This window comes from Cottoperca gobio, chromosome 12 (genome assembly GCF_900634415.1).
Source record: "Cottoperca gobio chromosome 12, fCotGob3.1, whole genome shotgun sequence".
NCBI lineage: Eukaryota > Metazoa > Chordata > Actinopteri > Perciformes > Bovichtidae > Cottoperca > Cottoperca gobio.
In genome coordinates, this window is record NC_041366.1 from 15,818,883 (window position 1) to 15,890,064 (window position 71,182).

The following is a 71,182-nucleotide window of genomic DNA, read 5'->3' on the forward strand; positions in this document are numbered from 1 at the left end:
CTACAATCTTTCAATATTTCGAGAGTCATCACACAACACATGATACCTTGCATCAGTTTGAGAACGAAGGCAAGCAGGGAGCCCCCGGTAGGTGGTGGAGGGACGTACATCTGAGTATTTCCCACAGAAACTGTCAACGCATCCACCACCCGCATCTGGAAGGACTTCAGATCCTCCATGTTTAAAGTCCCACCTAAGAGAAACATGAAGGATATACAAACAGCTTATTTTAATTTTAATCTTCCTCATTTCTTTTTTACAGTACATGCCAGTTCCTCCCCCCGCACCAACCTGCAGCTTCTATGTCTTGGATTAAGTCACGTCCTATCTTGCCAGTGTAGAAAGCATCTGCCCCTTGCTCTGCAATTGTTTCCATGGTTTCTGCAAGTTTAGGAAACTTCAGGATGTCTCCTGTGCTCAAAACGGTTCTATTTTTGTCGCAGAAAACTTCACTGGAAATAAACATTGGTGTAAAAGCACATATTAGAACATATTAGAACACAGGAAGTATAAACAGACTACACTTAGAGGTGCTCATGCTGCAAATCTTCATTCAGGTAATGTGTGACTTCTCTGGGCTACTTTGTTAACAAAGAGTGACATTCATCTCATGCAATTCATAATATATCACATGCTTCTTTGTGCACACTCAACAATGAATATTATTAAATGTTCTGCAGGAATTTGTTTCTGCGTCCGTGCGCACACTTTTGCAGAGGCAGACAAGAAGCAAACACTCTCTTTCAGGCTTTTCACACCACACTTAACTCCCAGCTAACCCCTTTTTAAATATTGCATTTGGGAAAAGCAACATTTCTGAAAGAAGGTGAGCACTGCTTTTATCTCTGGGTCAGTAAACCCGGCTCCAGAAATCTAGAAAGACTCAGTGAATTGTTAACCCAGGGGTATAAAACTAGCATGACATGAGTTAAACAAGGGATTTCTAGAAGAGCCCTTTGCTCAGTGACCTCCAGATGAGACAAGGCTTCAGTGCTATTTCGTCAGTTATCATTTTGCTAAAAGTTATCATTTTTGGAGACCTTTACAAGCTCTCAGTCACTATAAGCAGTTAGTGAGATGTCGTACCACACAGATGATTTTTCCACGTGATCTTTTACAAAGTTGATCTTCAGAAGCTTTCCCAGAGTCGCCGACACAGGCATGCCCTCCCTGGCCAGTGTAATTGTTGGCTCAAACAGCTTGGCCCAAGGCAGCTTCCCATACTTTTTGTGAACTGCCTCGTATCCCCGCAGCTCTCCGGGAACACCGATCCACTGGCTGCCTACAATGTACAGGTGGGAAACAGTGCAGCTGCATGAAACAAATGATGGAAACCAACGATGAAAACGTCAGGCGGACTGACTTTATGTGGAAAAGAAAGAAGAGCAATAGAACAAGAACGTGTGTTCCTGGTGATATTATTTGTTCAGGTCAACAAATACAAATACATATGTAAAATGTTTAATGCTAAAATCAACAACATCTAACCTCAGCAATAAGCGTTGCACTGAGACTTTTCTTTAAGGTGGTGACTTCAATTTTAAGCGACCGAAACACTTAAAATGTGCAATGACTACAGGAGGAAGCATGGGGAGGATATTATAAGGTACTTTACACTGATGGACAATTCTGCCTACCTCGGCTGAATCCGAATGTGGTGCGACATTCTTTTAACAGGTTTTTTCGGAAAGACTTTGGGACGGTTTCTCTGAAGTTGTAGACTTTAACTTCGCCTGAGGAGAGATCAGCGATTAGAAAAAAATCGGCCCAATCAATCTTTATCATTTGAGGTCACACAAATGAATGAGAAGACCCACCTTTTTTATTTCTTATGGTAAATATAGATCCTCCTCCAATCCCCATACTCTGAGGATTGACCACAGACGTGCACAGAAGAGCTGCAATGGCGCCATCTACTGCCGACCCCCCTTGCTTGAGCATGTTCCTGTAAAACATTTTCCCAGTGTGATTCACCCACATACACATACACATGTGCACACGTTTTTAATAATTGATTCACTGGAGACCTGGGGTGTTAAGTTTTCAGAGCACCAAATATCAGATTGCAGCCAAGAGGCAAGTTTAAACCATGTAATGCTGCTGTATGCTTGATGAGGCAACATACCACGAAACTTCTGGTTATGTTGCTGCTTTCTTGAACATCTCCAAAAGCTGTGAATAGGTCTTTTATGTGTTCACTGAGCAATGGGAAAAAACTGTTTTGTCTCTGTTTGGGTCAGGACGACTCAGGGCATCGTAGTTTGAAGGGTTCAACAGAGAGAAAGATAGACTAATAATCTAATTAAAGGAGTCTCAAGTGAACAGTGGAGACAGAACAACAAATGGATGATACTTGTTTATGTTTTTATACAGTAGATCATCATAAACATAAATACAGACAAACAAAACCAAATGTAGGTTGTATATTTGTGTATAAAGGCGTGCTAATTTAGTGATAGTTTGTATGTATTGTGTGTTTGTTTTGTATTTTTTTCAAACCTGAGATGTTAAATGAATCCGGTGAGTTTGGAAAAAGATTAAAGAGACTCTTTACTGTAACTGACAACTATCTTGAAGAACGTGTTATGCAAATGATATAGTTCAAGAGGAAATAAAAGGATGTCCTTGAATCTCCCTTATGAGATAAACATTCATTGTCTCGGTTGTGAATTGGGAAATGAACACATAGACAGAAAAAAAAACTACCTGGCACTGAATACAAAAGCAGGAAGAGCTTCATGCACATTGCAGTGATTAAAAATGAACCTCACCTTTATTCCATATTTTGATTTTCTATGATGACAGATTGAAGGAGTTCACATTGTGGCTCACCACTGAACAAATCAAAGAGTGCATCCCCTCCATATTAGAAAGATTACTATCAGTTTGTAGGTTAGGAAACCTGATGTTCTCTTACAATTACATCCAAAAGGATAGTTTGGAAATAAAGAGGTGAGGAGAATCAGATGCCTGTATGCACACAGTTCTGCAGGCATTATCTCTATTCTTCAAACAGAGCCTGTTAAATCTCTTAAACTGATTATCCCATTGCTCAGTTCAGCTTTTTATCTCAGCCACAGGGGCAGGGAGCATGCATGAGTTCTGAATAACTAAAGACATATCTGTGAATAAAGATACATGTGATGGGAATATATCTAAGAACACTCAATTTAATTAACTTTCAAACACATTAAAAATGTTTCACGGTTTTAGATACAGTTATACATCGTGTTAAGACAAGTTCTGCCATGATTTCTTCCGATTGAACAAAACGTGATTTACCTGCCAATCTCGGAACAACGTCGCGAGTCCGCAGACACAGCCGCGCGCGTGAAGCAGCCGCTTTGACGGTCTCTGTCCACCAGTGAGACGAAGAACAGACAGACGAGAGCAACGGCGCAAAGTAAACCAGCCAAGATGAAGCAGCAAACCAGCCAGGGCTTAAGCCTGTATTTAGCCATTACACTTTCTGTGGAGCAAACGTTGTGTTGAAGGGAAACTGTTGCTGCTGCTGCTCAGTGCGCACACACTCAATGAACACTGCCTATAATCCTAAACTGGGTTTACCCCTCCCCTCCATCAACTGGCTACTGTGGTGTAGTGAAAGTAAAAAGCATGAGGGACGGAATTACTCACAGTATGACTAAGATCCTAACATCGTGTACATCTGGACATGACGTCACGGGTATTCCCAGTTATTAGAGTGAGTTCCCAGAATCAGAATAATCTTTATTGCCATGAACTGTAGGTTTTCACCTACAAGGTATTTGCTGTGGTTTGGTAGGTGCATAAGAACATCATTTGGTACTAAAATAGAGATTAAAGTACTAATCGTCAAAAAAATAACAATATATACAAAATATAGACAGTAGAGACAATGTACAATATCTTAGTGAGACACACTGTATGTCTTGAGAATTTACTTTTTTCTTTGGAATAGTTTTTTGTCAATAGTTTATGCCAGTATAAAGTTTTAAGTATGTGCATTTCATTTGAGCACATTCTGAATATATATAAAGTTTCCATTTCAGGTCCAGTCAGTTTCATTGTAGAAGTTTGATTAAGGCACTTTCTTAAATATTTAATTTGCAATCACAGGATCATTAACAATTTGGTTCTCAAATATTTCCTGAATTATTTCAGGAAGCAGTTTTTTCCCAAGTTCCCCCTCTACTTTCTCACATTATCACAAACATCAGCTAATTAGGAATACACTATCAATCTAGATCTAAAGACGTGAAGCCACAATGAACCAATCAACATAAAATAATACATGATAGAGATTCTTAAATAGAGAAATCAGAGTCCCAAAGTAAAACAAAAACGAAACAAGAAATCAGCATTTTGGGTAGAAGTGGGAAGCTGATATGAGTTAGAGAAGGGTTAGGAGTCGTGTATGAGGTGTGTGACGTGTGCAAAAAGTGCCAGTGGTTGTAAAACAAAATGAACCTGTGCCTTTTGTGCCTCTCCATTCAGAGGCTTAAATGTAATCGTCCCATCTGGAAGTGGTTGTTTCTCTAAACATTATGTCCATGGTCTCTGGGGGAACTTAGACTTAACATGCATTTTGGCTCCCCACTCTTCTCACACATCTGTTAAAGAGTTGAATTCAAATGTGGTGCACTGTGGAAGCACACTCATTTGAGAGCCTGGACTAGTGTGTTTGAATTCAAAATAGAATAAAATAATTACTTTTACCATCAGTTGTTGACTAGCTCTGAGTGCTCTGTACCAATGTTTGTGTCATAGGCAGTTCAGCAAATAAAATAATAAAGTTGGTGATGTACGAAGGAATTGACTCATGAGATGTGATATACCCAAATCCCTATATTCTCCAGATGGCCTGTCTACCCTTAAGCTGTATAAAGTGGCACAAGCCCAGCCGGGGAACATGGCTCTTTTGAGCACAGCACAGCTGCTAACACCTCAGACAATTTATCTCCAACTTGAATCTTTTTAACTTCACCGAGAAGTTGATTCAGTAAAGTTAACACTGAAACCATAAAGCTCCACCCAAGCACTTTAATTGTCACCCCTGCAGATGACTCCAGCAGCAACAGGACTGAGCATGTGGGCTGGTAGATTACCAGATCTGCCAGCCAGGTCGTAGCTGCAGCCAATCTGATAATCCATCAGCTAATTTCACATGATCACACATGTTTAGCCTGTGGCGAGGAATAGTAAATACAATGGGATCTATGTGAATGAGCTGGTAGATGTGGCTATATCTGGAACAAAACAATATTCCTAAATGTGTCAGTGTCAGATAAAAATCATGAATAACGTTGTTTAGCACTAACACAAACCCATTGTTTGCTCTGTCTACTTCTTTTTGTAGGCCTGCCTCGTGACTCGTGATGGGCTGCAGCTACGAGCCGGCTCTTAGGCTGTGACTAAAGAGGGGAAATGTACACAGTTGTACTGAGAGATTGTCAATGTATTTAACTAAATGCATGAAATGGTAAATCCGGCAATCAGCAGTGTTGCTGGATGTGTGAATGTGTTGTTTTACGGTGTGGAGCAAGGGGGAGGGCCAGCGATGGAGTGAGAGAGGGAAGGAATTGGAAGTCTGATCCTAAAAGCAAACAGTCCTTTTAGTGCCATCAACATCTGCTCTACTGTCCCCGGCGGTCCAGTGTGGCGGCCGCTGACCGAGGTCCTGAATGTGCTTTGGCAAAGGTGGCATCGACTGTCGCTGTCCATGGTGCTGCTGACCTCAGCTGGGACAAACCCTGAGGTACGGTATGAGTCCCACGCCAAGAGAGTCAGCTGTTTATATACGGTGTATGTATATATATATATATACATATATATATATATATATATATATATATATATATATATATATATATATATATATATAATAGGTGGTTTTAATTAACTAATATTAACAGCAACATTACATCATGCCTTGATCTTAATTTAGATTTTTTTAAAGTTGTTTTTCCCCCTTTTCTTTATCTTAATTCATATCTATAGTGCAGATTAATGGCAGATTGTATAGCGAAGGTCAGAAACGTAACTGTATCCAGCATGCTTTTACATCTACTGTGTTTGGTGCAATTTAAGGACAGAACGTTATTTAAATGCCTGCTGCCTTGTGCTGCCTATGGCCAGTTAGAACTTCAACACAAGGGGGAGATGGTGTCTATATTTTCAGTAGGAAACCTCTTGGCTGCTGTGATCACCAATAGACATCATTAATCATCTGTAGGTTTGTTGTCTTCTTTGGTAGCTTTCATTTCTACCTCATTCAGGCAGAAGCAGTTTTGTGAAAGAGGATTTTGGAGAGCCCTATAATTAGTTTAATGAAAGAGTGCAATGTACAAAAGAACGGCTGGAGATGATGCTGTCAGAGTCTAGGGCAGGGGTCGGGAACCTATGTATGCCATATATGGCTCTTTCGATAACGCAATATGGCTCGCAGACAATTTTGAGCTGACATTTAACATGATTAACAGGTAATAAATAATTATATTGTGTCATTTTAAAGTAAAACATTTAGCAGCGGATTTGTTTTTAGTTCTCCCCTCTCCTTTCCTCCGCTCCGTCTCTGACTGTAGGTGAAGGTGCTTTTATGGCTCTCCCAGCCATAAAGGTTCCCGACCCCTGGTCTAGGGATATCCAAGTACAGTGGAGGGAGTGGAACCCAAAGGAAGACAGTTTTACAGGCTCAGGGGATATTGTAGGGCAGGTACAGCATTGGCATTGGCATTCAGAGGCAAGAAGAACAAAGCAGGGCCAGTGGATGAGTTGGGAAAGAGTAAAAAAATATACAAAGGGTGTAAAACAAGTCTGTCTCAAAGGCGATACACCTCGAGACATGCGGAAATGCCTTGCAGCAACCATTAAGAATAAGCACTTGGAAGTTAACTCACTAGATGCAAAAAGGAAACAGGATTGGATTTTGTTTGTTCGTGAGAGTAAGGTAGTAAGTCATTTTGAACAGGCATGATGTAGGTAGGGCAGCATGATGTAGGTAGGGCAGAATGATGTAGGTAGGGCAGCATGATGTAGGTAGGGCAGCCAGGGACTGGAAAATTAAGTAAGATAATAGCTCATAGTCCCCCTGGTGTCAGCTACCACTTATCTAAGACCTGATCTGGTGTCATGGTCAGAAACACTGAGTGTTGTGTATTTTGTGGCAGTACCATGGGAGGAGGCAACATAAATGGACTGAAGGAAAAAAGCTTTGCTCCAGTCTAAAGCAGGAGGAGTGTGGTCTGTAACCCACGGTCAGCCTGTCGGGGTTTTGTTGGCAGATAAATATTTTCACTGAGTTAACTGAACTGGATCAGAGAGGGCGGAGCCAAAAGCAGACTGTGAACAAAACGCCGACACTGCAGGCAACGGTAATGATAATTTAAAAAATAAAGCCTAAACAAAACTAGTCGTTTATCTTTCTCTGTGGGTAAAGTGCACATCATTGCATCTGTGTAGGATTTGTACACAGCATATTAGGATATTAAAGAGTAACTTTTGACCTTTCGTAAGACTTGTAAATACAAAACCTAGCCAGAAAACACATGCATGTTAATGTTAATTATTGTTGCATTAGCTTAGAGCCACAGCCACATGAACTATTATTTTCATAATAATAGGTTGTGAATGCCTACAGCACTGCATTATAATCACAAGGAGTTGAAAAGCACACAAAGATGGTGTAGGAGCATATTTTGCAAAGATACCACACTGTAGGTCGACGTGATCCTACAAATAGTGGATTGTTATTGTTCTCCCATCGTGATCCCCCCCCAAACACACACACACACACACACACACACACACACACACACACACACACACACACACACACACACACACACACACACACGACCCATCCCCTCACTACCCATCCTCCTATGTGTGTACTGCACCTTTAGTGCTTGGTCAATGGGATATTTCAGTCACAGACATGTTTCTTTCTTTGTGCAGTCTGTAACCTTTTTATTGTTCAGGAGAAATATTCATGATCCCTAATAGACACTTGACTTGGTTAATGTGTAGTTTGGATTATGCAATTGCTAACATGCATTACAATTCACTCGGAGGCAGATGGACAGAAGAGGGATCAAGGTTTTTTGTTTCTTTTTAATAGTTCCCAAACTAATGTTTTCTGCCGTCAGTGCAGTACATCTATGGAACTATGTTTTCTTACAGTACAGTTGCAACTAATGCTTAAAACACAGACCATTAGACACTAATATAAAGATAATATTATGCATTACATTTTCATGCAAATGATATTTCACACTCCTCTTTACCAAAGAAGTAAGGTAACTTTGTCGGTATATTTGCACACAGTTCTGTTATGTGAATATATTAGGTCAACATTAATGTGCTCATAATGTCCATGAAACCATCACAAATGTAACTATTGGCCTTTGAATTAGAGCTGCATTTAGTGTATTTGTTCTTTACAAAACTTCAAATTCACTGGTAAGTTACAGTAGTCTTTATTTCACTCGTTCTATTCATCACATTCAAAGTGAAACACACCTACTGTGTCTGGTAACAGTTCACACTGATTGAACCTGCACCAGTCCTCCATTTACAGAGATGAAACCATTATTGGAGTGGGTGGAAATTAAGCAGTTTAAGCTCAAAGGCATTAACGCCTCTCTCATACAGCTGTGGCTGATTGGAAATAAGTACATGAACACATCATCATCTCCTTATACCCACTCACTCAAAGAGCTATTTCAAGAACATGGGTTCTTTGTTTCTGACAGTTTGTTACTTCAATGTGCCCAATGAGCTATTAACGGTCGATCAAGACACTGTGTACATTTTTAATTCAAACGTCAAACCAATTTGGCAAAAAACAAATGTTACATTTAAACTCTGCAAAGTTAATCTTCCAAAGTAAAATGTTTGTTTATGTTTAAAATGCTGCCGTGCCACAGGTATACTGCTGAAAGACTTATTGAGATCAGAGATGAACGTTGACTGTCAGCATTCATCGCCTTCTTTAAGAGTTTAATTGTGCAGACTCTGTAAGAAGTTTAATGTAAACTGAGCTGAACACATTTTTCATAATCATAAATATTTCCGTTATAGAAAATGTGATGGTCCATTACTTTGGATAGTTTAAGCATCTATCACATGATGATCTAGTAGGAACCAGATTGCCATCCTGCGAGGCATTCTTGATCGTAACATTTTTAACTAAGAATTAAGATCAAGAGGAACTGACTGTCGCTTGAATAAATATTTGATTGTTAAATGAGTTGTGCTGTGGTTCATTTGGAGCATTCAGTTAATTACCATGTCAGTCTGTTGATGACAGCAAAGCTTATCTGTACATTGTCAAAGTATAATTTTCTGGGTTCGTGCTGGTTCCATGTGATCCTGATTGTATTATTTTAGTGTTGATATTACATCCTACAGAAAGTGCTCATCAGATGAGTGGGCAACATGTTTGATGATGCAGATGACGGAGCTCTTTCTTCACCTTGTAGGCCCCAAGCTGCTCTGTGGTAAATTATTCACCCCGCTGATTAATCTTTTAGTAATATTAAACTTCGCCAGGGAATAAGGATAATGCAAGGTGTGATCAGAGACACAGTGAAAGAGCCAGCGAATAAAACAGCACACGATGTATCAGGCAGATTTTTAAGCAATGAGTTCCCATTTGTCATATGTTTTATTTCTGTTGTGATTTCTATGTTGTTGTTCTTTAAAAAAGAAAAAGAAATAGGTGTTAATTTGTTTTTCCCCTCTTCTTTTTGTACTCTCTGTGGATATTAAATTGGCCATATTGCACCCTGAGGCTTGTACTGTACGTCCCCTGCTGCAGCCCAATGTCTACAGACGGGGAGCATGAGAGAGGGAGGGAGGGGCAAATATAGAGAGTGAAAGAGATTTAAATGTTTTTTTTATAAACAAGATTCACACATGTTATAGGAATGACATGTTCCATAAAAAAACAGTCCCAAAGTTGAGATCAAAACATCAGAATTTGTATTGATAATCATTAAAAAAAAAAAAGGATATGGTTAGAGTGTGACGGAGAGGGTTACACCTGATGGTGACAGAGGCTGCAGCACTTGATGAGATGCACAGAGGATAAAAAAGAGGAGGTAAACCAGGCCGATGTTGAAGAGGGGGGGAGGATGGGAGCGATGGAGTGAAGATACTTTGCCTCTCCCTGGAGCAGAGGAGACAGAGACACAGATGTCAGAGAACAAAAACTCCCCAGAGAGAGGAGGGCAAAAATCTGTTCATCTCTCAGCTTGGCTCTGTGAAACACAGTTCGTGAGAGCTTGAGTGTCTAATTGGCTCCATGTATTAACATCATTACAGCCTTATGCCCTGCATCCCCGGACATCTGCTGTGAGAGTTATGACCGTAGGTGTGCAGATGGGTTGTGACTGAAAGATTGTCATGCTTTTATTTTCACTCTTTGTTTTCTTTTGAACTTACTATTTTGAGTAACCCACAGTCCACCGTGGCATTATTTTTATATCCAGATTATGCAACCGTGTTGTTTGTCATATAGGCTAACGTTGGAAAGCTAATTGATTGTGACATTTGTTTATTTATACATACACATATTATTCTAAGTTAAAATCAAATAAATTCAATGAAAATAACAATGAAAACATAACTAAAGGAACAAGTGTCTAGGATTTATGAAGTATATGATATTAAATACAACTGAGTCCTTTTTTTATTCACTCAGTAAGACTTAAAGGAAGATGTACTTTTAACCAAATGGGACAAAAGGTTCCATACATTTGGAGCCTTGACAATTAAAAATGTACCTAAAATTAAGATTAATCTATGAATTTGTTTGTATAATTTTGTATAAAATAGCTGACAGCCACATAACAGTCCTCAGCAGAGAGTGAATAAATACATACATTCATCACGTTGTTTTGTTTTCATCTGGGGGATGTTCTTCTCTTATATGCAGTAGTGTTTTGTATTACCTTGCTTCTTTCCCCCGTGCTGAATGAATAAATGGTGCCTAAAAGTGTATTATATGTATAGCTGAAAAGAACTACAAACTGCAGTCCGTGATTGCTCTTTTATCTTAAAATGTAGGTCTATCTTGTATTGGTCCACAGTTTTTAAATGGTATATAGTTTAAGGAAATGTAAAGCTACACTTAAAATATGTACCACACAAGCTTATGTTCTCACATTTTTGCGACAGTTTAGAATATGTCTGTTTGTCCATCGATGCTTGTGAAATATTTAAGGATGTGTTTTTGTTCACATGTTAAGTAACAGAAACGCTCAAACGGGGCTTCTGCAGTTATACGATACAGTATAAATTGAATACGAATCAAGCAGCTCATTATGAGGGTAATGATCTGTAGTGACGTGAGTCTTAATTAACTTTGCGCGTGGACTGCGTGTGAGACGCGGCAGCGCAACACAGTGTCATACAAAGTTAGCGGAGCCCCTGCGAAGAAGCGTCAGACTGGCCGACAGATCAGGCTGCACCTCTCATTCACTGCAAACGCTCTGCTGCTTCATCTTCATACCGCGGAGTGTGCAGCGATGGTTGGGTGTGTTGATTAGAGAGTGGGGTCCAACTGGCGGAGGCTGAACACCTGCACGTGGCAGAGGACTGCCTTCTTTTCCATTACTCGACCTCCAGCCTGCAGCAGCTTCACTCCGCCTGTCAAGCGAGAGAAAGCGAACGATGAGCTCTTCTCTTCCCAAAAGCGAGTCCACTACTTCTCTGCTGAGATCATCTGGGCTCAACCGCAGGTCTGCACACCCGAGTAGCGGTCCACACGATCACCGGAGCCACCACCGTGCTCACCATCATCATCATACCGGAGCTGGAGGCAGCGTGGATGCAGGCTGGGCGGAGGACTGTGAGACGAGTGCGCAGAGACCTCTCTGCCAACCAAGACACGCCGACTCTCGAAATGTAGGTGATCACCGGATGCAGACGAGCCACTCTCACCGGCAAGCGAGCCTCCAGGACGATGGTTACGCTCAGGAGGATGCGAGACACAGGACGAATCGGATTCCGAAAGAGCACAGCAAGTCCTCTAGGTCCAGACACCCTCATCATCCCCACGACTCCTCTCGAGGTGAGCTGCCTCATGCAGGACAGCACCAGCGCGGCTCCCCGCAGGACAGGAGGACCTCTCCAGTTCCATCTTACCCAAAAGAACCGGACGATGCTGCTTGCTTCTTCGAGCCCAGGGAGAGAGTGATCACCGGCTCATCCTCCAGCCTCAGCTCTGACCCACCTGCGACCAGAGCACCTGTGAAGCCCGCGTCCAGCCGCACATCCAAGAGACAGAGCGCAACGTCTGAGTATGACTCTAACCTTCATCCCATAGTGAAGTCAGTCTTTGGGCAGGTAAGAGGCCATGGAAGGAAACTTTTAAAACAGTTGTGAAGAGAATATAAGTTTGTAAGTCAATGTAAACAGCATCCTGTTTCTCAAAGCCTTGTAACACAATGCAAAGAGCCACATATCAATTAGTAAAATCATCAGTATGATGAATCAAGAATCAAGTTATTAAGTATAGTAAAGCTTAATTTAAGTTTAATGTAGATACTTTTGTCTTAACGTTTGTTTGAATACAAATGCATTTTATTTTTAGTCTTGCTAGATTTTTCTAGGGTTTTCTGGTCGCATTAATTCCTCTCAACGAGAAGACAAGATTTTAAGAGAGTTTTTCCATAACGGGGCATTTCAAATAGAGACACACAGTTTGGGGTGCAATTGGATCCTTAGGTACGTGGAAAAAGCAACTAAAAATAAAACCGCTAATTTACAATAAGAGTATAACTCCGATATCAATTTGATTGGATAAAAACAATCCAGTCCAACATCTTTCTCTAGCGACATGTGGATATTGAATTCTATCATTGCCACATTTACTGTAGCTGTTGATGCTTATTAAAGTGTAACTGGTGGAGGTTTATAGGTGAGGTGCAGGTGAAGCTGGAAGCCTTGTGTGACTGGACCTCCAGTCACCCCAGTTGAGCAGATTAAACATTGATGCCAAATATGGCTCCTGTATATATCTGGTATACATCAGTTTCATGACGGGGGTGGGGGGGATCTGTCATGCATCCCAATATGAATACAACCAGTGTCATTGTGCCTGTCACCTGAGCAACAGCAGGGGGATCAACTTTCCCGCTGTGTGGAAAACTTTTCTACAATGAGAGCTTGTCAACACACACACACACACACACACACACACACACACACACACACACACACACACACACACACACACACACACACATTAATGGACAGGGGTAAGTAAACCATGTATATGCTGATACACACAGGTCTATACATCATTCACTTCCAAACTGGTGAGTGAGGGTCAACAGCAAATAAAAGGTGCATCTCTTCTTCCCTGCATCACCTGTCCACTAATACATCACTTCTCCTTGGATACATCGTGCAGTTGAACAGTACAGCAGGCTGTATATTCCCTTCCTTCTTTTTTCTTGTTTCATTGAAATCCTTCTTTCTACGTTGATGAGGAAAAAGCTCAAGAGGAGACAATTACCTCCCCAAACGCTAATGTGTTCCAGAAATAACTCCTCTCAATCCAGGCCAGAGCTTCAATCAGTCTTAGGGGTTCCAGTGAGGCGAAATCCATGCAGCGCTGTGCTATATAAAGTCTCTGGAGCTGCTGACGTGTGTGGAAATAGATGTTTTGTTGTTTCCATCAAATCTATAAATGACCTCTCGCATATTCCAGCAGTGTTTGAGGAACAGTGTGCGTTTTTTATTGTATATTTGAATAGTTATGTTGGCAAATGCAACTGCAGCTCTGAATGTTTTTTAGAGAACGGGATGTGAACTACAGATAGAACAAATAACAGGATTACTCAGTTATCAAACATCACATCAAGCACTTTAGCTAGTCAGAGATGATGAATGCATATCATGGAACTGGATCGTTACGTTTTTCGAAGACGACGCGTTCGGGAAGTTAAGTCATATCATCTGTCAAAACAGATTTGTGAGTTGAAGCCACTCAGTTGTGCACATCAGCGCTTGTGCAAAAGAGAGAGCAAGAAAGGGTGAAAGATGATTGTGAGAGAATGGAAATGATAGAAGAGACAGTCATTTTCTTGCACCTGCTCAGCATCTTAGCCAAGCTGTTTCATTTTAGTGACCATACAGTCATAATAACATGCCCTTAGTGCTCCTTGAATAGATATTGCAGCGCAACGCAGAATGCGCGGTGAGATATTACACACTACAAATGCTTTATTTCACATATTCTTACGTAACATTAAGATCTGCATACAACACCAAAAAAAACTAATTCGCTGCCAGTGGAAAATGCTAAAAATAGCCCATCAAGACCTGAATACGAGAGACTGGAGGAGGGCAGAGCGTTTTTTTTTTGTTTGTCTTTGTTAAAATATTGAAATCCTTCGGCAAACATGTTACCTGACTGAGCAAAATTGAGAAACATGCGAAAAAAAGAGCAGGTTTCCACCATCTGCTGATATGTTTCTCCAAACTACCAATTTATAATCCACACTTTCATATTCATAAAATGAATCATGAATACAAAAAAGGCTAGTGTGGGGGTTAGGATAAGGACAAATGTGAGTCGCAGTTTGCTACTTGAATGCGTTTTGTAGCTCCATTGTTACATATAGGTTGTGATGTAATGATTCGTTAGATAACGCACATTGTTTCATATAAAAATTCATATATTTAAAGCAGAAAACCCTATTATTGCTGTACATTCAGGAAGTATTCAGGTTACACCACACACCTTGATCGAGGACAGAGCATGAGTAGTTCTTTAGTCCCCGTAGAATAACTGTTTCTATTTTAAGAGATTCTCACAATCACCACGTCCCTCAGCTTTTGTGACCTTCAATGACCTTGTTCCAAAATACAAACCTCATAGGGAATCTGGAAATGCCTTTCAGACCTGTTATTGAAGAGGTCTATTATCAACTGCTGAGAGATTTATTATTGAGAAGATCATTGTATTTGTCAAATTAAATTGAGATAAAATAATGTATGTTTTAACCAGCAGAGGGAGCAAGTACCGTTTTCACTATTAGGTCTGAATTCAAAGTGTGTGAGTGAGAGGGATTAATGGTCCACTGTGTGTCACATCAGTGAGACAGGAGAAGTGAAAGGGCAGGGAATGAAAGAGAAGGATACAAGGCAATTGGATAAATCCGGAGGAGGACAATAAATAATGCAATAGACCTGAAGATTTTTATATAGGACAAACACTCGTCAAATCTGACTCCCCTGCTCCCACATGACAGCTTTGAAGACAATGTGAGGAAAGGTCTTCAGAAACGAATTATCCCTTCACTTCCTCGCCTGGTTTTCCTGTTACTGATCTCACATTTGCTCCCACTGATCTGTCCTGTCTGCAATTTCCTTTCCTCTTTTTCTTTTTGGTTCTTACAAAATCCCTCGTCTCCTCTTTCCTCAGCCGGGGTCACACTGACCTTGGTGACGTCTGAGGAGTGAAAGGAGAGAGGAGGCATGCATAACAACAAAAGACAAAATGAGTGGAATAAGGAGAAAGAGCCGGGTGGAAATGAGAGGAAAGAGATCATCGTATTCACCATAACATATGCCTCCAGTATGTCTGGAGTATAACAGGCTATTTTTAGACACAATTGGATATTTTTACATCTGTGCTGTTGAAGGAGGAGGGAGAAAATTCACTCTTTGCTTAAATCCCTTTTTTGAGATGAGGATTAGGTAGTGAAATGTAGAAACCTGCGCACACAACTGCACGTGCTGCAATGTTAAGGACGTGCGTGTGCGTGGTGATGCTAAATATTCATGGAGACCTGAGGATGAAAGGGAAAAGCAATAAGAGACAGGGAAAGGAGACAGAGGACAGAGGAGAAATGAGTCAGAGGAGAAACAGCAGGGGTTTAATTGACTGAAATGAGACAATGTCAATATTTGTCAAGCTGCTGACTTATTAGACGTTTAACCAGACTAACTTTACATGTAGACACATTTGAAATACCAGAATAATCTGCATGAAAGCTGACAAATTTAGCTTTTCCAATTTGAATGAATGAATGAAACCATAGGATAAGACTGTGACGTCTCAGCCCAAGCTCATGAGGATGACGCAAGTGGTGGGCTTTGTGTGTTTTTTCACCACTTAGACGGCTTCTGATGACGACCAAAATACACGCACCAAAAGATCTCACGGTCACCCTATTTATGCGCCGTGAAGTAGACCCAGTTGCTTTAGAGAAAAGACCACGTTTGACCGTGACATGGTTGCACGTCTTTCCATTTTGCAAATATAAAGAAAGATTGAAAGGTTTTACTTATAATAGCAAAAGAAGAAATGTCAGGTTGATGATGAACGCATGAGAGCTTGTTATTACCTCCATCCCTTCCTTCCCGCTCCTACTGTACATCTCTCCCCTCATTTAACATGTTGATGGCAGTGGATGAAACATGATTATATTTAACCTCAAAATGAGTGAGTGAGCTTCCTGTCTAGTGCATATATATATATATATATATATATATATATATATATATATATATATATATATATATATATATTTATTTATTTATTTGCATTATGTGTACAATGAATATTTATCAAAAAAAAAACTTTGATGGATACCTGGAAAATGGTCCCCAAATAATCCTTGTAGCGTGTAAGTAGTTATGTAAAGTAAATTCTGTGAGAGTGAGAAAGGGTAATGGGAAGGATACAGTGGGGAGAAATGGATCTCATGCCTCGTGCAAACTAGTGGTCTGACATTATGAGAGCTGACGGCTCCTGTGTCTGACGTCTGATGTGTTCTGAAGTTCACAATGAGCCTCCGGTGTGAGGCTGGGTGAATCATCCGCAGAGCAACACAGACGAGCCGCGGAGATATTGAATGGGAGCGAGATCTGAAGCGACTTCGGCGTGAATGTGTTTATTTGAATAGCAGAGAATAGACAAAGTCCAACAGGAGAGGGAAATAAGGACGTTTATTAGTGTTGCAATGGCCGCCACTAAAGTTACTTCAGGAGCTGCTGGTAAAAGCATAAAATGAGAGTTTTCTACTGCGTGCTGAGGCTTGTAGGTTTAGACTGTGGTGGAAGAAGCACTCAGATCCTCAAAGTCCCCCTCAGCTCAAAAATGTGTTTTGCTTATTGTTACTTCGCTTGTTTGACCTTCGCTGTGCAGAATGATGTATTTGCAGTTTGACACTAGAAGACTGTTTTCAAATTCATCTCCTGAAAGGATAAAGTTTCTTTCTGCTAAAGTCAAGACGAGCACAAGCAAGATTTTGTGACGTCACAGCTTGTTTGGAAGCCAATCACGTTCGAATAAGCAAGTTACACAAGTGGGATGTGTACACATAAAGCCTCCAGTGCACATACACTGAGAATTATTATTCAAATTAGAGGAGCTTTAGTCTGAAGGGAATATTTTAGCTTTTAAGTAAAAGTTATATACAATAATTCACAAGTATTATCAGCTAAATATACTTATCATGCAGAATAGCTTAGTCATTATTTACTTTATGTTTTTGTTACTAATGCATTAACATGGATACAGCTTTAATGTTGTAGCTGGTTGAACTGCTGACTATTCTAACCGTTTTTATACAGCATATTCCAAAAGAAAGTGAAAAGGTAGCAGATCTCGGATATCCAAGTAAAGGAGGACAAAATACTCGCATTTCATTTCTTTTGTGGCTCACATCACAATAGAAATATGCTTGCTTTCAGCACAGAGCCTTCATCACCTTTTTCAAAGATTCTTTGGAATATGCTCGTTGGATTTGGGGTTTAGCGCTTCACCGAGAATCCCGTTGTTGAAAGGCAACCTCCTTTTCCAATAGATTTGTATTATATATAGTTTTCGGTACATTAAGATATATCAATTTATTAAGCTGATCATATTTTGTGTCTGTAAAAACTAAATCTGCAAAGTGAACATAGCTGTAAAATGAATTGTAGAGTGGAGTAGAAGCATAAAGTAACTAAATGTTTTTCGAGATGTTTGATCTTAAGCGACACTCATTTTCTCAGTCAAAGTACTTTACAATAAATGTGTGTGTGTGTGTGTGTGTGTGTTTGGACGAGAGAGGCTGAGAGAGAGCCTTTATTTGCCTGATTGTGTGTGTGTATTTTTGCATTTTCACATATTAGTTCGCATTCCACGTGTCATTTCTTGCACATTTTGACTTTGATCTGAATCTGTGCCCTTCAAGCTTAACATGACATTGTGATGCTTCTACATGTGTGTGTGTGTCTGTGTGTGTGCGTGTGTGTGTGTGTGTGTGTGTGTGTGTGTGTGTGTGTGTGTGTGTGTGTGTGTGTGTGAGAGAGGGAGAAATGGATGCTGGGGGAAGGAGAGAAATGTGGGAGAGTAGGGGGTGAAGAGAGAGCGTGTGTTGTATTTTTAGCTCCACAGCCCCACATCCGTGTGTGTTTAATCGAGTGTGTGTGTGTGTGTGTGTGTGTGTGTGTGTGTGTGTGTGTGTGTGTGTGTGCGTGTGCGTGTTTGGATTAGTGTCTCCAGAGTCTCGCTCAGGGGAAGGTAATATGCTTGTCCGAACGAGCTTCTTCTGTCACATTGGCATAGATGGTTTAAAACTGTGGAGTGAGAGAGAGTAGGGGAGAGAGGGGAAAAAGGGCAAGAGACAGACAGATAGACAGATGGACAGACAGAGAGAGAGAGAGAGAGAGAGAGAGAGAGAGAGAGAGAGAGAGAGAGAGAGAAGAGGGAGAGGGGGAGGGAGGAAAGACACTGTAGGAGAGAGGATGGAATGAATAAGCAATCCTTCTTTTTCTACTCCTGGCGCTTGCATCTAGCTCTGAACACATGCATGCTTCCTCTCCCTCGCTTATCTTTGTGTTGTTCTGATCTGTCCTTTGTCCTTGTTTACATATTTCCTCCTTTGTCTCAGTGTACCTCCCCTCGTACCTCCCGGCGTCCTCGCCTCTAGGTCCTCCCCGTAAACTCCTTCGTCCTCTCCCTCCTATGATGTCTCTGCTCCTCTCCCTTCCTTTTCCCAAATGTCCTCTTATATTAGTCAATGACCCACTGAACCCTCTTTCCCTTTCTAATCACTCTTATTCCCATGCATGCCCAGAAACATATGCAAACACACATGCATACACTTACATACAGCCACAGTAACACAGATACAGTTAGAGAGAAAACATAAAACAAGGAGGATTCTTTTCTTTGCAATGGGCAACTCTGTAAAGTCGCTTAAAATCTTCACGAAGAAGGTAAGGTCTGCTCTGCTGTGCTCTCCTTGAATCCCCTGACTGTTGGTGCATGTTTGTCTCATGTTGTGTCCCCAACCTGACCGAAGGATATTTGACTGGACCTGTTCTGACCCTGTGTACTGTCTGACTGGGTGTTCATTAACAGCCTGTCTTGAACTGTTTCCCTGTGTCTTCTGTCGCCGGAGTCCAAGCATGTGGAAGACTAATGGAGTACTTTGTCAAGATAAAGCTTGTGTCTCATGATTTCAGTCGATGTTAGGAACTTTTACTCATAATTATTGATTGGGACTCTGTTGAAAACTCAGTTTGCATGTACTTTATGAATTGCACTGAGTTTAGGGCAGCTCTAATATGATTAGATCCCCCTTTGCTCATTAGTGCATGGTTACATTCTCCTTTTATACAGAAGAGTTAGTTGGTGCTGCTTGTGCTCGACTTGTTGGCTGAGGGGAAGGTTGATCATGTCGCCAAACATTAGAGTCAGTTAAATCACACTGTGATACCATCTTAACAGCCAGTGGTATATTTCTACCCTGTTGAACCTGCACCTGCAAGATGTGACAGTGGAAATGCTGCAAAAAAGGTGTGTTCTTCCAACTATATCCGTTTCTAAGTGCACAATTAAGGAACAACAAAGGAAGAACATTCAGAAACATTTCGGTAAAGGCTCAAGAAGATAACCTTCATTTGTACAATACATCTCTTACATCTGCTGTTCTCATCGTATCAGTGTATGCTTAACTAGACTCTCAGTGTAGCATGCACACGGCCCCACAAATAGATGTTCCTTCATATCAGCAGCTGCACATCCTTGAGGAAGCACAATATGACATGCAACTGTTGATGCCATCTGTGCAAAATTGGTTGGAGTGTTAGAGTAGTTCTTGCTTGACTTCAGCCTTTCTTTTTCTTTTTTGGTTATATAACTGCAAGCGCGTGGCTTCATAGTACTTTTCTGGCATGATAACCCACAGACAGCTCTGCTCCATGCATCACTTGGTCAGATTGCCCAGTGGGCATCCATTCCTGTGGTGGTGGTGGGGACTGGAGAAATGCATGAACTGACATTAGGAGTGTGAAGGTCATTTGTGGAGAATATAGTACAGCGTATATTTGCCTGTAGTCTATGCATGCATATTAATCTTTCCGTATGTGTGCATGCAGATGTCTTACGTTTACTGTAAAAGCATTTGAAGACGGCTACTATGTCTGTGAGGCTTTAAAGCTGGCAGCAAAGATGGTCCTTTGGTAATACGCTGTGACAGTCAGTCCACTCGCTTTTAGTTGGATGTTCCTCTACTGAGTTGAATGTTACACGACGGTAATTGAAGACTTGACTGACATTATCATCTTTTATATGCAAGAAGAGATGTTTCTGCAGTAGATGGTCACAGAGCATGAAAACACTAATAGTCTCTTCTGTTCTGCATTTAGCCGAAGATCAAGCGGCTACTAAATATTTGTCAGAGCAATGCTTGGACCTCATTTGGCTTTATTTAGAGAAAGCTTGTTTGTCCACTGGTGAGCAGAGATTGCCTCGTTTTAATTAACCTGTAGCTCTCGCTGTAATTAGGATGACTGCTGTGAGAACAACTTTTGCCCCCTGGTTAGTCGGCTAATGGGTGATTATAATTAAAACGGCTGGCTGAACTTTACCCGTCATCTTCTGGACAACAGTTATTCTGTAATGTGCTCACTAAAAAACTGAAATTTAAGTAACTAACCCGCATGAGTCTTGCCGATTATAAATGCAATGTCCTCAATCTTTTAAATTCCCTCATACCTCCAGACACTGCACTAGCACTATTACTACCAATACACGTAGACGAAGTCATTAGATAGAATCATAAAAGTGTCAGTTAAATGTTTTCTCATGTGGACTTTGATGTTTTTATCACCGACAAATTGGGTAGTGGAGGATTATTTCCGCTTTTTTACAACTCGGTTTTTATTTTTTAATATTATCATAACAGACTTATGATAATATTCTACTCACAAGAGTCAGTACTGAGAATTTGGAGTACAGCAACATTGCTACAACAAAGTCAGATAATCTAACAAATTGAACCAAATCTGGCCCTGTATAAATCTGGAGTGCATAATAAAGCATCAACATAGACTAATAGAGCTTGTTTATACAAAAATAAAAGTGAGCCCTAAACACAGAATTTCATCAAATCCTAGAAATGCCCCTGGATACAGATTTTAATGTTTATTCATTTTATCTGATATATTATTAATGTCTGTTTATTAACTGGCCCCTGGCCTCCTGTCATTTTGCAAAAGTAGTCCCAAAGCAGATTGAGTATCCCTAATCTAAACCACTTCATTTGGAGATGAAAAATGACCTGAAATGTTGATAACAAACGTTCATTGCACAGGAAAACTGTCCGCACAACTACAGTAATACGTTACATTTGAACCAGGAAGCTGGTCTTTAAACTGAAATGGATTATTAATAGTTATATTTTTAACCTTTGCCTTCATGTTGTCCTCCAAATGACAGGTTAACAATTGTCGGATGCATTTTGATCATTTTGCTAAGGGGAATGGTATACCCCCTCACCCGCCTTCCCCCTCAAATTGCCTATAATACGTGACACAGAGGCTTGGTAGTGTTGTTCTATTGTGCAGGATTGTGACCTGCAGGACAGATTCATGGATGGTATCAGTTGTTCTTGTCATGACAGATTACATCCTCTTTCCTCTGACTGACCTGACTCCACACTTCTCTCTGACTGGCAGACATATGTCCGTCACCCCCTCCATCCCACCTCCTTGTTGACTCCATGCTGCCATAATCTGAGTCACGGTCTCTACCCCTGTCTTTGCCCCTGCTCCCATGTCTGGCCCCCCCGTCCCGAATGCTGCTCCAGGACCAAAAGAAGAACTACAAAGCAGTGCAGTCCTGTGAGGAGGGGGGATCTGGGGGGGCCTATCTTGAGCCACTAGTGGCCCTGGCCCAGAACGGAGCCAACATGCACAACGTACTGGGGCCTGCGTGCATCTTTCTACGCAAGGGCTTTGCTGAGAGCCGGCAGGCTGTACGTAAGTCCAGACAATATCATGTGCATGCATGCCAAGAGCTTAGAACACAACACAATACTCACACAATAACAGAAACATGTGATGAATGTGTGTAGTATTCACCCCTCCCTGTAACGTCTGCACTTACAGCATGTAAATAAACGCAGTGGAAATGAGAAAATGGTATTTTTATAATGCATAATCTTTTTGTTTAGTCTTCAAGTCATAGATGGGAAGAATGATGAATTTGTGTGTGCGTGTGTGCGTGTGCGTGTGGTGTGCGTGTGCGTGTGCGTGTGCGTGTGCGTGTGCGTGTGCGTGTATGTTTATCCTATGAGGCTGTATTACTCATAAACATTGGTGGACATTTGTAACAGGATGGAGAATTGTTAAACCGGGTTGGCAGAGATGCTGCTTGCATACGATTATCTCTCTTAGTCTATTTCCAGCAGTGACAACACGAGTCAAGGTCTTGTTATTAAAGAAAACAGTGATGTTGAAATCCTCAGTGTAGACGACCGCTGTTTTACTGACTGTTCTGGAAACAAGCTCTGACATGGCTGTTGGTGATGGATGAAGGGGTTGACATTGAGTCATTTTAATTTAATGGATCGGAAAATAGGAAGGAAAGTACTGTTGCGTACTTTGCATCTTACAGAAATCCTGTATTAGTCCCACAACGGGGAAATGTACCTTGCTACAGCAAAAGAACAAGAAAGTAAAGTGGCGAGTACACAATAATTAAATAGAATAAAATAGAGTAAAAGTAATATAAGTACAGAGTCGTTAATAAAAAGTTGTAAATGTGAATATTGCACATGTGATAATTGTCTCTGCATCTGCATCTTTTCTTAATTCTGCTATTTTACTTTTTATCCCAAACCCTAATGTGTTATTTTTCAACAGGGTGTCACAGAGTGCCAAGTGATCTCACTGATAAAGTCTTCCTCTCTGGCTGGAAGGAAACATGCGGACTCTTGGCACTCTGCAACACAAACCTGCAGTTACTTCTTTTTTTATATATTTTCCTCATATTGTGTGTGGAATGCTGCATATTGGCATGATTAAACAAATATTCAGCAGTGTTTGGATGCAAACCTTTCACTTCAATCTTTCACAGGACCGAGAGTTGAGGCCCGAAGAAATGGATGGTATGTCACGTTTCAGTGAAAATAAAACTCTAACTTTCACAATATTCTCAAATAATTTTCACATCTGTCTCACGTTCTCTCTTTGTGTCCCTCGCTCTCAGAGTTGCGTGAGGCATTCAAGGAGTTCGACAAAGACAAAGATGGGTTTATCGGCTGTAAAGACTTGGGGAACTGCATGAGAACGATGGGCTACATGCCGACAGAGATGGAGCTGATAGAACTGAGCCAGCAGATCAACATGAATTGTGAGTAAAACTGTGTCTGCGTGTGAACGTGTGCATGTCTTTGACTTATTTCCCACACTTTAGTATCAGTTGTGCATGCCATCCGCTAATGATCAGATAGAGTACAAATAAAGCATTAAGTCTTGTCATGTTTTGTATCTAAGAATACCCTGAAGGATAACCCAGCTTCCTCTTTTCCTCCTGTCCAACAGTGGGAGGACATGTTGACTTTGAGGACTTTGTTGAACTCATGGGGCCCAAACTTCTGGCTGAAACCGCAGACATGATTGGGGTGAAGGAGCTGAGGGATGCGTTCAAGGAGGTGAGGAAAGACATGCGGAGAAGCTCACAAAAGGGGATTGTTACCAAAATGCTTAATGTCAGATAACAGTGACAATATTTTTATTGTCTTTATTGCATTGGGTTTTGCAAGATTATACAACATTTGTATCAAATACAATTGTAACGGGGGGAAAGAAACACTTTAATTAGGATGTTCAACAAAAGTGCCTCTAAAATAAATAGATAAATTGAAAAATAACAATCCTTCACAATTAATTTATTAGGTTGGAATATCTGAACCTTTGAGAAAGGGGCCTCAGACCTTGACAAATGCATTGGACCTACCTTAGAGAGACGGTCTTATTTTCTCCAATTTAAGAAAATATAGCACGTCCCGATCCAATGTGTATAAGACGGGGGTGCAAGAGATTTCAGGTGAAAATAATCTGAAAGACGTTCTACTAGTGTCATGGTAATGTAGTGATGCTGTACAGTGTGTAAGAAAAAGGGGAAAAGTGAGTTATATTTCTATTCTTATTAACTGTGTTTTCTTCATTTGTCTCTTTTTTCTCACTCTCAGTTTGACACTAATGGTGACGGCCAGATCAGCACTGCAGAACTTAGAGAAGCAATGAAAAAACTTTTAGGACAACAGGTACAGAGCTGCTGGGAGAGTCTGTCCTCTCTGTAGCTTCCATCAATCATGGTGTCTGTCTCAATCTTGTCTGTTTACTTGCGTATCTTGCCTGAGTTGTGCTGTGGACATTCACACCTTCCCAACAACCTGACTTTTTCAGGTCGGACACAGAGACCTGGAGGACATCCTGCGAGACATCGACCTCAACGGAGATGGGCACGTAGACTTTGAAGGTACAGAATCTTATGCAGTGTGTGACAACATGCTTTGCAATTCATATACAGTTTAACACATTATCACTGTGTGCAGAGCCTGGAAATCATACATGCTTACGCCATAACTTTGTTTGTGTCTTTCTACTAACATCATAACTAACACACACACACACACACACACACACACACACACACACACACACACACACACACACACACACACACACACACACACACACACTTCAAAGCAATTCTCCAACGTATGTGCTGATATTCCGAAACCATGCTGATAGTGGGGCGAGGGGATGAAGGCAGTCGGTCTGACTGTCAGATTATCTCCACACCAAGGGATTTTGGCACCTCATAGATTACCCTCAGAGAAAGAGATGCATACACATCAGGGAACATATTAAAAAGGGCTGCTCTCCTCACTAGCACAAATATACTATAATATCAACATCATTCTACATTTCCCCTGCATTCTATATGCGATGCATCAGCAATAATGTCCGAGCATCATTTGATTGATTAGAGCTTTAAATAACTTTTATTTTATCACACTAACATATTTTTAGACATGCTTACAAAATATGGTGTAAAATATATACGTTTTGAGTTGAGCTGAAGCCCAGTTCATGTCCTACCTAGTTAATAAAGCTCACTTCAGTAAACTAAAAAGAAATGCATGTTGTGCTCATCGAGTAGAACAACATCTCTGATGATCATAAACGTTCGGCGAATGGCCCCTTGTATTTAGCACCCGGCAGGTAAATAGGCTACTAAATATTTGGCCATATTGCTGCTGCTCATTAAGAACAGTGGGGTTAGCAGGTGCTCCACCCTACATCTCCACCCACCAATACCTCAAAATTAGAGGTACAAACCCTCAACTAGCATGATGTATATCCTATATATTAAGGATCAGCTGTGCACCATCATATATTTCATTTATGCTTCTTTTTTTTTCAATTCCCAGAGTTTGTGCGGATGATGTCTCGATGAGTTCCTCACAGAGAGTCGACATGGATTCCTTGTCGGTATGGGAGGAAGATGAGGGAGACCAGCACAGCGTGCCGATTGATCTCAAACTTCTGAACTGTCAAAGACCAAGAAAACAACAACATATCAACCCTGCCCTGAAACTGCCATGCTGAAGCACAAAGGCTGACGACTACAGCCAGAAGCAACACTGTTGATTATATGCTGCTGCTGTTTCTTAGAACATAAACAAAACCAACAGCTGCATTTGTGACTTTTACAAAGTATATATATATAAAAAAGAAGCATATTTTCCTTTAGTAATAACAACATTTCTAATGCTGATGTGGCTGTGGGTTAATGGGTAACAGGATGTTTAGGTTAGATGCTTAAACACTGTTAATAACTGTAGCAATTAAAAAGACATTTTAAACTACAGCAGAATGCCAGCAAACATCCAAACCAATACAGCACATTCCTCTCTGAAGCGGGGGACATCTAAAGCACAAATATAATATGGCAATATTTAAATATTTCATGTGATCCTGTCAAAGTTGTGTGTTTGTGTTTTGTGCATACTGTTGTTTCTCTCCAACCTTTACTGTTGGTGTATTATGTCCCTTAAGATTCTCGTCAAACCCCAGTTGAGGAAAGCCAATATTTGTTTTGTAATTAAGTGTAAGGTCGCACTGATGCAGTTCTTCTGACTTTAATAACATTATGCCTATCTTACTGTGATATATATGTCATTTTCAGTGTGCGTAAGACTTCTTCAACTGCAAACTATTTTGAAGGAAACTCTTTAGTTACAGTGAGTTGCTAATCTTGATAACTACGATATGCCTTTTTAATTACATGTATGTTTTGTTAATTCTGCATATTACTCTGCATGAATACAGACAGAGTTTGACGGATCATCTATCTCACCATGGTAGGTGATCAACAGAGCGTTAAAACTATATGTGAACGATTCTGTTAATGCTTTAATTTTTATCCATTTTGATAAATGCATATGTTTATTGGGGTTTGTGAGTCTAAACAGTCCTGAAGTGATTTTCACTTTGGTGCAACATTTACACTTTTAACTTTAATACCTCAAAATGAATTGAACAATCAACCTCATCCATAAACTGCCCCTAGCATAAGCTCTAATATACATTTATTTACCCTCTTACTGTCATTATCAATATTTGTAAAGAAGCAGCATTCACTTCTTTATGGAAAAAAGCCAAAGAAAGTTTACAACAAAAATATTATTTGAGTCGTATTCAGTGTAGTAAGTATCTGCAGTGTCTTTTAGAAATATGATCTATTGGATTATATTTTCAAAATGGTTGCTTGAAATGCCCTTCCTGGTTCATGGGGCAGCTAAATTATTTGTTGACTGTTAATAAATAGACACGGGGTTATATGCATGCAAGTTGAGATATTCTTCTAAAGGAAAATCTTACTTTGTGATTTTACTTGTCTTAAGTGTGTGAAACTATGCATGCAAGAAACAACAGACATTTGTAGCAGAATATATAGAAATAAAGGTTTTTATTGGAACTCGAGCACAGAAGCAATGTCTGTAAAAGTGTGTGTGTGTGTGTGTGTGTGTGTGTGTGTGTGTGTGTCAAATTATGCTTTTTGCCTATGGGGACATTTGGGGACAAAAAGCTGGTCCCCACGATACACAGCAAGGTTAGGGTTGTGCCACGGAGAATTCTCAGTTCTGATTGGATGACAGATGTCCATTCATTTTGTATGGTAATTTGAGTATATGGAAATTTAGAACATGTGGCTTTAACACCAACAAAGCAGGCATATGGGAGAATTGAGCAACATTGGAAACATCTTCATAAGAAGTGCAAAATAAACTTGACATTTGGATTGATGGAAAAAGTTAAGCTTCTCAAATCCAGCAAAGTCTGTAAGCGAGACAGAATCAAGTCTGAGATGTTTTGTTTAAAAAGCCAAGATGAGTCTTATGAAACTTTTCAGTGTTGTTTATCAATCTTAATAATTTATTGAAATGTGGAATGAGCCTTATAACAAATACAGATTGGGACAAATTCAATTCTGACATTTAAAAACATCTGTTTAAATAGCACACTGGCAAGAAGTAGAATTAAGGCAGTCCACTTAATCCAGGTTTACATAATTACATTGACTACGGAAACATTAAAGTTTATTTGACTATAAAAGTTAGTTCTCAATTATGAATTTGTTGTTAGTAGTGTGCAGTATGTCAATCAAGTTTTGGGCGTATTTTGATATATTTTGTATAACAATAGCTCATAACAGATATGAAATACATTATTAGAAAAAAAACATACTATACACTAATTTACAGTAAAGCTGTTGACTAGCCTAGAAAGTTTCCTAATGCACAAATACAATAAAGTGTAACGCTATTGTAATTCAGACAATTTACTGCACTTACAATGATCCCAAACATGGACTGTTGCAACGTGGCACATACAAATCCTTATCTTCCATCAAAAATATCCTTATCGTTGTTTCCTCTGTATAAAAAGAAAGAAGGAAACTCAAAACATTGCCTATTTTCTTCACTTTATTGGGTGCATTAGATCCTTGTGTATGCATGAGTAGCATTTGGGCAGTGAGCCTATTGTAGGCTATTGTAAAGAGAGATGAGGGAGAGCCCATTACTGTTATTGTTATGATTTCATTTAGTACTGTTTGATGATAATTACAATAATAATATGTTTTCATGTTGTAATGTTTCAGTGTGAATGCATTAAACGTGGTTACATTCAGTACACTCAATTCAGAGAAGGTCTGACAGATAGATTTTGGACCACCTCATTGTAATCAGATTACTGTCCAAGTCCTGCCCACAGTGCAGTGACAGCAGCCCTCATTGGTCAGCTGTTGTCATGTTGCTGAAAGCTTGTAAATAAAGCCAACAGCAGAGTCAGAGATCCATGTAACGTTACTTCAGCCTGGACTGTCCAGAGCTACCTGCTGACCGTCTGTCATCTATATCCTCCTCCGGCACATGACTAGCGTTAAATCCGGAGGACGGTAAGAGCCGGTACAAGCAACAGTTAGCTAACACAACGTTAGCCGTTAGCCGTTAGTCAAAGTGAGCTTTATTAACCTGGCAGTTACCTTGTTGTAAGCTAGCATGTTACGAACCAAACTTAACGAAACTTTTTAATAATTCACAACATAATGCGGCAGGTTAAGGTAATGTGTCCCGTTAACGTTACAGGATGCTAGCAGGCTACACTGGGGATGAAAGGTTAAGCCTATTAACTGTTGGTTGGTCGTTAAATAACCGTTAATATTCTTGATCATGTAAAGCGTTGCTGTTATATTTCAGTGCAGGTTGTTACATGTTAACTACTGTAACTTAATCATTGTTGATTACAAACTACGTATTTGTGTGATCCTATAAAGTAGTTGGTTAAATTGTCACTTGGAGTTGGTAATTATTCCTTAACTAACTGTCATATTGAACAGTTTTGTGTCCCATCCCTCTGTTGTGAGGTTTTAGCGTCTTTTAACTTTTTATTCTTACATTCAATTCATAAATATTGACAATATTATTATTATTATTATTATTATTTACGTTTTGTTTATTTATGATGTTCAACATTCCCTGACATAGGACCTCAAAATAAATAGATAAATACAAATAAATATGAAGAAACCGATTTTTACAAAAAGGAAGGCATTTGCAGCAAATCAAGGTCAGTTACAGATGATAGATAGTTAGATAGTTTTATTTGACAATCATAATATACACATAGGCTAAATATGGCACTGTCCATTTAATCACATAACAGTAAACAACATAAAAGGACAACATTGGGTTCATTTCTGCATGGTCCCTATTTGCGAGTCATTTTTCCAAGATATTTACAATATTTCATAGTTTTAATTACACAGATATACAAGATGCTAGCCAGCTATAACTGAAGCTGTGGGTAGATAACTCAGAAATTAATTACTAATAGTAATTGTAGCTTTATTTCTGACTGCTTGCATCATTTTTATTCCAGTTTTTCTACAGTAAGGCAATGACTCTCAATTTACTAACTGAGCGACAGCCAATGCGTGATTGTTGTAAAGCTGGAATAACTCTTCTGCATGCCGTCACAAAAAAGTCAGAGAATTCATAAAGAAAATTGTGTTATTTTGGACCCTTAAAAAGACACCCCCCTAATATGATAACGTTTTGCATTTAAGCTTAATTCGATGATAGATAACAACAGAAGTTCCCCACCAGCACTAGATCTAGTTCTAACAATGCACCATTGAGGGGAGGGGTAGCCAGAACATAATATATTACATCAATATATATATATATATTAGTATATATAAATTCTTGATTATATTAGTAATATGTCAATATTATAATAATTTATAAGTTAAATGATGTGTCTGAAAACTTACTTTATGTTGGCCATCAACAAAGTATAATGGTCAAAAGGTAATTAAAAGTAAGTCACAAGTCAGAACAAGTCACCTGAAAGGGAACACGGGGGATTATAAAGTTTGTACCTTTTTATGACTGATCTTGATACGTTGTGCTGTCTTTGTCAGACGCAGACAATGAGTTCCTCCTAATGTGCGTTTCAGAGTCGGCTTCAGACACCGACTCTTCAAACGGACCAGGAGACTTGTCCTGAAGCTGTGGGCGGTGTGCAGCCTCTTTGCTCTCCGTGTCTCTTCAGCCGTGGAGCATCATGGCTTGGTTTACATTTCCTGCTGACAACCTGCTGTGCAGGTGTCTTGGCATCTTCATCACTGTCTGGTTGACTCTTCTGTTTGTCTTCATAATTGTGCCAGCTGTACTTGGAGTCTCTTTTGGTTTCCGCAGACTATACATGAGGACACTTCTCAAGATCTTTGAGGTGAGCTTGGTGTCTATGTAATGCACACTGTTTTTGAAGGGCACACAATATCAAAGTCCTTGAACCAGGGATTTGGCAAACTGAGAAGGTTGGATTATTTATTGATTATTCATTGCAAGACATTTCAGAAAAATAGTAATACACAATTGTCAGTGGGACTGTTAGAGTCCATGCTGCTGCCTCCCTTTCCTCAGGGACTTGGGTTTTGGGGCAGACACAAGGGATGTCTAGTCCCATACTGCGGGGAGCTAAGCCTCCTGGGATGAAGTTTGGATTTTTGAGATGTGGTGCAGAGAACACAAGAAGGTCCACCCCTGGGGTCCTTCAGTTTCTGAGGGAGTTGTGAGAACACCCATTCTACACTCAGGATAATGGCAGTCACGATGAAAGCTGAACAATTAGGTACAAAACTGTTTTCTGAGCAGGATTGCAAATGGCTTTACCAATTTCTTTAAGGTTGTATTACAGTTAAAGACAGCTGTTGTAAGGCAGTTGTCCCACCATGGAGCTGATGTTCCACGGCCTTCATATATAGTCAAATTACACCTGCGACACGGCAGAATCAAGGTAATTGTGGCGCACTTCCATTCTACTGACACATGTGGCATTGCTGTTTCGTCTGTACGATCCACATGGTTCTACTATCTTGATTTAGCTCTGTGTACCTCCTTCGGGGAATAGGTGTGTGGTGTTCACGGATGGACAACAGGAAGCTTTGTGTTTGGCTTTAGAGGCCTATCTAAACCGCCAAATCATCCTTAGTATCTTTCAAGGCTGGTAAGCTTTTGGCAGTGTGAATCATCTTTGCTTCATGCAGCAGGCCTGGGAGTACTTGTTGGTGTAGGTGTGTGTGTACCATACTAATTGTGAATAGTTTGTTTTCCATGAGCTACAGCCCTGCTGGAATGCACATTGTTCACATCATTACACATTCAGATAATGGTTCTTTTAATGTCCTCTCTCTAGGTCTAGGCGTTAAAAGTGTGACCGTTTTATGTCAGACAAAGGTTTTGAAACTGAAACTGAACCCAGAATCGTGTTTCTGCGATTCCTTTGCATTGTTTTGTCAGCTGCAAGCAGAAAGATATGTTCTCTGTCTCCAGGGATCATGTTGCCTAATTGCATCCCTCTGGTCATATCACTATCTATATTCTGCACATATCCTCTTTGAATGTCTAAGCTTGAATGTAATTTGGGGGCCTGCAGTGCTTATTACTGCTTATCCAACATTACAGCTGTTCGTCAGCATTTGTCTTTAGTTCTTACTCTTACATTTCCGTATGTCAAACATTACAGCAAACAACGAAAATGTAACAATGTTGTTTTCTAATTTAGTTATCTAAATGTTTTTTCTCTTAAATTAGTGGACAACCTCACGAATGGAGATGGGAGCAAAGGAAAAAAATCAGCAACTCTATAAACCATATAGCAATGGTAAACAAGTTATATTCAATATTTCCAAGTCATGAATGATGTTTTAATTTGACCATTAACTCAAATGCACGTCGTCATTGCAGGAATCATAGCCAAAAAACCACCATCGTCCTTACAGCAGGAGCTCCTGGAGCTCCGGGGTTCTGCCAGCTGTTCGCGCACGGAGCCAGAGTTTGAGATGGCTGATATCTTCTACTTCTGCCGGAGAGGTGTGGAGAGCATCTTGGATGACGAGGTGACCAAGCGCTTTTCTTCCCAGGAGCTGGATAGCTGGAACTTGCTGACTCGAAGCAACTACAACTTCCATCATATCAGTCTGAGACTTACTGTCATGTGGGCCGTTGGAGTCCTGCTCCGCTACGGCGTCCTGCTGCCTCTCAGGTCAGAGCAGCACACAGGCGGGTTACTGTATGTGGTCCAGCCAGTAACATTAATCTCATCGGACAAAAGCTGCAAATGGGTGAATAACTTGTTCAGTGTTGAGTAAAGTAAATGTAGGGCTGTGCCGAATGTCATTTCTGTTTTTAAATTTGAAGCTTTTATTGTTTTTTTTTAATGAAACTTCAAATTTTATGAAAAATAATTAATACAATTTAAAAAAAGGGATTCATTGGATAAAATCTATTTTTATTAAATCATCTTTGAACGCTGCCAAACAGGTGATTTCTTCAACATCTTTCTACAGTTGCTGTTGGTATGAAAGTGAAGACGTCTCGATGGCGAATCAAGCAAATGCAGATACATAATGATCTTCTTTCCTTTTTTTATTTCTTTTTTTAACAAACATTTGAATATTGATTTAGAATGAAAATGTCGACATTAGGAATGAAGCTTCGAACTATGCGGTTCAGCTCTAACGATGTGTTTTATTTTTTCTGCAGGGTTACTCTGGCAGTCACTGGCATTGGTCTGCTTGTGGTCCTGACTACTTTGCTGACCTTTTTACCAAATAGAGAGTAAGTTTCCCCAAATTCTCAGTAACAGTTCAAGCATGCATGTGAAGTTATGTCCCTATAACGTGGGTCGAAACTAAAGATGAGCAAAAGCTACCTGACTGACTCATTGTAACCTATATGTATTTTAGCCTAAATGTGACCTTGAACGGTGCAGGGAGTAAGTGTTCTGGCATAATGCTGCATGTCTTCAGGTTAATGCTCTACCTGAGTGAGAAGATTCATTTGATGTGTTACCGCATCTGTGTGAGAGCTCTCACAGCAATCATCACCTATCATAACAGGTAAAATATATTGAATATTTAGGAACAATATTAGCTTACTAAGAGTTTATTGAATACATTATAATCACCAGAACAGTAACATTCACAAGTTAACAGCTTTTTTAATTTAATTTCAGAGAGAATAAACCAAAGAATGGCTGTATCTGTGTGTCCAATCACACAACACCCATTGATATCATCATCTTGGCCAATGATGGCTGCTACTCTATGGTAGAAAAGTTTGTGTGTTTCCGTGAGTGAGTGTGTGTATTCGGTCTTCATAAGAATAAATGAAGGAAACAAATGTGTAGAGACGTTGTTTTTGAGCTGAACTTGGGTTGAACTTGTCTCTCAGGTTGGACAGCTGCATGGAGGGTTGATGGGAATGGTACAACGAGCCATGGTCAAATCCTCTCCTCACATCTGGTTCGAACGATCAGAAGTCAAAGACAGACACCTAGTGGCCAAACGGTAACAATGCATCTTCTCAGTGTTGCGTTGCTCTTATCTCCAGTTGCATTGTGGTCCTCCCGCTGCTGTGCAACCGCTTTTCATTCAGGATGTTGTATTGAATTATGATACGCAATACACATTTGTTACAATTTGACTTAAAACATAAGGGACAACAGTTTTGCACCCACATTATAGAAATGTGTTTTTGTCTCAGGTCCATCTGATGGCAGCGCTGTGAGTAGATTATATCAACTGGTAGAAACGTTTTTTATCTTTGCTCTAAACATGTGTTATAAGAAACTCCAATGTTCTCTCAGTGTATGATACATCGGTATGCATGTATGGCTGCCAACAAATAATAACCTTAACAATGAGCATGGTCTAAAAATACAACTGGAATAGTCTGTAGCATCTTCTTGTTGATAGAACATGTGTTTATATGCATTTAAGAAGGTAATATATAACCACACCTCATGCAATTTATGAGCACTTTAGTGATAATTCAATGCATAGATCATGGAGTATGAAGATAATAAGATAATGATCAGTGGTTGCGATAATAGTAGTGGTTAAGATCGAACATCATTTTGCTTGAACTCTAGAGGTGAAGCTAATGGAAAGATTCTTTAAATAATATGTTTTGATCACTTCTGCTTTGTCGTTTCAGGCTAAGTGATCATGTTGCTGACAAAACTAAACAGCCCATCCTGATCTTCCCTGAAGGTATGGTGATATCATTCTTATAAAGACACGTGTAGAGCCCATAACATTTGTTGTGTAGTGTCAATAAAGGCTTTTTCACATCCTCCTGGATCCATCTTTTCTCATTTATTTATGTTCACATAATCGTTTTAGTCATATAGATTGTTTCTGTAAACACGACATCTGTTGCACGTCTGTCTGACCTTGGAGAGGCATCCCCCCCCCCGAGACACATTTGTAATCAGTGATGTTGGGCTGTACAAATAAAATGTGATTGGTTCCCACTGTGTCTTCTGCAGGTACTTGCATCAACAACACATCAGTGATGATGTTCAAAAAGGGCAGCTTTGAAATTGCTTGCACAGTCTATCCAGTCGCCATTAAGGTGGGAACCTTTTATTTTTATTTTTTCTCCTTTCTGCTCATTTTGCTCTTCTACACTTGATATGACTTTATGTCCGTCTTGCAGTATGATCCTAGGTTTGGGGATGCTTTCTGGAACAGCAGTAAGTTTGGCATGGTGAATTATCTGCTGAGGATGATGAGCAGCTGGGCCATCGTCTGCAGCGTTTGGTACCTGCCGCCTATGAACAGAGAGGTGAAACTCTTTCACAACCTTACAAAGAAACACAGTGTGTATTATCAAAGCAGGGATAGAAGATCATCTATTATTTCTGTCGACTGAAGTACTTTTTCCACCTTTTTCTTAGCCTGTTCTTTTGTATTGTCCTTGTGTAGGAAGGGGAGGATGCGGTGCAGTTTGCCAACAGGGTGAAAGCAGCCATAGCTGCACAAGGAGGATTAGTGGATCTCATTTGGTGAGTCATTAGCCAAGTTTACATCCCAATACAGTGCACATTCTTTTCAGAAAAGAAAATGTAAATGTTTGCGTGTTTCCAGTCACTACTGTTGTGTAAGTATAAGAAGTTGGTTCATTGAGATAAGCAATAAGTGGCGCTAAATCTCAGGTGCCAATATACCATTGCAGAAGTACAAGGCACTATGAGTTTAGAAAACATGATGGACAAATGTTATTAATGTTTGTTTCGTGTATTAATTTGAGGAATTTTACAGTCTTAAAGTCTGTTTACATTGCACTCTGTCGCATTTTGCATTTAACGATACACACCATCTCAGTCACGCATAACATTGTTTTTGCAATACTTTGAGTTCCACATTTCCCCTCAGATCTTTTATGTGGAAATTGAAAATACGCATAAAAACAGCTGGATGGAAACGCATCTTATGTAATGCCATAGATCAGTAAAATTGTATGTTAATGGTTGTTGGATAGAGAGGTTTGCAATGGCGTAAAACACATGCTGATTGACAAAACAGATCATTGTTGGCTTTTAGCTTTGACACAAACTGTGCAGTATTACACCCTGAAGTTCAGTTGTTTGTGGAAGACACTAATGACACTGTGTTGAGTCTGTGTGTGATTCTCTTTTTCATTTTTTTACCCGCGTGCTCTCAGGGATGGAGGTCTGAAACGGGCAAAAGTGAAAGATGCTTTTAAAGAGGAGCAGCAGAAACTTTACAGTAAAGTTCTTGTAGGTGAGCAGGACGAGGGGGACCAAGGTGACAGCACACATTTAGAGATTGAAAATCCAGATGATTCAACAAAAGGACAATGAGGACACAGTGACTATATGCCATTATGAATACAGAATCTTACATGTGATGATAGATGTAAATGATCAGAAGTAGGAATGTATATTGTTAATTAATGTAAAGCTGCCTTCACATGACAGGAAATGTACTCTTTGCTTCCGCGTAGTCGGACGGCACCGCTCTTCCCATAGGAAGACAACAGCACAGCCAGCGCAGAGCAGCTTTACCGCTGATCGTGTGAAGGCAGTTTAACTGTTATTTTTACCAGACTCTGAAGGAAAGTATTTTTATGTTTTCATATTTATGTTTTTATTAAATCTATATTTATTTACATTGTTTGTATGATTGAAATTAGGAGAATGGTTACACTTACAGTACAGAAAGCTCAAACATTGAGAGACAAATGCTAATAGGCCAGTTTGTCTTCTTTTTTATTTTGATGGATGTTCATTGACCAAAGTCCGATAGTGACCTAAATTGTCCTGCCTAAATTGTCATGCAATGTGAGCTTGTTGTATATCTCATTAAAACTCATTCTCTTCTAAAAACATTTGTAAACAATTCAAATGTTAACAGGTGCACAGCCAATAAGAAAGTTGGGACTATTTTCAGTGCCTAGTACTACAGTCGTTACATCACAGGCAGACAGTGGCAGTGCCAACATTTGTGCGTCACATTGCTAATTGGCTCAAGGCTCTATACGCATCTTTGCCCTTAATCTTTGTTTGGCACCAGGGAGCGGTGAAAGTGAGATCAAACATGTTCAGGCCTTGTTTGTCTCAGGTTGTTAGGAAAGTCTGTCTTTGAAGGAGTGATGCAAATCGAATAGAATTTGGCCAGAACATTTTCATTTTGTTCCCTTTTTTCAACAGCAGGAGTCAGTGTTTAGACATAATCCATTGTGCATTTGATGGCATGAGAAACAAATCTACAAATCAAGATAAGACAGCGGTTTGAAATAAATACATTTTCCATACCCGTGTAATCAAACTCATGAGAATTGAGGGTTTATTGAGGTAAATGCAGGGAATCCACTCTGAAAAAGGTGTCCAGTTCATTAATGGGCTAAAACAGATTAAAAAAACAAAACACAGTTCAGGTATTTTAGAACAATCCATGCAGACACTGACACTGCAGCCTGATTAAGAGTCAAACTGGAGCTGCCTGTGAAACTGAATACAACCTATCAGGTGTTGCAGGCTTGTCAGGTATCCTGTCCTCTCTCCACGTGACAACTAGAGCAGAGTTTTCAGACCAAGATGACCTACTTAAAGTAGGAGTAGATAGAACATACTTAAATGATCGTAAACATGTCTTTAATTAAAAGATTTAACCAACCAAGGGCTATGATGATTAATAACTGTCAATTTAGGTGAGTATCCAAATCAATCAGTCAGTCAATGCAGCTGATGTGAGTTGATGCACTCTGTCAGGTGTCAACGTGGATCAGGTGTGGCCTATTGGTCACACATGTTTGTTGTGGTGTGAAAGGGCCACGCAGCGGGTCAGATTGGTTTCACGTAATCTGTTAATCTGGAGGAGTGTCTTGTCTCAACCAAGGACCCCTCTCGGTGTAACCACGCCCAATCAGCTGTTTCCTCAAAATCATGGGTGAAACTTTCCTCGAGTCGCTTCTGTCCAGTCTCACGGTGAGCCGATGGTAGACTTCACCGCGTTTTGTTTTGGGATTTAATATATGTGTGGTGTAGCAACAGGTTTTGTCAGCATGTCTCTGGTGGATCTGCAGTGGTGTCCCACAAGCGTCCAGGTAACGGTGCAACAAGCCAGAGGCCTCAGGATAAAGGGGAAAAGCGGCACTAACGATGCGTACGCGGTCATGCAAGTGGGCAAGGAGAAGTTTCAGACCTCGGTGGTGGAGAAGAGCGTGGCACCGGTGTGGAAGGAGGAGGCCGCTTTCGACCTGCCGCCGCTGCTGCATCAGAGCGGCAGAGGAGGCACGGAGCGCTGCACGCTGCATGTCCACGTCCTGCACCGAGCCCTGGTGGGTCCCGACAAGCTGCTGGGACAGGCGGTCATCAACCTGCTGCAGCTCAGCGAGGACAAAACCCGCATCAAGACCGAGTGAGTGCACACAACAGGAAGTTACAGGGTCAATATATATTATAACAAAATGTGGATTGAGATGGCCTAGTGTAATAACTAACCATTATTTTAATATCTGTTTAATCTACAGACTAATTTGAGTCAGACAGTCCAGAAAAGTCCTTGTTTTGTTCGACCACCAATCCAAAACACAAATATGTTTAGTTTGTCGTTATAGAAGACTAAAGATACATTTCCATTTATAAAGTAATTTAAGAAGATGGACCCAGTTGCTGAAACATTTGCTGTCCATAAACTATCCAAGTAATTGACAAATGGTCTTTAAATCTCTACGAACCATTAATATCAACTCTAATTGATTGGTTGGATCAGCCTCACATAAGTGCATAAATACATTTCAGTGTACAACAAAACTATGAAAGACACCAGATACATCCACATGTGTACAAGCATACCTATATGCACCTACACGTGACAGTTACGGGTTGGTTTTGTTGAGTTATGCTGTGATAAAGGAGACGCAACCTGTGCCATGGTGTGCCCAAAAGTTTTTCTCTGAGCAATCAAACTCTTCTGCAGCGGACCCTGAGAACAGACTTACCAAAAGAAAAAGTGTTTCTCCTTTAGAAATGACCAAATGACTACTGTATTTTTAAGCAGTCTGGGCATCAAACACCACTATGCAGCCTAATGTATGTTTTCTTTCCCCCAGTTCTCTACATGTAAATACAAGACCGTGTTCTATGCATATGCAATATGTCATTTTTGGGCAGATGTTACTCTTAGCTTTCAGCTGCATGTAAATGATTATTCATGGGAGGTGAAATGAAGACTGGGCAACTTTAATTTCCAGCTGCGCCACAGGAGAACACCTGCTGGTTCTGTCAGTCATACTGCAGCTTTGTGTTCTTGCAGGACAAAACTCCATAATCCTTATTAAATCCTTAATAATTTCAAACCATTTATTTCTTTTTAGAAGTGAGTTCCCTCACCTTACACCTTTTTTTTTTTTCCTCACTGAGGTGAGGTATTGGAGCACACACACAGCACCCGCTTTGGTGGCTTTGATTTATGAATGTTGCTCACTCGCTCCAGTGCAGCTTAAGGGATTTGTTCCTGTGGCAACAGCCTGCAAGGATGCCAATCAGCATTACTTACTCGAAAGACGCGAGTCAAAGGAGTCACTCTTTCATTGACTGAACTTACAACGGACAGATTCCCCAAAGAAGACTAAGACTCCACCTCATTATGCACATTTTTGTATAAAAAAAACACACCAAGCATTCAGAGTCTCATTACAATACATTCACACAGAGCAAAGTAGGTGAAGCAGTGAGCAGGTTTTAATGGCCTTGCTGGTGCTACTGTGCGGTCTCACTAATGACGATTATACCTGCTCCTTTTTTTTTTTTGTTAAGGGAAAAATATGCTCTTCAGTCTGTCAAATGCTTTACATTTTAATAATAAATTAGATTTGTATAGCACTTTTCTAGAAACTCAAAGACGCTAATTCAAGGTACCTTGTTAAAGTTAGAAACGCAAGAGCCATCAGCCATGACTGTTGTTCAGTAAGAATGTGCTAATCCAGGGGTTCTCAACGGGGGCGTTTGTGTGTACGGCCTGCAAGGTAATTCATAAACACACGCAAAAAATGGGACCTGGATAATGGATAGGGGGGCGCTGGCCAAAAAAGGTTGAGAACCACTGTGCTAATCTGTTGAGTATTTTAATGCCCCACCGTGTGTGTGTGGTATTATACAAAACGCACACACTTCTCCCAACTCCTCCAGGGTTGTTGTTGTTTGCGTCTGTCTGATGTCTTGGCTCATTGCAATGAATTGTAATGTAGTCCATTGCATTTGATGTTCATTACTGCTCATGTTTTGTCCAGCATAAAACAATATAGGTTTTGTTCATTATGGAAAACCTTTCAATAAAAAGGAGCAAGCAGTCAATCCGCTTTTTATTTTTGTTGCCATCACAGCGAAAAAATCCATAGTTGACTCGGATCTGAGAGCATGAAGTGAGCTGTGACTCAAATGCATCTGGTTGTGTGACCAGATACATTTCATATCGTTCTGCCTGCTTCTCGGAGTTTGGCTCGTGTCCAATTCTCTCAGCATGCTAAACTGAACCTCACCTGGCTGCTTGTGTGTGTGTGTGTGTGTTACATCTGCTCTTTTGACAACGTGTCATTCAAAGAAATCAGACATTTGTTTCCCCTTGAGCACTGTTTTTTTAAAATGTTAAATGGGGATTTATGAAATCAGCAAACATGCTTTAGCTGGTGTTGAGTAAATGCCCAGCTTGTTTCCTGTTCTTCGTGTGGCCCTCTCTGAGCTATGTGAATAGCACCTTGGCTCGGAGGTTTAAATCCAGCTCCAGCCCCACATTCCTGACTGTTTTTATCTACGAAAAGCAAACAGTGATGGCAACAGAAGTCTGGCAAGGTCAGTTTTTCAGAGCAAGATCTGTGTCTGTACTGACCCCCCCCGACAGACAAACACGAGCTGCCAGTACAACAACAGCTCTGTTTTAATGTACGAGGTGTTTGCTGAATCTTTAGCGAAAGCACATTTTCCACCAAGTGTTACTCTTTTTGAACATGCGTTGCTTTCTTAAACAAACTAAAGATGACACTCAAAAGTCCTCGAACATTTAGACCGCTCAAGTGAAAATGAATTTAGTTACTGGAGCATAGTACGTATATTAACAAACCTTTTATTGTTTATACTCTGACATGTCAAAATGTCCTCTTAAAGCGACTTAAACCCCATCAACTAAAAGTGCATTCTAACACCCACATCGATGAGGCTGCTGACCAGCACAATGACATTTTACTGCAGTGCCTCTATTACCAAAATCTGTTGTCAGATCTGCGACGTGAAGCCTGGATACGGAAAAATAATAATAAATAAATGTTATATCTTCTGTGTAGAAACATTGGTGTAAAGGTATTAAGTAACCTGTAGTAAGGAAAGTCTCAGCTTCTGTACAGTTTTTTGAAGCAGCTTCAGTGTAAGTTAATCTTTCCATGACAAAGCATGCATTGTGTTCGGAAGAGGAATTTCTTGTCAGTTTCTTTGCACATTTTGGTTCTTTGACTCTCTGGAAAGTTTTGTTCCTTCGACGTTTTTACTTACTCAGCTCTCCTCCCACTCACACAGCTGTGCCCTGTGATAAGACTTGACCCACGCACTGTCTTATCAGTTGTCCAGGCTTCACAAGGAAGGACGTGTGTGTGCAGAAACTAGAAAACATTTGACAAAGTGTTTAGTCATGCATTATCCTCTTGTGGCGTCTGTCCAGTAGAGCAGAACACTTTCTACTCTTCACACGGGTTATGGGTTATGGGTTATGGGTTATGGGTTATGGGCAGATTCCTGAGTTAAGGGCATCATCCTCATCATTATTATCATCCAGGCTGTTGAGTGAAAGCCACTTTCACAGTAATTCCTCGTCCTGCTGCTTACTACCCCAAAACTGTTAACGGCCTGACTCTTTTGCAACTTCCCTTCTGTTTAAACTGAACTAGGTTACTTCTTCTTTATTTCATGAGGGGTGTGTTTTGTGTTGGTGGCATGAGTCAGCATTTAGTAGTTGTTCAAAGGTCAGGGTTGTGATTATTATTATTATTATTATTATTAACACTATGCTATACTAATATCATACTACTTGTACTTTGCTATACTAGGGCTGGACAATTAATGTTATTGAAATTGCAATATGTACTAGGGAAATGTCCAAATCTCAGGAGGTGCAATATTAGTTAAAGGTAATATGGTTTAAAATGCAAAGTGTTGTGGTGCTGCAGGTATGTCCCAGCCTACAATGTGTCAATCATTAATATAAGAGAAACTACCGGTAATTTGTGCATTGATATAACTAGAATGTTTTAATCAATGTTTTGTTAATTAACAATGGATTACATGACTACTTGTATGAAAGGGGTCGCTCATAGTCATAAACCCAGAGAGTTAATACCAGACTCTGCAGTTCCTCTCAGCTCTATGAAGCTTTGAGTCAAATATGAGTTTTTCAAGAGTTGGAGTTACATTTGGCATGGACTTGTAAGTGTTAAAATTTAAATTGTATGAGCCCTTGAAATGGATTAAGGAGATTAAGGTCTGAACTAAGGGTGAAATATCAGTTTATTTTATGTCTAAGAATAAACTTTGAAACTCAACTTTAGAGCCAAAGTAGATGCAAAGTCCTTGAGTCTATAGTCAATATTTGTGATATTAACATTAGGTCACTGACTATATTGGTACTCATTAGGACATGTTCAGATCACTGTTTTGGTCCACTGCTCCCATCGATCAGCCACAGCAGGCAGCCGTTTTCTGTCAAAAGGCTCTAAAACAATCTGAGTGCTAAAGTCTCGCTCCACGCAGCAAACCGATGTTAGAAGACGAGAAGTTCGTACATAGTGGAGCTTTTAGCAGATGAATAGCCAGATATTTCCCCCTTTTTTTTATTTATTTTTTTTAGGTGTTGGTTGAGACCAAAAAACGGCGCTAAAAGGTGTTTTTATGAACACGACTCAGAATAAATGCGCATTTTGCTCTGTGTGCTGAAATATGTAAAGACGCATCTGTATGCTAACAAATTCACCACAGGAAATTGTGATGTGTCAGTTCCGCTTCTCTGAATTATGTAATGCAGGTTTAAGATTGTGTCATCATTTGGTTATTGTGATTTGGCTGAAGCTCTATCAACAATAATGTTGACTTAGTGTCCAGCCGTTATATACTATACTATAAACCACCTTTTCAAAGATATTATTTGTATTGTTGGGCCATATTGAGCATTGTATAACTGTAAAACTAAGGGACCTGGATAATGGATAGGGGGGCGCTGGCCCAAAAAAGGTTGAGAACCACTGATGTAAGGGGAGGGGGAATCTCAACGGAGGAAGATTGGGTCTATATTATACATCATAACATCTCAGTGAAAGATGTAATGTAAAAAATGAGGGGTGGGGGGGGTACTGTTTATGGCACATAGATGCACTAACGCACGATACATTTAGACTATTATTATTATATTATTATTATTATTGCATAATGCTCTTTCTGTTTTTTAGCCCACATTTTCTTACTAAATCTGTTAATGCAACTTTCTTTCTTTTTTACATTGAAAGAACAGACTGTTTATAATGCAGCCACATCACAGAAAAATGATCTTCACACACACACACACACACACACACACACGCACACAATTGCACCCACGGCCCCTTTCTCATTTCCTCATTTCCCCAGGAATCCAGATTTCAGTTGGAGTTGTTTGTTCAGTGGTGAGCTGACCTCAGATTTCTGCCTGATGTGCACTTTTTATGCTGACTGCTTCTTTACGTTGTTCAGTTTAAGTATTCTGCTTTTTATGAGACCCCTCTGTTCGTATTGGACCATGACTCAGGTGCAGAAGCTGTGCAAAGTTGACACAACCTGGTCTCAGCGGACGTGTCACTGAGTTGGTTTGGGCTTTTCTACATGTTATTACAAGACTTACATTTCAAGTTGGTAGTTTGAGGTTGTTCCTGGACTGGAATTATATTGTGAAGTTGCATCTAAACGTGGTAGTTTTTTTTTTTTTTTTAAAGGGTGGTGATGAGGTGTGTAGCAGATTTATTTTCCCTGTGAACGCTGACTAGTTTAACTTTTGTGAGGACCAGAGACTAATCTTGTCGGATAAAAACGCCCTCCTTTAAGGAGCCGGCTTTTCTATTGACTTCAGGCCTTCAGGGTTAGAGGTCTGGGAATCGTTCAGTATATGCACAAGGGCGAGTGTGCCGCATGTCTCCAAGGCATAGATGGTCACAAGCTACCGGAGAGCTTAGTAGTATAAATCTATGTGAGACATTGGAGGAAAAGGGAAGAAAAAAAAAGTAAACACAATACAAGCATTCATAACTTCCCCACATGAGAGGCGGCCACAGGCACAACAGTATTATTTGATTATTTATTTTACTTTCCTCTATGGTCAGTTTTCAGTGTACTTTTGATCCTCACAGACTTTCCAAAAACATTAAAGTAGCTGCTGAGTCACTCTCCATTTGCTACGGGATGGATCACAGTTTCCACAAAGCTGCCTGAGGACGAAACACCAACATGGATAGTCTTTTTAGTGTCTATGATCCCTTTTTTAAGCCACTCAGGACATTACAATAAAGTGAATAACAGTCTGTAGGGAAACAATGCTCCTTTTTTAATAAAATACTTTTTTCCCACCTTGTTATTGTATTTAGTGTCTGGAGCATTAGATCTTTAAAAGTTAGTAAAGTGAATGTAAATACAGAGTAGACAGTATTTTAAATTCTGAAAAATGATATGAGCCCACTGTACACTCCCTGCTAGCTGCTAGAGGGCTAGGATATTTCTCTCAGGGGTTGGTAGACTAAAAACAGCTATATCAACTTGAAAGGTGGTTATTTCTACTGCCCTCAAGCGGCCAAGAAACGTATTGCAGGTATAAGAAAGATTTTAACATCAAACAAGATAAATGAAATTTAAGAATATATATATTTTTTAAATGTTTGTACAATGAATCAGACATTTGGGGAATATGTAGCTGTTCACATGCATTCAAAAAATGTTCTTCTAATATGTTGCCACTCTTTAACAGATGGTTTAAATTGCTGGACAAGACTGGCAAGGCAGACAAAGACAGAGGAGAGGTTCTTGTGGACATCCAGTTCATGAGAAACAACATGACCGCCAGCATGTTTGACCTCTCTGCTGCAGGCAAATCCAGATCTCGCCTGGGCAAGTTCAAGGACAAAGTACGCGGCAAGAAAAAGGAATCTGATACTGCGTCTAACGTGGTGCCATCCTTCAGTCAAGTTCTGACGGACAGTGAGGAGGAGGGGAACGGTGAGGTAGCTGCGGGGAAGGATGAAAAAAAGAAGAAACATAAGATGAAGTCTTTGTTTTCTTCCAAGTCTAACCTGCAGAGGAACATGTCTCAGTCCATGTCTATTCTGCCTGCGAAGAACTCCTCACTGAGCGGGAGCCAGTCGTCAGGTCTAAATGTGGATTCTTCTGAAGGTGAGGAGCAAGAGATCATTTTTTTATTTATTTACTCCCATATTTAATTTATTTTCTCCGTCATTAAATGCATGTTAACTTTTCCATCTCCTTCCAGGTAAAAAGAAGTTCAAGTTCATGATGCATAAACGCTCAGGCAGCTCGGGCAACAAAGATTCCTCCTCTGATCATCAAAAGCTTGCAGCTGCGGAACAGAATAACTTGTGCATCAATGGCAGTCATGTCTACCGTGAGGAGCCGCAACCCCGGACCTCTCGCATCGGCTCAAACTTCAGTCTGACCAGTTCAGGCCACGAATCCATGGAGGACGTTCCCAAAAGCTCTCCTCCATCTGTTGATTCACTAAGGGCGGTGAGGCAATATTCACCATGGACAGAGGAGGAGGAGGAGGAAGTAGACAATCTAAAAGAGGATGTAGGTGAACAAAGGGAGGAAGATGAAAGAATTAGGGTGGAGGAAGAGAGGAGGCGAAAACAAGAGGACGAGGAGAGGGTTAGGAAACAACAAGAGCTTGAAAGGTTGGCTCAGGAGAAGAGACGAGAGGAAGAAAAAAGGAGTGAAGAGAAAGTTAGAAAGGAGGAAGAGGAAAGGATTAGGAGGGAGGTGGAAGAGAGGAGGCGACAAGAGGAAGAAGAGAGTGTCAGGAGAGAAGAAGAGCTTGAAAGATTAGCAGAGGAAAAGCGACTAAGGGAACAAGAAAGAAGGATTGAAGAGAAAGTTAGAAAGGAGGAAGAGGACAGGATTAGGAGGGAGGTGAAAGAGAGGAGGCGACAAGAGGAAGAAGAGAGTGTCAGGAGAGAAGAAGAGCTTGAAAGATTAGCAGAGGAAAAGAGACTAAGGGAACAAGAAAGAAGGATTGAAGAGAAAGTTAGAAAGGTGGAAGAGGAAAGGATTAGGAAGGAGGAGGAAGAGAGAGTTCAGGAAGAGAGGAGGAAACAAGATGAAGAAGAGCGTGAAAGGTTAGCAGAGGAAAATAAGAGATTACAGGAACAAGAAGTTAGAAAGGAGGAGGACGACAGGATTAGGATGGAGGAGGAAAGGGCTCAGGAAGAGAGGAGGGAGGAAGAGGAGAGAGCGATGAAACGAGAAGAGGAGTGTAAATTAGCGAAATTAAAGAGACTGGAGGCAGAAGAAAGAAGAATTAAAGAAGAGACACTTAAAAAGGAGGAAGAAGAGGGGATCAGGAGGGAGAAGAAGATTGCTGAGGAAGAGAGGAGACGAGAGGAAGAGGAGCATAAGGAAAGAGGAGACGAGAGGAAGAGGAGCATAAGGAAAAGAGGAGGCTTGAGGAACAAGAAAAGAGGCAAAGGGAGGAAGAGGACAGGATTAGGATGGAGGAGGAAAGGGCTCAGGAAGAGGGAGTGAGGAGACAAGAGGAGCGTATATTGGCAGAGGAAAAGGGGAGACTTGAAGAAGAAGAAAGGATTGAAGAGGAAACATTTAGAAAGGAGAGGATTTGGATGGAGGAGGAAAAGGAGAGGGCTGAGAAAGAGAGGAGACAAGAGGAAATGGTGAGAAGACAAGAAGAGGAAGAAGGAAGGAGGCGAAGGGAGGAAGAGGACAGGATTAGGAAAGGAGAAGAGGAGATGGCTAGGAGGGGAAAAGAAGAATATGAGAGATTGGTAGAGGAACAAATGAGACTAGAGGAAGAAGAAAGGAAAAGGATTGAGGCGGAAGAGGAAATTAAACGGGAGGAAGAGGAAAGGATAAGGGTGGAGGAAGAGATGATGATGAGGAGGAAGGAAGAAGAGCGTGAGCAGTTGGCAGAGGAAAAGAGGAAACTTGAAGAACAAGAAAGGAGAAGAATTCAGGAAGAAGAAAAAAGCCAAAGGGAGGAAGAGGACAGGATTAGGGAAGAGGAAGAGGAGAAGGCTAGGAAGGAAAAGGAAGAATATGAGAAATTGGTAGAGGAAAAGATTAGACAAGAGAGGAGATGGATTGAGGAAGAGAGGATTATGAGGGAGGCGAAAGCTGAGAAGAAGAGAAAAGAAGACCAGGCTATGAAGCTGGAGAAAGAAAAGTTAACAAGCGAAGCAGAAGAACGAAATCAAACCAAACCCAAAGCTGCAGGGAAGAAACCTAAAGTGCCTGTGGAGAGCCCTGCAGAAGTCACTTCCAATCCGTTTGATGAAAACTTTTCAAATAATGACTTTGGCGAGATTCCAGACTCGCCTGCAGGACCCGACAGCAGCACAGCCAAGGCGTCATCTATCCAACAAAGGTTAACATTTCCAAATTGACTTTACTCGAAATCAAACATACTCTGAAGCCATGTGTTCTCTTTTGTTTGTGCTCTAATCTTGCTAGATTTCACACATTATCTTAATATCCTACAAAAGGTGCATTTTGTATTTCCCAGGAGACTCCATTATAATTAAATGCTTAAATGTCATGTCTGTCTCATTTCCAGGGATCAATCTGCAGCATCATCTTTGGGAAGCAAAACCGTTTCCACTGATGACAAGGATCCTATTGGTACTCAGCGGGAGAGGCGGCTGGCTCCTCAGCCCCCAGGAATAAATCAATCTGAGAGACCGGAGCAGGATGGCTCTACACAACATCTGGCACAAATGAACAAGAAAAGTAAAGACCAAGACCTCCAAACCGTCAGCGTTCTGCCTCAGCGCTCGGTGCAAATGATCGCTCCTCTGAGTAGGTCTTCCCAAGATACGAAGAACACCCAGAGCTTGACTCAAAGTAGTGGCACTAAAGAAACCTCAAACCTAGCCAAACACGGTAAACGTCCTGCGCCATCTAAACCGCGTTCTGAGGCAGAGAGGCTATCCTCTGATCCCAAAACAACGCCGCCTTCTGATGGCAACATGTCCCATGAATGTATCTCGAAGGCAAAACAAACCCCAACTGTATATGGCTTAAATCCATTTGATGATGATGATGATGATGCAGCCCAAGATGACGGAGCAACCTCTGGTCCTACTGCTTCAGTACAATGGCCTCCAGTCGTGTCACATACTGCTGATAAATATGCCGCCTTTCAAACTAAAATCAAATCCTCAAAGGCCCGCGCTCCCCTACTTCCTGCAAAGGAAGCCGCCACATCGAGCACTTCAATCAACCAAAACACTGAAGGAGACCATGTTACAGGTGTGACTGACAACAGTGGAACCCACACATGTGACCCCGAGTCAGAGGCCATAAGTCCGGAGCATGTCCAGGAGGCTCCACCGCGAGGCTCTCAGCCTGTGATGGTGCAGAGTGCTGGGGAAGAGGCAGGTGGGAAGAAGGAGGGGCCTCCTGTAACTTTACGCAGGTGAGACGGATTTGCTCCTCAACAGAATATGTATATAACTCTTGCACCTCTTCATATATTATAGATCGCACACTACTAGCTCCAAATAGCATGCCTTTTCATAAAAAGATTCATCACGCTATACATTTCTCATCTAGAGTCTTCTATGATTCATCCTTTCATTTATCAATTACAGTATACTCGTATGTCTGTGATTGTATTGTTGAGTTGTCTCTGATAAGGTTGATGTGTATGAATTGAAGTCATACTTGCACCAATACTTAATTTCCTATCACTCTCATCCAGCCAGTGCCTAAATCTTTCTTTTGTTGTTTTTTTTGTCATTGCAGGCTTCAACCTGTAAAACCCCTGAATCCTCTGGAACAGCAGTCCGTTTCAATCTTTCAAGGAGAAAAAGATAAAAAATCTTCAGGAATCTTTTGTGAAGATCAGGATAAGACTAAGGTATTCCTTTTTTGTTTTGGTGGTTAATATGTTTTCTAACTCTAAATTAACCAAGGAAAGTTTCTATATTTATATGTAAATGCTTGTTCGTCAAATAGCATCAACATTTGAATCTCCTATTAAGGGCTTATTTTTGTCATATTTGTGTTTTTAATATACACATGCTTATGATCCATGTTTTATGCACTCTCACAGGTAAATGTCACTGGGCTGAAAGGGCCCTACTCCGAGCTGACTCGTGAGGAGCTCATCTCTCTGGTGCTCAAACAAGAAAACCAGCTGTCAGACAGAAACAAAAAGATATCTGATCTGGAGCAGTACATCGACAACTTGCTTGTGCGCATCATAGAAGAGAAACCAAGTATTCTCATGTCCCTGAACTCTCTGAAGAAACCTGTCTAGGTAGATTCACATCTGACACTTTATCCCCACTGTATGTAATGTACATTTGCAATCAAAGATGTTAATAAATACAAAAATATTCCACATTTTTCTAAATATTTAGTAATATTTGTGACATATTAATACAGTATGTACCCGTGTGATGTTGAAACAACCTCTTGTGTATTTATTCTGAAAACATTTTAATAATAATAATGTTTCTTGATTCGAAGTTTACATGATTCGACTAACCCCAAAGACACGTTGCCCTACTTTAGCTACTCCTACAGGAAGATAAATACAACTGTTTGGCTTCTTCATGAGGAGCAGGCTGGCTGGCCTCAGACTGTCTTTACACAGTGAAACTTCCAAGCAACTAGTTGCTGGTTGCAAATTGTATGAAGCATATTTCCCTGCAACTTCACGGTTACAATAAGCAGTTACAAAAAATCCATCTCATCCACTCAACAGGATTTAATAGTCATTAGTCTAGTCTAGTCAGCTAGAATTGTCATTTTTCATCTGTCCTGTCTGTTTTCTCGCTAGATTAGCAAGTGGGAAGTGTCATTGTAACTACACTTGCATCTTTGCATCTTTACTCGCATTAGCAAACAATCAATTGAACCCATAGCTAGCTAGCCTGACAACCTGCTCATCATTTCTTTACCGGAGCATCGTAGCTGAGCTATTTCTGGGGTCATAAAAAATTGATATATTGCAAAGCCTATATCTGCAAAAAGTACAGTCCCAGTGATTTATAAGCATCCACGAGCCGCTGCTCGAAGTCTCTCACACGAGAGAAATAAGAATAGCAGCAGAAAAAGCGTCGGCACCGTAAAAAAGCAGGAAGTCAAATGCCCCACAACACTGCGACTTCCTAACTTTATGGTCGTAATATTGCTGTGACTGCTCTCTCCTCTTTATGTAGTTATTAAGACAACCCCTAAATGAAGTTCACATCGTAGCTGTCAGACTGGTCTGTGGCGAACTAGTTTAGAGGTCCCTCTCACCCGGATGTGGAGATGACAAATCTAACGTGATGACGTCATCCTTGTTTCCATGGCAAAACCACGCAATGGGAGGAAGTCATCGTTTTTTGATTCAAAATCTGATGATGTAATCTGTCTTTGATGATGTAATCTGTCTTTGATGTATTCTGTCTGTGATGATGTAATCTGTCTTTGATGATGTAATCTGTCTGTGATGATGTAATTGTTTTATATCATGGACATCTATATATCAGTCAGTCAGATCTACAGAACCTTGTTACTCTACAGAATTTAATTCAGAGTTACGCAAGACAAGGTCAGGACAGACTAAGCAAACTGTTAGAATTTAAACAAATTAAACAGACTCATCGAAAAAATGGCGCAGTCACGTCCAGTAAGACAAGTTACTGAAAAATACATCACGAGGGTGGAAAAGGAGAAGGACAACTGTTTAAAAACCAATAAAATAGTTTCTCTGCAGTCTGAAGTCCAGACTCTCAAAACACAAATGAAAACGGCCATGCAGAAACGGAATCAACTGCAAACTAAACTATACATTTATAAATATGTAACTGAGACCCTTCAACAGAATGCAGATGGGTTGGTGGATCATTTTGACCTTTGTGTACTAGAACATATGAAGATCCATGAACAGAAGCTACGAGACTGTCAGGATCACAGCAAGAAAACAACAACAGTAAGTGACCAAAGTGTGGTGCAGCTGACGCACCAACAAGAAAGAAACAGGCTATTTGGAACAAAGCACAAAGAAACACTAGTTGCTAAGCTGAAAAGAAAAGTAGTCAATTGCAGAAAACAGAAAACGAAGCCTGACAACTTACTTCCAGGAAAAACAGAGGAAGAAAAATACTTCAGGTGGTTGGGAAGGATGCAGAAGGAGACACTTTACTTGCAAAATGAGCAATTGTTGAAGGAAAACAATGAAGAGATGAGTGAAATGTTTTGTCTGCAGTCTGAAGTCAAGACTCTCAAAACAGAAATTGAAATTGACGAGGAGAAACAGGAGCAACTGAACCCTAAATTAAATATCAGTAAATCAGTATATGATTGTGAGCACCTTCTCCTGGATGAAGCTGTTTTGGTTGAAAAGTATGACTTAAAAAACCATATGATGAACCAAGCCGTACTCTACCCGCCGGTATATCACTGTCAGGATCGCTTCAAGAACATAAAAATGTTTGAAATGAAAAAAGTAAGTGAACAAATCCTTGAAGCCAAACTGCTCCACAAAGAGGATGACAAGAAAACGAACCTTGACAACTTACTGAACGAAGGAGAAGGAAATATCATTGCTGAAGAAAAAAATAATGATGATGCTGCACAACATGAAAATATCGTCATGTGCGGAAACCTGCAGAGGGAGGTGAAAAACTTGAAGGCGACGATAACAGCGCTGGAGAAAAAGCATCTCTTTCAGAATGTATTTAATTTAGAGCAGAGTAACAAAGAACTACAAAGTTCCAATCGAAACAAAGATCTGGAAATAGCTAATTTAAAGGAAGAAATACGACTGCAACAGGGTTTCTCTCACGAAAAGCACATTAATGCTATTCAAACTGCTGAGTTCAGCAGAGTGAAGAACATCAACAAGAGTCTAGAGGATGTAATGACGGTGATAAAGACTGAGTGTGTATTGGTAAAGTCACAGCTGGTTACGGCAAGAGAAGAGGTTAAACCACTGAATGAAACTATCATTAAACTCAAAGACAAACTCCAGGCCAGTGACGAAGACTTGATAAAGGAGAAGAACAAAAACAGAGACCTGGAGACCTATATTCTGAGGTTCAAGAAAGACTTGGGGGCATGCATGGCTGTTTTCCATAAGGAGAAAAAATTTAGAATCAAATTCAGTGAAGTCCAAAAACGCTACGTGGACAATGACGAAAGGATTGTGAAAGATAAAAACTCTAGCACAGGGCTTTCACATCAGAATGCCAGTCTTAAGAAAGTCGTCAGTAATTGTCAAAATATCCGCCAGAAAAACCCCAGGATGCTGCGACACGTCCCCGCGACAGCTGAAAAGGACTTTGTTGAATGTGGCAGTAGTTCCCTCCAACAGGCTGTGAAAATTGCCAAGTTAAAGACAGACCCCATAGAACCCAAAGTGATTCTTAAAAAGGCAAAGAAACCTGTAAATCAGAGGATAACATCATGGATGAAGAAGAAAATTATCCCGAAAAACAACAAAATTCACCCACAGGTTGCAGAGTAAACACCATCCCTTTACGGGTTGACGGGCATCCACCAGCCCTCCCCAAAGACAACAAGACTCAGTGCGGTGGACGTCTGAGTAACATGACAAGACAACAAGACTCAGTGCGGTGGACGTCTGAGTAACATGACAAGACAACAAGACTCAGGGCGGTGAACGTCTGAGTAGCGTAACAAGACAACAAGACTCAGTGCGGTGGACGTCTGAGTAACATGACAAGACAACAAGACTCAGGGCGGTGAACGTCTGAGTAGCGTAACAAGACAACAAGACTCAGTGCGGTGGACGTCTGAGTAGCGTGACAAGACAACAAGACTCAGGGCGGTGAACGTCTGAGTAACATGACAAGACAACAAGACTCAGTGCGGTGGACGTCTGAGTAACATGACAAGACAACAAGACTCAGGGCGGTGAACGTCTGAGTAACATGACAAGACAACAAGACTCAGTGCGGTGGACGTCTGAGTAACATGACAAGACAACAAGACTCAGGGCGGTGAACGTCTGAGTAACATGACAAGACAACAAGACTCAGGGCGGTGGACGTCTGAGTAACATGACAAGACAACAAGACTCAGGGCGGTGGACGTCTGAGTAACATGACAAGACAACAAGACTCAGTGCGGTGGACGTCTGAGTAACATGACAAGACAACAAGACTCAGGGCGGTGAACGTCTGAGCAGCATGACAAGACAACAAACTCAGTGCGGTGGACGTCTGAGTAACATGACAAGACAACAAGACTCAGTGCGGTGGACGTCTGAGGAACATGACAGACAACAAGACTCAGTGCGGTGGACGTCTGAGGAACATGACAAGACAACAAGACTCAGGGCGGTGAACGTCTGAGCAGCATGACAAGACAACAAGACTCAGTGCGGTGGACGTCTGAGTAACATGACAAGACAACAAGACTCAGTGCGGTGGGACGTCTGAGGAACATGACAAGACAACAAGACTCAGGGCGGTGAACGTCTGAGTAGCGTGACAAGACAACAAGACTCAGTGCGGTGGACGTCTGAGCAGCGACAACAAGACTCAGTGCGGTGGACGTCTGAGTAACATGACAAGACAACAAGACTCAGGGCGGTGAACGTCTGAGCAGCATGACAAGACAACAAGACTCAGTGCGGTGGACGTCTGAGTAACATGACAAGACAACAAGACTCAGTGCGGTGGACGTCTGAGTAACATGACAGGACAACAAGACTCAGGGCGGTGGACGTCTGAGTAGCGTGACAAGACAACAAGACTCAGTGCGGTGGACGTCTGAGTAACATGACAAGACAACAAGACTCAGGGCGGTGAACGTCTGAGCAGCATGACAAGACAACAAGACTCAGTGCGGTGGACGTCTGAGTAACATGACAAGACAACAAGACTCAGTGCGGTGGACGTCTGAGGAACATGACAAGACAACAAGACTCAGTGCGGTGGACGTCTGAGTAACATGACAAGACAACAAGACTCAGTGCGGTGGACGTCTGAGTAACATGACAAGACAACAAGACTCAGGGCGGTGAACGTCTGAGCAGCGTGACAGGACAACAAGACTCAGGGCGGTGAACGTCTGAGTAGCGTGACAAGACAACAAGACTCAGTGCGGTGGACGTCTGAGTAACATGACAAGACAACAAGACTCAGTGCGGTGGACGTCTGAGCAGCATGACAAGACAACAAGACTCAGTGCGGTGGACGTCTGAGTAACATGACAAGACAACAAGACTCAGGGCGGTGAACGTCTGAGCAGCATGACAAGACAACAAGACTCAGTGCGGTGGACGTCTGAGTAACATGACAAGACAACAAGACTCAGTGCGGTGGACGTCTGAGTAACATGACAAGACAACAAGACTCAGGGCGGTGAACGTCTGAGCAGCATGACAAGACAACAAGACTCAGTGCGGTGGACGTCTGAGTAACATGACAAGACAACAAGACTCAGTGCGGTGGACGTCTGAGTAACATGACAGGACAACAAGACTCAGGGCGGTGAACGTCTGAGTAGCGTGACAAGACAACAAGACTCAGGGCGGTGACGTCTGAGTAGCGTGACAAGACAACAAGACTCAGTGCGGTGGACGTCTGAGCAGCGTGACAGGACAACAAGACTCAGGGCGGTGAACGTCTGAGTAGCGTGACAAGACAACAAGACTCAGTGCGGTGGACGTCTGAGCCTGGTTGTGGGGGTTTTACTCCGAGCACTTCGGTTTCCCCCATTTTTTCTATATTTCTAAATAAAATAAACATTGTTAAATGTTACATCATTCTCGTAGTTTTAATTTGCTTAACACACGTATGTTCAATTTAATTAATACAAATGAGCTGTATTATGTTATAGGATGTTGATTGTACTGTAAACCAATAAATCTATTGATACATATAAACTCTATTTTCTTAGTCTATACATCCTTTGTTTTGTAAATTTCTGCAATATTATTTTTGTTGAAAGTTCCGTATTTAGCATTTATTAGCAACATATACACATTAAATACATGGTTTATTAATGTCTGTCAACAACTATAACTTATCCTGTGGTCACCCATAAGTAGAGGTTGATTGATAAACAGATAAGATTGACACAGACACTGTAAAACATTTTAATGTAAGATTATATTATTTTACTGGCAGCTATTTTGCCAGTAAGCTACTATACAACTCATAGTATCTCTACTGTATCAAAGAAATACAGCAACTCTAATCAAATATATGTCTTCATAGGAGAAGTTCTAATTGAAATTAAATTATGTAATTAAAATTGTTCAGCAGAATAGGTTTTCTTTCCTTTCTATCCCATTAATCATCTCATTCTCTAAGGTTGGAAACTGGTTTAAACTACCCAAAAGTAAAATGTAGCTTAAATCATATTGGTCAACCAGCTAAAACAGAAACAAGCTGCTCATTCGTTAATGCATCAGTATTAACAAATTAATTATGCATTTCATTATAAAATATCCATCACAGGGGCCATTTTCTGCAGAACAAATACATTCTTTTTGATACTTTAAGTAGCTTACTTTTTGCATTGTTTTTTTAAAATGATTAGCTGTATCTGATGGTATTGGTATTTTTTACTAGATCTGAATACTTTTTTCACCACTGTGAATAATCCCCCATGATTTGATTTTCTTTTAAGATTGGTGGCAAAACAATCCCTACATACAAGAAACCAGTTTTAAGCAACCACTTCACTAAAATAATGCATTGTTTGATCTTCAAATCTATTTAACTTTTGTTTTTGTAGCAGCCAAACACCACTGTTGCTGACCTGAATTTTATTGTTACCAGAACTACCTTCAGTGAGGTATTAGCTTAATGACTTATTGGATACACTCCACCTTGAAAGAATCAAGTGTGATCTGAAGGACAAACGTGAGGATTTTACGAAAATGTAGTCCCTCTTCATTGCTTCAAGAAGACATCTTATACGTTTGAATGACAACTCTTCATCTTTATCAGGAGGTTGATGGGATTTATGTTCTTTGATAGTTTGTTATGTCAGCTTGAACACACTTCACTGTAATTACTATGTGTTTTTGTGGGTATATCACATTCTTTATTCTGCTGTACTTTGTTTTATTTGTGGGATATTGACACACAAACAACTGCACCAACTGTGTGAACGATAACAGAGGCACAATAAAAATACATATGATCAAAAAACAAACAAACAGATCAACATAAACAATGCCCTTGTTACGCTGCACTATTTTCCCCCAACTTGTGGTGCAGAACAATACTGTATTATTTTAAATGTGATTGTCACCTTTTGATGAGAGAGAGAAAACGGTTTTGAGCAGTAGCAGAAATATTAATGAAACATATATGAGCTATTAAATTTCAGGGTTTATAAATGAATAAAAATGACAATATGCACTGTATGAGCCAATTAGCGCTCATGCTATAAGTAGGAACCAATGTTTGTTGATGGTGGTGTTCCGCCGGAAAGTAAACAGTTTTTTACCACATACATACACAGTTGGCTGAGGTAGCGTTTGCGCCATAGGCTAAGTTATTGTGTGTCTGAATGTCATGTTTTGTTTTCTGATGGGAAAGCTGATTCCACAAGAAATAAATGGACTGAGTGTTGAATCGGAATCTTTATTCAGTAGGAACTTCCAGACCCAATGTCGTTGGAATTCTAGGTGTTGGAACTAGGTTTACCTTTGGCTCGTTAGTTGTTGAGAAGTTTGCAGCGTTTTCTGTTTGGCACTTTAGGGTGCCCCGGCGCTGTTTTATGTGTTCTTTTGTTATCAAGTTTTCACCCCGAGTTTGTTTTGTTAGTTTGGCTTTGATGCCTTATTTGCTCTTGTGTTAACAGCCCTCCTTTTGTTCTTTGTGGTGTCGTTAAAAGCAATTGTTTGTCAAATTGTCCACCATATTTAATAAATAGATGTTATTTTGCCATCAACATCTGGTGTATGTTTCTCCATTTTCTCTCGCCGAGCCGGGGTCATAACATAAATCTTAATCATTAACAGATTCTCAAAACAAATTTATACAAATTATTTATTGATCGTTTGGATTGTTTGAAAATTCAATTGTTTTGGAAATGGCGCCGTTCGACGTAGAGTCATTTTTGGCCGATCCCTCTGTGGAAAAAATCGACGACTGTCGTAAAGATGACCTGATGAAAGTTGCTAACTACTTCAGTGTCACATATGCTAAATCGATCCTTAAGAGAGAGCTTAAAGCTCTAGTGGTGAGTGAGTTGGTGGAACAGGGGATGATTGTTGTGTTACCAGTACGGTCAGAGCCTGCTGTGCTTGATGAAACTCTGAGTGAAAAGTTAACTGCTGAAGCGGGGGTGAAAGTTGATAGCGAGATAGACGGGCGGATGAAAACTCTGTTCGCGTTGCCCCGCTATGAGCCTCTGACTTCTACCAGTTCAGGGTCCAGAGATGAGGCTCGACTTAAAGTCCGCCTTGCCCGACTCCAAATGGAGGCTCAGGAGAAAGCACAAGACAGACAGCATGAGATCAGGAAACTGGAAATAGAAGCTGACAAAGCTGTTCGGCTGCGTCAGCTGGATCTCGAAACACATTGAGGGTGTTTATAGGTGCCACAGGTACGTCCCCTACCTCCACCTCCTCACTACCCCGCAGTGCCTTCGACATTAGTAAAAACATTGTTTTGGGGCCTGTATTTTGTGAAACTGAAGTGGATTCATATTTTGGTGCGTTTGAGCGCATTGCCTCAGCTTTGCAGTGGCCGCCTGAGGTATGGCCTCTTTTAGTACAGTGCAAGGTTCATGGCAAAGCTCAAGAAGCTATTGCTGCACTTTCGTTAGAGGATAGCCTGAGATATGAAATGGTTAAAGCTGCTATCCTGCGCGCTTATGAATTGGTCCCTGAGGCGTATAGACAAAGATTTCGCAATCACCGAAAAGCTCCATCCCAGATCTATGCTGAGTTCGCCAGGGAAAAGGGAACTTTATTTGATAAATGGAGCACCTCTTGTAAAGTGGACAACTATAGTTCTCTGCGAGAACTGTTGTTAATGGAAGAATTCAAGAAATGTGTGTCTGACCGAATTGTTGTGTATTTAAATGAACAGAAAGTAACGTCTCTTTCCTCTGCTGCAGTACTCGCCAATGAGTACGTGTTAACTCACAAGGCTGTTTTCCCGTCAGCCTGTGCTGAGAAACCTCGTTATGGTCCTTACTAGATGCCCGAACCACCTCAACTGGCTCCTTTCAACGTAAAGGAGCAGCGGCTCTACTCCGAGTCTCTCACGGATGGCTGTGCTTCTCACCCTATGTCTAAGGGAGAAGCCAGCCGTCTGAGAAAACCCATTTCGGCAGCTTGTACCCGTGATCTCATTCTTTCGGTCATGACCCAGCCTTCCTTGACCATAGGTGAGGGTAGAAACGAAGATCGGTAGATTGAGAGCTTTGCCTTCTGGCTCAGCTTTCTTTTCGTCATAACGGTGCGGTAAAGTGACTAGTACCGCCCCCGCTGCTCCGATTCTCCGGCCAATCTCTCGCTCCATCGTCCCCTCACTCGCGAACAAGACCCCGAGGTACTTGAACTCCTTCACTTGGGGTAAAGGCTCATTCCCTACCCGGAGTAGGCAATCCACCGGTTTCCTGCTGAGAGTCATAGCCTCAGATTTTGAGGTGCTGATCCTCATCCCAACCGCTTCACACTCGCCTGCGAACCGATCCAGTGACTGTTGACTGTTGAAGTTCACAGACCGATGATGCCATAAGGACCACATCATCTGCAAAGAGCAGCGATGAGATCCTCAGGTCACCGAACTGCAACCCCTCTCCTCCACGACTACTCCTCGATATCCTGTCCGTGAAAATCACGAACAGGATTGGTGATAAAGGGCAACATTCAATGGGAACGAGTCCGACTTACTGCCGAGTATCCGGACACAACTCTCGCTTTGGGCGTACAGGGATTGGATAGCCCTCAGAAGTGACCCCCTCACCCCATACTCCTGCAGCACCTCCCACAGTATCACCCGGGGGACCCGGTCATGCGCCTTCTCCAGATCCACAAAACACATGTAGACCGGATGGGCGTACTCCCAGGCCCCCTCCAGGATCCTTGCGAGAGTGAAGAGTTGGTCCGTCGTTCCACGACCAGGATGGAATCCGCATTGTTCCTCTTCAATCAGAGGTTCAACGACTGGCCGAACCCTCCTTTCCAGTACCTTGGAGTAGACTTTACCAGGGAGGCTGAGAAGTGTGATACCCCTGTAGTTTGCACACACTCTCTGGTCCCCCTTTTTAAATAGGGGAACCACCACCCCGTTCTGCCAACCCCTAGGCACTGTCCCAGACTTCCACGCAATTTTGACGAGGCGTGTCAACCAAGACAGCCCCTCAACACCCAAAGCCTTCAGCATTTCTGGACGGATCTCATCAACCCCTGCGGCTTTGCCTCTGTGGAGTTGTTTGACTACCTCAGTGACTTCCATCAGGGAAATTGACGATGATCCCCCATCAGCTTCCAGCTCTGCCTCTACCATAGAGGGTGTGTTAGTCGGATTCAGGAGTTCCTCAAAGTGTTCCTTCCACCGGCCGATAACCTTCTCAGTCAAAGTCAGCAGGGTCCCACCCTTGCTGTACACAGCTTGGATGGTTCCTCGCTTCCCCCTCCTGAGGTGCCGGATGGTTTTCCAGTGCCGACCGAAAGTCCTTCTCCATAGCTTCTCCGAACTTCTCCCACACCCGCTGCTTTGCCTCCGACACGTTAGAGGCTGCCGCCCTTCTAGTCCTTCAGTACCCTGCAACTGTTTCCGGAGTCCTCCCGGATAACATAACCCGAAAGGACTCCTTCTTCAGTCGGACGGCTTCCCTGACCACCGGGGTCCACCACGGTGTTCAAGGGTTACCGCCCCTTGAGGCACCTAAGAACTTGAGACCACAGCTCATCACCGCAGCTTCAGCAATAGAAGTTTTGAACATCGCCCACTCAGGTTCAATGCCCCCATCCTCCACAGGGATGTCTGAAAAGCTCCGCCGGAGGTGTGAGTTGAAGATCCCCAGGACATTGGCTTCCTCCAGACGTTCCCAGTTCACCTGCACTACCCGTTTGGGTTTACCAGGTCTGTCCAGAGTCTTCCCCCACCCCTTGATCCAACTCACCACCAGATGGTGATCAGTTGACAGCTCCGCCCCTCTCTTCACCCGAGTGTCCAAAACATGCGGCCTCAGATCAGATGATACGATAAAAAAAAATCGATCATTGCCCTTTGGCCTAGGGTGCTCTGGTACCACGTACACTTATGAGCATCCTTATGTCCGAATATGGTGTTTGTTATGGCCATTCCATGACTAGCACAGAAGTCCAACAACAAACGACCGTTCGGGTTTAGATCAGGGAGGCCTTTCCTCCCAATCACGCCTCTCCAGGTGTCTCCATCGTTTCCGACGTGTGCATTGAAGTCTCCCAGCAAGACTACAGAGTCCCCTACTGGAGCCCCCTGCAGGGCTCCATTCAGGGTTTCCAAGAAGGCTGAATACTCCGAACTGCGGTTTGGGGCATAGGCACAAACAACAGTCAGAGTTTTCCCCCCCATAACCCGAAGGCATAGGGAGGCAACCCTCTCGTCCACCGGGGTAAATTCCAACGTAGCGGCGCTCAGCCGGAGACTTGTGAGTATTCCAACCCCGGCCCGACGCCTCACACCTTGGGCAACTCCGGAGAAGAATAGAGTCTAACCCCTATCCAGGAGTACGGTTCCAGAGCCAAGACTGTGCGTAGAGGTAGGCCCCACCAGATCCAACTGGTAGCGCTTCACCTTCTGCACTAGTTCCGCCTCCTTCCCCCACAGAGAGGTGATGTTCCACGTCTCTAGAGCCAGCCTCTGCTGTCCGGGTCTTGTCCGTCGTGTCTGAACATCACAGCGCACCCGACCCCAGCGGTTATTCCCATGAGTGGTGGGCCCATAGGATGAATGGATGAGAGGCACCATGTAGCTTCTTCGGGCTGTGCCCGACCGGGCTCCATGGCAAACCCAGCCACCAGGCGCTCGCTGTCGGGCCCTCCCTCTGGGCCTGGCTCCAGATGGGGGCCCCGGGCTTCCTCCAGGCAGGGTCTCTCCTTTCCTTTCCCTTTTTTTCATGAAGTTATTGAACCATTCTTAGTTTGGCCCCTCGCCTGAAACCAATTTGCCTTGGGAGGCTCTACCAGGAGCACTAGGCTCCAGACAACACAGCTCTCAGGTTCATAGGGACACACAAACCTCTCCACCACGATAAGGTGAGGGTTCCCAGAGAGGATTTATGGCCCCTGACTCGGGGTCACATGTGTGGGTTCCACTGTTGTCAGTCACACCTGTAACATGGTCTCCTTCAGTGTTTTGGTTGATTGAAAGTGCTCGATGTGGCGGCGTCTTTTGCAGTAAGTAGGGGCCTTTAAGGATTTGATTTTAGTTTGAAATGCGGCATATTTATCAGCAGTTTGTGACACGACTGGAGGCCATTGTACTGAACCAGTATTACCAGAGGTTGCTCCGTCATCTTGGGCTGCATCATCATCTTCAAGTCCAGGGGCCAACATGGCTCAGTAGGCCGGTGGAAAGACCGGGCTGAAGACCGGGCTGAAGACCGGGCTGGAAGCTGGCGAAGCCACTCGGGAGGCCGGCGGACAGGCTGGACTGGAGGCGGGCAGAACTGCTCAGGAGGCTGGGCTGGAGGCGGGTGGAGCCGCTCCGGAGGCCGGCGGAGATGCCGGAATGGAGGCGGGTGGAGCCGCGCAGTAGGCCGGCGGAGACACTCAGGAGGCCGGCAGGAAAGACCGGGCTGGAAGGATACAATGGGCAATGAACTGGAACCGACGTATACCTCAAAATGCTGGAGTGCCAACAACAACGCAAGAGTCTCCTTTATAGTGGAGTAGTTGAGCTGGTACCTGTTGAATTTACGAGAGAAATAACACACGGGATGATCAACTCTATCGTCGTCATCCTCCTTTAATAGAACGGCACCGGCCCCCACTGCACTCGCGTCAACCTCTAGTTTGAAAACCCTGGAGAGATTGGGAGCAGAGAGCACAGGGGCCGTGGCTTAAAAGGGACTTCACGCTCTCAAAGTCATGCTGGCAGTGTTCCATACGAAATGAGCTTTAGGGCTGATCAAATCGGTCAAGGGGCGAACAACAGTAGAGAAGTTGCGACAAAACCCCCGGTAATAGCCTACCATGCCTAAAAACCTGCAAAGGGCACTCCTACTGGGGGGAACAGGACAGTTTGCTATCGCGGCCACTTTGGCATCCATGGGGCGTACCTGGCCTTGTCCCACCTGTCTACCCAAATAGGTGACAGTCCCTTTTCCGAATTCACATTTCGCTAGATTTAGTGTAAGGGACGCGCTGGCAAGGCACGTAAACACCTGTTCAAGGATCTGCATATGCTCTTCCCAAGTGAAGGTATACACAATCAGATCATCCAAATAAGCATTATAATTACACACTCCAGCCAAAACCACGTCTACCAATCTTTGACAGGTGGCCGGGACGTTGCACATGCCAAAAGCCATGACGGTGTATTGTAGAAAGTGATCAGGAGTCGCAAACGCAGATATTTTGGAGGCGCGTTCAGTTAATGGTACCTGCCAATAACCTTTCAGCATATCTAACTTGCTGACATATTTAGCTGGGCCCAAATTATCAATACAGTCCTCCATCCGCGGCAATGGATAAGAGTCCTGCACCGTAACCGCATTTACCTTACGGGAATCAGTTATGAATCGAGGAGATCCGTCAGATTTAGTCTCTAAAAGACACGGAGAGCTCCAAGGACTGGAGCTAGAATTGGCTAAACCATTTTCTAAAAGATACCTTGCTTCCGCTTTCATCAGGGCACGTTTGACTGGATTAACGCGGTATGGCTGCTGCTTAATAGGCCGGGCATCCTTAACATCTATGTCATGTTGTAGAACAGTGGTTTGAGTCGGAACATCGCTAAACAGACAAGGGAAGTTTGCCACTAAAGTCACTAAATCACCTCGCTGCCCCGCGGACAGGTGGTGTAACTGGGACGGGAACACTTCCAACATCTCAGAATTTGGCAACCGAGCACCCTGCTGTAAACAGGATCGCATTTTCAAATCATCCGACATTTTAACATCTTCCATAACAGTCAGCGCGGAGCTGCCGGGAATAGCAGCTGTTTTGGCGGAATCTGACGCTGGCAGACTGGTTTCGTTTTCGTACATTTTTAACATATTAACGTGACACACAGGAGTTTTACGCCTTCTTTCAGGAGTACCGATGATGTAGTCGGTGTCACTGAGACAGTCACGGATGTCATATGGCCCAGAACATTTAGCGGACAGGGCTGAACCCGGAATAGGCAGCAACACCAAAACTTTGTCGCCCACCTTAAAGTGTCGGGGTACAGCTCAACGGTCATAGTTACGCTTCATCACCGTCTGTACAGAAGAAAGAGAGTCTCTCGCAAAATTGTTAGCCTGGTGCAACCGTTCACGAAATTGACTAACGTAGTCTAACACATTTCGCTCCGGGTGAGACTCAGCTGATAGGAATTCATCCTATAAGGACTTGAGCGGCCCATGGGGCTTGTGGCCAAAAACGAGCTCTGCAGGACTGAATCCTAAAGATTCCTGGACAGCTTCTCGGGCTGCAAACAGTACAAATGGTGTTCCCTCATCCCAACTTTTCTCAGTCGACAAACAATATTTGCGGAGCATAGACTTTAACGTCTGATGCCACCCCTCTAACGCACCTTAGGATTCAGGATGATAGGCACTCGATACAACGTGACGCACATTCAAAGTTTGAAATACCTGTTTGAACAATTTGGACTGGAAATTGGTACCTTGGTCAGTCTGGATCACACGGGGAAGTCCGAATGTAGAAAAGAACTTGGTTAAAGCTTTTACCACAGAGCTGGCCGTTATGTTACCTAACGGAACAGCTTCTGGGAAACGAGTAGCAGCGCACATAATAGTGAGTAAGTACTGATTACCACTTTTGGTTCGGGGCAGGGGACCAACACAGTCGACTATCACCCTCTCGAACGGCTCTCCTATCGCCGGTATAGGATGCAATGGAGTGGGGGAATCGCCTGGTTAGGTTTGCCGGCAATCTGGCAAACATGACAACAACGACAGTACTTAGCAACATCTGTTTTTAACCCTGGCCAAAAGAAGTGTCTAAGTATCAGCTGATACGTTTTCGTCACGCCCAGATGTCCGGACCATTGACTCTCATGAGCTAAATCGTTGTCTATACGCCTCAGGGACCAATTCATAAGCGCGCAGGATAGCAGCTTTAACCATTTCATATCTCCGGCTATCCTCTAACGAAAGTGCAGCAATAGCTTCTTGAGCTTTGCCATGAACCTTGCACTGTACTAAAAGAGGCCATACCTCAGGCGGCCCCTGCAAAGCTGAGGCAATGCTCTCAAACGCACCAAAATATGAATCCACTTCAGTTTCACGAAATACAGGCCCCAAAACAATGTTTTTACTAATATCGAAGGCACTGCGGGGTAGTGAGGAGGTGGAGGTAGGGGACGTACCTGTGGCACCTATAAACGCCCTCGATGCGTGCATCTGTGCCTCGAGATCCAGCTGACGCAGCCGAACAGCTTTGTCAGCTTCTATTTCCAGTTTCCTGATCTCATGTTGTCTGTCTTGTGCTTTCTCCTGAGCAGAATTTAACCGACAATATACAATATATAGAATCTAGAATCCACACACACAAGTACGAGGCATATGGCTCCACCAGCAGCCCTGACTGTTAAGCTGACTTGGCATTTGTAGTCACCGGTCTCTCCAGTGCGCCTCGGAATGGAGAGCCGGAACAGGTGCACTCCAATCACAGCCGGTCTTCATCAAGGTGGGAGGAGGAGGTGTCGCCGCAGCCAATCAAGCGGGCGGCGGTCACACATCCAAATCTGCATACCTAAATAGGGACACAAGGTGCATGCATCCACAAAGTAATCCCCCGCAGATAAATAAGGCCGTGGCCGTAACATTGGGTCTGGAAGTTCTCCCGATGTATCAATGTATGGTAGAAATGTCTTTAGGTAAAAGGAAAACACAAGATTCAATCGCCAAGCGAAAATTCAAAATATAGAGTTGACATAAATACAGATTTGACAAGTCAAAATAACTTCTTAGATACTCTCAATATACCTAGTATCCCAACAGAACTCAGACCTAGTCTGGAAGCTGAATTATCATTACAAGAGATCTCTGATACAATTGATAACATGAAATCTGGGAAGGCTGCAGGGCCAGATGGCCTACCTATAGATATCTACAAAAGGTTTAAATATAAAGTACAAACGCCCCTCTTAAATATGTTATTAGAATCTTTTAAAAATGAAATCCTTCCGCCATCACTGAGAGAAGCCTTGATTACATTGTTACCAAAACCAGGGAAACCCTGCAATAAATGTGAAAACCTAAGACAAATAAACCTTCTCAACTCGGATGTAAAGGTGTTTTGTAAAATCCTTGCAAAAAGGTTGGAAGGCCTGCTTCCAGGGATAATTAAGGAAGATCAGAATGGGTTTATTAAGGGGCGCCAAGGGTTTCATAATGTCAGGAGGGTACTGAACATTCTGCATAGCCAAAAGGAAATGCCAGATACTGCTCTCTTATCGTTAGATGCCGAGAAGGCAATTGATAGGGTCGAATGGCTATATATTTTTGATGTCCTCGAACGCTTTGGATGTGGTAAAATCTTTTGTAAATGGGTTAAATTGTTGTACACTGACCCTGTTGCAGAAATACTTACAAATAATACTGTTATGATCTTGGTTTCTGTTTTCTGTTTTATTTTTAAATGTTCCCTTCCCCTTGTGTCATGTCTGGTATTACCTCCTGCCCTTGTGTTTTGTGCCTTTCTCCCCAGGTGTGTCTCGTTCCCTTCATTAGTTTCCTCCTGTGTATTTGCCTTTCTCTCCCAGCTGTGTGTCGTTCCCTCGTTTAGTGTCTGTGTGTATATATCCCTGTCTGTCCCAGTCTTCCTTGTGAGTTCGTCATCTAAGTGTTACCCCTGTTGTTGGTGTCTCGTGCTCCTCGTGCTCCTCGTGCTTCTCGTGTCTTCCTGGTTTGTGTTTTCAGTTTTATTTGTTACTTTTGTATTTTTACTAGCTTTTTATAAAATAAAGCTCTCCTTTTGTTAGAACCTTGTCATTCCGGCTCCCAATTCACCGTCCCTGCAGCTGGGCCGCCGCAACCTCCTGTGACAGACTCAAGTTCATCCTGCCGGGCCGCGACAGACCGCTGTTTCCACTGCCGGGCCGCGACAGACCGCTGTTTCCACTGCCGGGCCGCGACAGCCTCATGTTTCTGCTGCCGGGCTGGGACAGTTCCCCGTTCCCGCTGCCGGACCTCCGCAGACCCCAGTCCCTGTGTTCTCCTGGCCCCTCGATACCCCGGTGCCTGCGTTATCCTGGTTCCTTGAGATCCCAGTCCCTGTGCTCCCTCCGTTCCTCGAGACACCAGCCCCTGTGCTCCCTCCATTCCATGATGTCATAGTGTTTCTCAGGGAGTTGGAGAGATCAATTCCAGTATTAGAAGTGATAGGTTACAAAATTAATCATTCCAAATCTTCCATAATGTTATTAAATTCCAAAGAGAGAAGTAGTCCGACTGCAACAGTCTCCCAGTTTAAAGTTGCAGATAATTTTACATATTTGGGTGTAAAAATAGTGCCCAATATAACAGATATGGTGAATTCTAATTACGATCCTATTATGGAGTCAATTACCAGCACAATTGATAGATGGAAGCCTATGTCGATCTCCTTAATTGGGAGAATTAATATATTAAAAATGAACATACTCCCCAAGTTGCTGTATCTATTCCAAAACATCCCCCTGCCTCCTCCTCCAAACTTATTTTCAAAGTTAAGGAAATTATTTTAAAGATTTTTTGTGGAACAACAAACAAGCCCGCTTGCGCTTAACCCTCCTGTATATGCCCTATGATAGAGGGGGCCTTGCATGTCCTAATCCTCTCTGGTACTACTGCGCAACTCAGTTAAGGACTACTATGTTATATTTTGCAAATGACAACCTCCCTGCCTGGAGAGAGATGGAGTCCCAATTTTTAGAGCTACCTCTTCCCATGTATTTGTACTCAACTAGTCTTAAGAAACTTACAAAAGAAAACACTAACCCTATTACTAGGAACATGATTAGAGTCTGGCATGAAGTGAGGAAGTACTTGGGCGAGCCCCTTTCTCTATCACGTTTTAGTCCAATTTGGGGAAATGATGACTTCACTCCAGGCAGAGCTGATAGTGGGTTTAAGGTTTGGTCAGATAAGGGTGTACAGAAAATTCAGGATCTATATAGGCTCAATGATGATAAACTGATGTCGTTTGAGGAGCTTGCAAGTAAACACAACATTCCACAGAAACATTTTTTCAAATTTTTACAATTTAGAAGCTTTATTGGAGCAAACCAAAAACAATTATTATACCTGCATACTCACCATTAGAGAAAATAATATTAAAGGACTGTAGAGGGAAAAACTTAAGTCCTCTGACCTAAACTTAAAAATTGGAGGGAGGATTTGCAAGAAGACCTTTCAATTGATGAGTGGGAAGATGCCTGCAAGAAAGTGTAATCACAAACAGCGAATGCCTGTCTTAAGCTCTTACAATATAACTGGCTAATGCGTACATATATTACTCCAGAAAAGCTAAATAAATTTAATGGTAATATCCAAGACTTAAGTTTTAAATGTGGACAATCCAAGGGAACGTTCTTCCATTGTGTTTGCGAGTGTACCCAGATAAAAATGTTTTGGGAGGAGGTTAAATGTATGATAGAAGAGATTCTATCATTGCAGTTAAGCATGGAGCCCAGGCTTTTTTTGTTAGGGTGTTACCCAAAAGAACACAACATAAGGAAGAAAGAACAAATCTTTTTAAATCTTTGTCTGCTACAGGCAAAACGTATGATAGCACTTTCATGGAAAAATGTAAACAGTCCAAGTATTGGTAAATAGCTAAAATAATTGTCTGCATGTGTCTCATTAGAGAAAATAACCTATTCAAAGGAAAACCAGAAGTATTTTAAAAAGTATGGGGCCCGTTCCTTAACTATCTGGAACATGCGGATCTAGAGGGCACTCTGGGTCAGCAACTTGGAGATGATTAATGTTCCTATGCTGGGAGAAGGATTGAAGCCTTTCATATCTGCCTACATGTTTGTATATCTCCTTACATAGCCTACCCACATTTTTGTGTAGTTAATTTAATTTAATTATGTTATTTGTGCGACTGTTAATGTACTTCATTTTGTTATGTCTTGCATGTGGAAGTTTGTGTACTGTCTTATGTAGTGTCTATATATGCTAAAAAACAATAAAAGTGTTATCAAAAAGAATGTATTTGTTCTGCAGAAAATGGCCCCTGTGATGGATATTTTATAATGAAATGCATAATTAATTTGTTAATACTGATGCATTAACGAATGAGCAGCTTGTTTCTGTTTTAGCTGGTTGACCAATATGATTTAAGCTACATTTTACTTTTGGGTAGTTTAAACCAGTTTCCAACCTTAGAGAATGAGATGATTAATGGGATAGAAAGGAAAGAAAACCTATTCTGCTGAACAATTTTAATTACATAATTTAATTTCAATTAGAACTTCTCCTATGAAGACATATATTTGATTAGAGTTGCTGTATTTCTTTAATACAGTAGAGATACTATAAGTTGTACAGTAGCTTACTGGCAAAATAGCTGCCAGTAAAATAATATAATCTTACATTAAAATGTTTTACAGTGTCTGTGTCAATCTTATCTGTTTATCAATCAACCTCTACTTATGGGTGACCACAGGAGAAGTTATAGTTGTTGACAGACATTAATAAACCATGTATTTAATGTGTATATATTGCTAATAAATGCTAAATAATGAACTTCAACAAAAATAATATTGCAGAAATTTACAAAACAAAGGATGTATAGACTAAGAAAATAGAGTTTATATGTATCAATAGATTTATTGGTTTACAGTACAATCAACATCCTATAACATAATACAGCTCATTTGTATTAATTAAATTGAACATACGTGTGTTAAGCAAATTAAAACTACGAGAATGATGTAACATTTAATAATGTTTATTTTATTTAGAAATATAGAAAAAATGGGGGAAACCGAAGTGCTCGGAGTAAAACCCCCACAACCAGGCTCAGACGTCCACCGCACTGAGTCTTGTTGTCTTGTCACGTTACTCAGACGTCCACCTCACTGAGTCTTGTTGTCTTGTCACGTTACTCAGACGTCCGCCGCACTGAGTCTTGTTGTCTTGTCACGCTGCTCAGACGTCCACCGCACTGAGTCTTGTTGTCTTGTCACGCTACTCAGACGTTCACCGCCCTGAGTCTTGTTGTCTTGTCACGCTACTCAGACGTCCACCACACTGAGTCTTGTTGTCTTGTCACGCTACTCAGACGTCCACCACACTGAGTCTTGTTGTCTTGTCATGTTACTCAGACGTCCACCGCACTGAGTCTTGTTGTCTTGTCATGCTACTCAGACGTCCACCGCACTGAGTCTTGTTGTCTTGTCATGTTACTCAGACGTCCACCGCACTGAGTCTTGTTGTCTTGTCATGCTGCTCAGACGTCCACCGCACTGAGTCTTGTTGTCTTGTCACGTTACTCAGACGTCCACCGCACTGAGTCTTGTTGTCTTGTCACGTTACTCAGACGTCCACCGCACTGAGTCTTGTTGTCTTGTCACGCTACTCAGACGTCCACCGCACTGAGTCTTGTTGTCTTGTCATGTTACTCAGACGTCCACCACACTGAGTCTTGTTGTCTTGTCATGTTACTCAGACGTCCACCGCTCTGAGTCTTGTTGTCTTGTCATGCTGCTCAGACGTCCACCGCACTGAGTCTTGTTGTCTTGTCACGTTACTCAGACGTCCACCGCACTGAGTCTTGTTGTCTTGTCATGTTACTCAGACGTCCACCGCTCTGAGTCTTGTTGTCTTGTCATGTTATTCAGACGTCCACCGCTCTGAGTCTTGTTGTCTTGTCATGCTTCTCTGACGTCCACCGCACTGAGTCTTGTTGTCTTGTTCATTGATTATTTGGAGGGAACTACTGCCACATTCAACAAAGTCCTTTTCAGCTGTCGCGGGGACGTGTCGCAGCATCCTGGGGTTTTTCTGGCGGATATTTTGACAATTACTGACGACTTTCTTAAGACTGGCATTCTGATGTGAAAGCCCTGTGCTAGAGTTTTTATCTTTCACAATCCTTTCGTCATTGTCCACGTAGCGTTTTTGGACTTCACTGAATTTGATTCTAAATGTTTTCTCCTCATGGAAAACAGCCATGCATGCCCCCAAGTCTTTCTTGAACCTCAGAATATAGGTCTCCAGGTCCCTGGTTTTGTTCCTCTCCTTAATCAAGTCTGGGTTACAGGCCTGGAGTTTGTTTTTGAGTTTAATGATAGTTTCATTCAGTGGTTTAATCTCTTTTCTTGCTGTAACCAGCTGTGACTTTACCAATATACACTCCTTCTTTATCACTTTCAGTACATCCTCTAGACAGTTGTTGATTTTATTCACTTGGTTGAACTCAGCAGTTTGAATAGCATTAATGTGCTGTTCGTGAGAGAAACCTTCTTGCAGTCGGATATTTTCCTTCTTTAAATGAGCTATTTCCAGATCTTTGTTTCGATTGGAGCTTTGTAGTTCTTTGTTACTCTGCTCTAATGTAAATACATTCGTACTGAGATCCCTTTTCTCCAGCGCTGTTATCGTCGCCTTCAGGTTTTTCACCTCCCTCTGCAGGTTTTTGCACATGACGATATTTTCATGTTGTGCAGCATCATCATTATTTTTTTCTTCAGCAATGACATTTCCTTCTCCAGCTTCAGAGAGAAGGTGCTCACAATCATATTTACTGATATTTAATTTAGTGTTCAGCTGCTCCTGTTTCTCCTCGTCAATTTCAATTTCTGTTTTGAGAGTCTTGACTTCTGGAAGTAAGTTGTCAAGCTTCGTTTTCTTCTCTTTTCTGCGATTGACTACTTTTTTTTCCATCTTAGCAACTGGTGTTTCTCTTGGCTTTGTGCCAACTAGCCTGTTTCTCTCTGTTTTAATTTGTGTTTTGAGAGTCTTGACTTCAGACTGCAGAGAAACTATTTTATTGGTTTTCAAACGATTGTCCTTCACTAAAAGCTCCTTCTCCTTTTCCACCCACTTGAGGTATTTGTCATTAACTTGTCTTACTGGACGTGACTGCGCCATTTTTTCGATGAGTCTGTTTAATTTG

At 41.7% G+C, this 71,182-nt stretch overlaps 4 protein-coding genes across 12 annotated transcripts in view; 3 read left to right on the top strand and 1 right to left on the bottom strand.

Annotated features, from left to right (window-relative positions):
- Window positions 1-3,587, bottom strand: part of ggt5b (gamma-glutamyltransferase 5b) — a 6,843-nt gene extending 3,256 nt beyond the window's left edge. Inside the window, exons 1-6 of the mRNA XM_029445509.1 lie at window positions 3,283-3,587; window positions 1,818-1,945; window positions 1,638-1,733; window positions 1,087-1,282; window positions 292-452; window positions 47-193 (exon numbers count right to left, since the gene is read on the bottom strand). Coding sequence (XP_029301369.1) covers window positions 47-193; window positions 292-452; window positions 1,087-1,282; window positions 1,638-1,733; window positions 1,818-1,945; window positions 3,283-3,461 — 907 coding nt within the window. The 5' untranslated portion in view covers window positions 3,462-3,587. The remainder of the gene's footprint in view (window positions 1-46; window positions 194-291; window positions 453-1,086; window positions 1,283-1,637; window positions 1,734-1,817; window positions 1,946-3,282) is intronic.
- A 7,872-nt stretch (window positions 3,588-11,459) lies between these two features.
- Window positions 11,460-27,273, top strand: cabp1b (calcium binding protein 1b). Of its 4 annotated transcripts, none has more exons than XM_029445523.1 (8): window positions 18,716-19,206; window positions 21,952-22,250; window positions 23,354-23,384; window positions 23,486-23,629; window positions 23,821-23,930; window positions 24,471-24,545; window positions 24,688-24,760; window positions 25,719-27,273. In XM_029445523.1, exons 2-8 carry the CDS (start codon window positions 22,071-22,073, stop codon window positions 25,742-25,744), a joined length of 639 nt encoding a protein of 212 aa, XP_029301383.1. In that variant the 5' UTR covers window positions 18,716-19,206; window positions 21,952-22,070; the 3' UTR covers window positions 25,745-27,273. The 4 variants fall into 4 exon arrangements, with proteins under 4 accessions (XP_029301381.1, XP_029301383.1, XP_029301382.1 ...); XM_029445522.1 differs by having other exon boundaries at window positions 22,083-22,250; XM_029445521.1 differs by lacking the exons at window positions 18,716-19,206; window positions 21,952-22,250 and adding an exon at window positions 11,460-12,330.
- A 1,349-nt stretch (window positions 27,274-28,622) lies between these two features.
- LOC115017196 (glycerol-3-phosphate acyltransferase 4-like) lies at window positions 28,623-37,347 on the top strand. Of its 6 annotated transcripts, none has more exons than XM_029445460.1 (13): window positions 28,623-28,750; window positions 30,314-30,588; window positions 31,953-32,022; window positions 32,106-32,403; window positions 32,904-32,978; window positions 33,170-33,259; window positions 33,376-33,469; window positions 33,594-33,709; window positions 34,359-34,414; window positions 34,693-34,778; window positions 34,863-34,991; window positions 35,132-35,211; window positions 35,871-37,347. In XM_029445460.1, the coding sequence occupies exons 2-13, from the start codon at window positions 30,421-30,423 to the stop codon at window positions 36,028-36,030; spliced, it is 1,422 nt and encodes a 473-aa protein (XP_029301320.1). In that variant the 5' UTR covers window positions 28,623-28,750; window positions 30,314-30,420; the 3' UTR covers window positions 36,031-37,347. The 6 variants fall into 6 exon arrangements, with proteins under 6 accessions (XP_029301320.1, XP_029301323.1, XP_029301321.1 ...); XM_029445461.1 differs by having other exon boundaries at window positions 28,673-28,750; window positions 30,278-30,588; XM_029445462.1 differs by lacking the exon at window positions 28,623-28,750 and adding an exon at window positions 28,774-28,811 and having other exon boundaries at window positions 30,278-30,588.
- A 251-nt stretch (window positions 37,348-37,598) lies between these two features.
- On the top strand, window positions 37,599-49,333 carry LOC115017198 (trichohyalin-like). The gene is made up of 10 exons (XM_029445467.1): window positions 37,599-38,089; window positions 44,699-45,120; window positions 45,218-45,570; window positions 45,652-45,873; window positions 46,021-46,214; window positions 46,257-46,352; window positions 46,424-47,341; window positions 47,531-48,391; window positions 48,721-48,835; window positions 49,031-49,333. Exons 1-10 carry the CDS (start codon window positions 37,704-37,706, stop codon window positions 49,235-49,237), a joined length of 3,774 nt encoding a protein of 1,257 aa, XP_029301327.1. The 5' UTR covers window positions 37,599-37,703; the 3' UTR covers window positions 49,238-49,333.
- Window positions 49,334-71,182: the final 21,849 nt, after the last annotated feature.

Coding starts and splice junctions, on each gene's coding strand:
- LOC115017196 (XM_029445460.1), top strand. CDS start 30,421: ATGGCTTGGTTTACATTTCCTGCTGACAACCTGCTGTGCAGGTGTCTT. Junction 33,260..33,375: donor ATCATCACCTATCATAACAG/GTAAAATATATT, acceptor ATTTAATTTCAG/AGAGAATAAACCAAAGAATG. Junction 34,992..35,131: donor TGCCGCCTATGAACAGAGAG/GTGAAACTCTTT, acceptor GTCCTTGTGTAG/GAAGGGGAGGATGCGGTGCA.
- LOC115017198 (XM_029445467.1), top strand. CDS start 37,704: ATGTGTGGTGTAGCAACAGGTTTTGTCAGCATGTCTCTGGTGGATCTG. Junction 45,571..45,651: donor AGGAAGATGAAAGAATTAGG/GTGGAGGAAGAG, acceptor TTGGCTCAGGAG/AAGAGACGAGAGGAAGAAAA. Junction 46,215..46,256: donor GCGATGAAACGAGAAGAGGA/GTGTAAATTAGC, acceptor GGCAGAAGAAAG/AAGAATTAAAGAAGAGACAC.
- cabp1b (XM_029445521.1), top strand. CDS start 11,656: ATGAGCTCTTCTCTTCCCAAAAGCGAGTCCACTACTTCTCTGCTGAGA. Junction 23,385..23,485: donor GAGGCCCGAAGAAATGGATG/GTATGTCACGTT, acceptor CCTCGCTCTCAG/AGTTGCGTGAGGCATTCAAG. Junction 23,630..23,820: donor CCAGCAGATCAACATGAATT/GTGAGTAAAACT, acceptor CCTGTCCAACAG/TGGGAGGACATGTTGACTTT.